Source organism: Schistocerca gregaria, chromosome 4, assembly GCF_023897955.1.
Source record: "Schistocerca gregaria isolate iqSchGreg1 chromosome 4, iqSchGreg1.2, whole genome shotgun sequence".
Lineage (NCBI taxonomy): Eukaryota > Metazoa > Arthropoda > Insecta > Orthoptera > Acrididae > Schistocerca > Schistocerca gregaria.
Window position 1 is genome coordinate 362332516 of NC_064923.1, and position 66106 is coordinate 362398621.

The 66106-nt window shown below is 41.0% G+C and overlaps 1 protein-coding gene across 1 annotated transcript; it reads right to left on the reverse strand.

Annotated features, from left to right (window-relative positions):
• Nucleotides 1-27956: 27956 nt before the first annotated feature.
• On the reverse strand, nucleotides 27957-52747 carry LOC126266853 (uncharacterized). The gene is made up of 3 exons (XM_049971459.1): nucleotides 52660-52747; nucleotides 41826-42044; nucleotides 27957-28551 (listed from the first exon to the last, which is right to left on the reverse strand). Exons 1-3 carry the CDS (start codon nucleotides 52688-52690, stop codon nucleotides 28457-28459), a joined length of 345 nt encoding a protein of 114 aa, XP_049827416.1. The 5' UTR covers nucleotides 52691-52747; the 3' UTR covers nucleotides 27957-28456.
• Between the last annotated feature and the right edge of the window lie 13359 nt (nucleotides 52748-66106).

Sequence of the window (66106 nt, forward strand, 5' to 3'; positions counted from 1 at the left end):
ATTTCATCTTCATCTATATCGTCTTCCATTTCCATAATATTGTCCTCAAGTACATTGCCCTTGTATAGTCCTTCTATATACTCCCTCCACCTTTCTGCTTTCCCTTCTTTGCTTAGAACTGGGTTTCCATCTGAACTCTTGATATTCATGCAAGTGGTTCTCTGTTCTCCAAAGATCTCTTTAATTTTCCTGTAGGCAGTATCTATCTTACCACTAGTGAGATAACCCTCTACATCCTTACATTTGTCCTCTAGCCATCCCTGCTTAGCCATTTTGCACTTCCTGTCGATCTCGTTTTTGAGACGTTTGTATTCCTTTTTGCCTGCTTCATTTACTGCATTTTTATATTTTCTCCTTTCATCAATTAAATTCAATATTTCTTCTGTTACCCAAGGGTTTCTACCAACCCTCGTCTTTTTACATACTAGGTCCTCTGCTGCCTTCACCACTTCATCTCTCAAAGCTACCCATTCTTCTTCTACTGTGTTAATTTCCCCTATTCCTGTCAATCGTTCCCTTATGCTCTCAGTGAAACTCTGTACAACCTCTGGTTCTTTCAGTTTATCCAGGTCCCATCTCCTTAAATTCCCACTTTTTTCAGTTTGTTCAGTTTTAATGTACAGTTCATAACCAATAGATTGTGATCAGAGTCCACATCTGCCCCTGGAAATGTCTTACAATTTAAAACCTGGTTCCTAAATCTCTGTCTTACCATTATGTAATCTATCTGAAACCTGTCAGTATCTCCAGGCTTCTTCCGTGTATACAACCTTCTTTTATGATTCTTGAACGCAGTGTTAGCTATGATTAAGTTGTGCTCTGTGCAAAATTCTATCAGGCGACTTCCTCTTTCATTTCTTATCCCCAATCCATATTCACCTACTACGTTTCCTTCTCTCCCTTTTCCTACTACTGAATTCCAGTCACCCATGACTATTAAATTTTCGTCTCCCTTCATTGTCTGAACCATTTCTTTAATTTCATCATACATTTCTTGAATTTCTTCGTCATTTGCAGAGCTAGTATGCACATAAACTTGTACTACTGTAGTAGGCATGGGCTTCGTGTCTATCTTGGCCACAATAATGCGTTCGCTATGCTGTTTGTAGTAGCTTACCCACTCTCCTATTTTTTTTTTCATTATTAAACCGACACCTGCATTACCCCTATTTGATTTTGTATTTATAACCCTGTATTCACCTGACCAGAAGTCTTGTTCCTCCTGCCACCGAACTTCAATAATTCCCACTATATCTAACTTTAACCTATCCATGTCCCTTTTTAAATTTTCTAACCTACCTGCCCGATTAAGCGATCTGACATTCCATGCTCCAATCCGTAGAACGCCAGTTTTCTTTCTCCTGATAATGATGTCCTCCTGAGTAGTCCCCGCCCGGAGATCCGAATGGGGGACTAATTACCTCCGGAATATTTTACCCAAGAGGACGCCATCATCATTTAATCATACAGTAAAGCTGCATGCCCTCGGGAACAATTACGGCTGTAGTTTCCCCTTGCTTTCAGCCGTTCGCAGTACCAGCACAGCAAGGCTGCCTTGGTTAGTGTTACAAGGCCAGATCAGTCACACATCCAGACAGTTGCCCCTGCAAGTACTGAAAAGGCTAATGCCCGTCTTCAGGAACCACACGTCTGTCTGGTACCTACGGTACGGCTATCTGTATCGCTGAGGCACACAAGCCTCCCCACCAACGGCATGGTCCTTGGTTCTTGGCCGGGGAGGGGGGGGGGGGGGGGGAGCGTAGCTACAGCTAACGATTTGTGTGCACGTCCGTAGGAACACTGCATGGTCCTTGGTTCTTGGCCGGGGGGGGGGGGGGGGGGGGGGAGCGTAGCTAAAGCTAACGATTTGTGTGCACGTCCGTAGGAACACTGCATGGTCCTTGGTTCTTGGCCGGGGGGGGGGGGGGGGGGGGGGGGAGCGTAGCTAAAGCTAACGATTTGTGTGCACGTCCGTAGGAACACTGCATTGTACTTCTTCGCAGCAGAAACAATTCAATTTCATATTTAATGGCCGATACCGGGTCCGCGACTTACAAATAAAACGTCTCCCCTGTACGGGAATAGCGTTAGTGGGATGTATGAATACACGAGTGACACATGGACAACGACTTATGGAAGCTTTGGCCTGGCCATGCGTCTTGCTCGGACAGCCGATTGTAGTGTCCCGTAGGCGATTTTTACGGACAGTGTGAGCGCAATGAATACAAAAATAGTGAATAACATAAAATGGACAAGACTTAAAAGGCATTTGTGAAGAATTATATCAGTAACATTTATGAAAACCTGTAACGTAATTCGAAAAGAATTTTATCGCTGATGATTAATATCGTAGTGAAAAATATATCGAAATCAAATATTTGTATCTTTGTGTAATTATATATATACGATGGACAGAACAAATCTTTTTCTTCTGCTTCTTTTGTCCGTTAGAGATTGTGGGTAGCGCGTAACGCTTTCAGATGTTCGTGTTGTTTTCTCTCCTAGATGATGTTAAAGTGCGTATGTAAAGCATTACTTAAATAATATGCATAAAAACTAGCTTTTGTTATTATTATTTTAAGGTAATATAAGCACCTCATCTCAATGTTTCACTGGCAGAGAAAGATTAATTAGTGTTTTTCAGCTGCTACGACGTCCAAAAGCTTTTATCGCTGATGGGCAACAATTGGCCGACATTAAGCGCAAATTCAAATATTGCGTTATTTTGCAGATTTCATTCACAGCAGTGGCTACTGAATCATTTTTAAGCATTATTTACTTTGAGTTTGAAGATTTCAGTAATTCGCATTTATAAGAGTTCTGATATTTTCAGCGATATCAGTTAAGGCAGATCAGTGAACTCCTGCCTGGACTTCATTTCGTTAAATCATTAACTTGTAGGGAGCCTGGCGCTGATCTCAAATAAAATCGAGCATTTATTTGGCCTCAGCTTGTATTGGTCCCGCCTACGTAATGAAAACAATGTTAAAGTCTCATCTTACGTAGTTTAAAGTAAGGGACCAAAATACGATGCGGTCGGAAAGTGAGAGAGGGAGAGAAAGAGAACCAATAAGCGCTTAGTTTCGTAATTCCGAAACCTCTGGATTGGATCTCGCTGCTGTGGAAATAATCAATATCTACCGATTTACTTGTTAATTTCATAATCTTTACCCTGAAAGAAGAAAAAATCCGTAAGGAGATTGGAAATAAAAAAGGATACATGAGTACTTTCACTCAAATCGGTATAGCTATTTTATTTATATAATTCTGTCTACATTTGTTCAAATGGTTCAGATGGCTCTGAGCACTATGGGACTTAACTGCTGAGGTCATCAATCCCCTAGAACTTAGAACTAATTAAACCTAACTAACCTAAGGACATCACACACATCCATGCCCGGGGCAGGATTCGAACCTGCGACCGTAGCGGTCACGCGGCCCCAGACTGTAGCGCATAGAACCGCTCGGCCACTCCGGCCTACTCTACATTTGTGACGAGTATAATTCGTAACCGATGGGACACTGAGAACAACGGCGGTTAAGGCAACATGAAAGATCCATGCATGTCCAAAGAAACAGTGTATCCTACGTCTTCAGAACACAGACAATGCAAGCAACATCGTATGCTCGCCCTTTCCAACACTAGTGGCAGTGCTCAAGACACCTAATCTCCCCACTGAAGTCTCGCTATAGCTATCGATTTTCAGCATGCTTCCAAGGACAGATTAGGAGCCCTTGGTCTGGAGCCTAGAGCAGAGTCCAAACAAGAGACTTTGTCGATTGTGTGACGAGCTTGGCTGTAGATTGCTCGACATGCAAAACAGGGACTATCCTTTTAATATCTTCTGGATAGGTCAGGTATGCACTGTGCACAGGTTCATGAAACGGCCACTAGGATGGTCTAGTACGTGAGGAATGCACGTGATTTTTTTATAATTCAGGTTAAACCACGTACGTTTTCTATGGGGAGGGGGAGGCGCTTGGTCATTAGCCTTCCGACTGGTTTGATGCTGGGCAGCAGGGGTCTCCCTCCTGTGCCAACCTCTTCACCGCACAGTAGCAGTTGCATCCAGCTGCATCAGATATTTGTTGGATATATTCCAATCTCTATCTTCCCAACAGTATTTACCCTCTATAGCTCCTTCAAGTAGTATGGACATTATTCCTTGATACCTTAAAATACTTCCTGTCATTCTTGTTGTTAATGATTTCCACATACTCTTCTCCTCCTTTGTTCCGCAGAGAGCCTTCCGATTTCATGTCTTATCGGTCCACTCAACTTTAACATCCTTCTATAGCCCTTGTTTTCGGTTTCCCCACAGTCCACAAGTCACCTGCATACAGTGCTGTACTACAAGCGTATATTCTTAGAACTTTCTTCCTCAGACTAAGCCCGATGTTTGTGTACTAATCTACTTTTTATGTCCATCTTGCTCCGTCCAACATGTGTTATTTTGCTAGCGAGGCAGCAGAATTCCTTCGCTTCGTCTACTTCGCGGACTCAAATTTTGTTGTTAAGTTCATCGCTAATGTAATTTCTGCTGCTCATCGATCCACAGTGCGTGCTCATTAGACTTTTCATTCCATTCATTAGATTGTACGAGATACTCAGACAAAAATCCTCTATCCGAGGAAGGAAAAAGAGGCATTGGCGACAAAGCCCCATCGACGTCAAAGGTCATTAGAGGCAGAGCACAAACTGGCGTTGGGAATGTGTGGGGAAGGAAATGAGCCGTGTCCTTCTCAAAGGAACAGCGGAAAACCTAAATCTTTTTGGCTGTGCGAGGGTGTGAACTGTCGTCCTCCCAAATTCGAGTCCATTGCCCAGCACAGAGCACCACCATTCTCGGTTCTCGGTATCTGAAGACTGATTTATTAAAAGCGATTGAATACCGAATGTGAAAAGTGAAAACATTAAAATATTAGTTAATTGCCACTGTGTTTGTAGTAAAATCTCAGAACTCACCGGTGTCTGAGGAAGCACCTGCCCTCTTATATCACGATGATCTGAGTGTCGGGTGAAACGCTGGGAAGTCACCGAACAGGTTTCTGAAATACTGATTTGATTGCTTGTGAGTTGGAGGGTTTATAAGAAGAAGCTGAAGGAGCATTAACGCTAATGACTTTGCAATTACAAAGGTAAAGGGGCGTGGCAGTATTGGTTTGATGTTTCTAACGGCAGGGAGATACAGATATGTTTATCGTAGTCTTCCGAAGATAGTCTACACTCAGTATTACGGAAAGAGATCAACCATACGGTATTAGTAGGGAAGGAGGGTTGCGTTTGTGAATGTGGGTGGGTGGGAGGAGGGGGGGGGGGGGTAGGGAGAACTCTAATTTGCGTAGCATCGACCGGGAAAATTACGCATACATTACTGGACAAACAGTCTTGTGACGCACTACTGAACGCATTATCAGATAACTAGTCTATCAAATCACACGCACGTAAAATATTATTAATGCTGCTGACCTTATTCCCTGAATTTCTTATACTGAGGACATTAGTCATCCTATTACGCTTTTCTGGGTCACAACCAATATTACCTTTGTCATCCAGTATCCGACTACCATTTGAAAAATAAAATTTACTTCAGTTAATCACAATTTTGTAGTAAAGCCCCTAACGCCATGGTTACCAACCAGCGCAACTGAACGAACATATCAACTCATCAATAGAAAATATAAACGGAAGAAAAATTTGTTGGGTAGTTTCGGGGAAAGGGTGGTTTATTTATAGAGGAAACCCCATGCAAGGCGCCAGTGTAAAAAGTCGGCATGACACAAGACATCAGACGAATTGAGATACGGTTTGCAAGGGTCGAAAGAAATCAGCACAGCACGAAATAAAGTGTAACAAGGATGCACAGTAAGCTTTAATGAGAACCTGACGCGAAGAAGATGTTTTTCCCGTGAAATTCTGTTGGATATATTTAGGGAATCAATATTCGAGGAATATTGTGCGACAGTTCTGCTGTATCGCTCACGAGGACCATGGGATCAAGATGGATGATATTGGGATATGCCAGTGAATATGAAAAATAGTCGCTAATAAAGTAAAGGCTCTCCATTACATTCACAACACAGTAGATTGCAGAGTACATACAGTACGTAGATATAGATAAGAAACCACTGGTCTACAGCTATCGGTCGGATGCTACGAGACAGATGACGTGCCATGGGCACCTCTGTTTAAGAACTTTCCAGCCTTCTACTCCAGCCAAGTGTCAACTTATGGTGGAGTGAACACCTGACGAATATGATGTGCTCTAAATGTAAATATACTGCTAGGTACGGTGGTTTATAATGCGCTCATTTTGAAGAAGTCACTGTCCTAAGCTCGTCTGGATCTAAATTTTTTAGCTTCATTCTGTAAGTGGTGTAGCGTGTATTGTTCGCTAGTCAATTCGCGTTCTTAGCGTATTGACTTCCCATGGTAAATAGCACTGCGTTACTCATACAAAAATTTAAGTGACATTTACGTCGTTAAATTAGTTTTGCTGCCCCGTCAGCATCCCACCATGTTTGGAATGTATCCGGTGAGGTTGAAGATACTAAGCCGTTGTAATGAAGCATCTGATTGGTAGAACAATGGTCATCTTGAGCTATTCCATCGTGTGAGTAGACAGAGGCAATAATCAGAAGCGATATGAAATGGGAGACCATGTACAATCAGCGAATGCAAATGGGAGACCTAAATATCTTGGAAGGTTCTGCGAAAATGCATGAGTAAAGGGAATCGCATGCAAGACACTAGTGCGTAAAATTTCAGAGTACACAGTATCCAGAGTCCTTATCAAGTAGATATGACAACAGACATTGAACGAATTCGGCTTTTGGGATAGGATCTCACAACCTCTCACTGATAATGCTAATGCGAGTTACGGAGAGCGTGCCTCTTTCCTCAAAATGTTTTGGAAATGGAGCTCCCCGAAACCGGCCCACGGTGGTGCTAGGACCTTAATTGACCGATGTAGACCATACGAAAGTGTAGCAGAAAGACAAGCAAGACGGAGAAGAAAAATTTATTTTAGGTAATGTTTTCGAATCATGGGACTAACACATAATTTCGATGTGACCCCTGTTCTTTATTCCACATTGTCAATATCGTAGTGGGCAGCGTTGACTCCTATGCTACATGTTTACCCATTTTTTGTTGTACGAGATTTGCTTCTGCTAGTGCATAATCAGACTCTTTTTTGTTTAGGTTTGTCCTTTGATGCCGCGCGGAGTGGCCACGCGGTTAGAGGCACCATGTCACGGACTGCGCGGCCCCTCCCGCCGGAGGTCCGAGTCCTCCCTCGAGCATGGGTGTGTGTGTTGTCCTTAGCATAGTTTCCTTTACGTTAGTTTCTGTAGTGTGCAAGTGTAAGGACCAATGACCTCTGCAGTTTGGTCCTTTAGGAATTCACATACATTTGAACATTTTTTTGCTCTTTGTTTATGCGATAATTGCCTTTTCTTTACTCTAATGGGAAACTGTTGACCTTGGAATTCTATATTTGTCGGAATACTGGTTGTAGTGACATAGCCTGTTAACACGATCGTTTGTGGACTTGCTAACTGCATCTGTGCATAGGCTCTAGCTGTTGGACTGCACCTCCCCCACCACGCAGTGGCCATTTGGCTCGGATTCCCCACCACTACGTGTCCCCACCTATACCACACCATCTTCACAGACATGGGCCAATTTAAGTAGCGCGCACTCTACCATTGGGCCACACAAGCAGTACAGAAGACGACAGTATTCGTTGTATGAAGACAATGAAGAACACAGTTCAGCCACATCCGTTCGGAATTTCGCTGACTTCCTCTGGATATTACCTAAACAAGGCATTCAAGAAAATGAGTCATGAAGGATGTAATACACAACAACCTCTTGCTTAGCTTCGATTCCAATGCAGTTAATAAAATAAAACATCTCAAAGTGAGAGCATTTACGACTTCGCCATCAGATGTGCCACATTCCATACAGTATGGACTACACGGTATGTGCAATAAATACGAGCAGTGTCGTAGCTGGAGGTGGCCAGGGACGCAACGTTTTTGAAAAAATGGTTCAAATGGTTCTGAGCACTATGGGACTAAGGTCATCAGTCCCCTAGAACATAGAACTACTTAAACCTAACTAAGGACATCACACACATCCATGCCCGAGGCAGGATTCGAACCTGGTACAGTAGCGCTCGCGCGGTTCCAGATTGTAGCGCCTAGAACCGCTCCGTCACTAAGGCCTGCAACGTTTCTGAAGGTGCACATTCGAAGTTATTGCACATTCGAAGTTATTGTGTTGTTTCTCTTCCTAGAAAATATATCTTGCGAGACGCAAAATTCATATCTTCCAGGCTGCTCATGACCCTAGTTAATACTCTGAGTACCGGTGCAAGCAGTTTTTTCTTGCTCCATGTGTCGACAGCTCTGACTCGACAATGACAAGCTTTAATGACACTGTTGTTCTAGTGCATTACCAGTCTTGGAGCAATAGTTCTGTTCACAGTTTTCTTGGAGTATTTTATTATGAGTTCTGCATCATATGTATCAAGCAAGGAAGCGGAATAATTGGTTTTCCGTACTCGCCACAAATTCCTCTTCTGTGCCAGCCTCTTCATCTCAGAGTAGCAGTGAGCTCCAAATCTGTTTTTCTCTACAGTTTCTACCCGCTGCAGTTCCCTCCAGTACCATCGAAGTTATTCTCATACCAACCTGTCCCTTCTTCTTGTCAGTATTTTTCACATCCTCCATGGAGCGAGGTCGCGCAGTGGTTAGCACACGTGAATCGCATTTGAGAGGACGACGTTTCAAACACGACTCCGCAATGCTGGGATGGTTCCTTTGAAAGGGCACGGCTAACTTCCTTCTCCATCCTCACCTAATTCAATCGGACCGATGATCTCTCTCTCTGTGGTCCCCTCCCCCAAATCAACAAACTAACTAACCATATCCTCTTTTCCTCGCAGATTCTCTGGTGAACCTCCTCATTCGTTACCCTATAAGTCGGCCTAATTTTCTACTTTCTTCTGTAGTACTACATCTCAAACGCTTCGATTCTCACTCTCCACGATGCTGTGCTTCATACGTACATTCTCAGAAATTTCTTCCTCAAATTAGGGCCTATGTTGGATACCAGCAGACTTCTGTTGGCCAGGAATGGCCTTTTTGCCAGTTCTAGCCTCCTTCTGATGTCCTCGTTGTTCCGTCCGTCACTGGTTATTTTACTGCCTAGTTAGCATAATTCCTTCACTTCATCTACTTCGTGTTCACCAGTCCCGATGTTAAATTTCTCGCCGTTCTCGTTTCCGCTGTTTCTCATTACTTTCGTTTTTCTTCTATTTACCCTTATTCCACATATTTTACTCGTTAGATTGTTCATTCCATTCAGCAGATCCTGTGATCCTACTTAACTTTCAGTGAGGATAACAGTGTCACCAGCGAATCTTATCATTGATATCCCTTCATCTTGAATTTTGATTCCACTCTTGAACCTTTCTTTTATTTCCTTCTTCTTATATCGATTGAACAGTATGGACGAAAAACTATATCCCTCTCTTACACCATTTTTAATCCAAGCTCTTCCTTCGTAGCATTCAACTCTTATTGTTCCGTTCTGTCTCTTGTACGTATTGCATATTACCCATCTTTTCTTATAGTTTACCCCTATTTTTCTCAGAATTTCGAAAATCTTGCCTCATTTTACACTGTCGAACGCTTTTTTCAGGTCGACAAATCCTATGAACTTATCATGATTTCTCTTTAGCCTTGCTCTCATTATCAACCGCAATGTCATAATTTCCCCTCAGGTGCCTTTACCTTACCTGAAGCCAAAGTGATCGTCACACAACACATCCTCAATTTTCTTTTCCATTCTTAAGTATGTTATTCTTGTTATCAACTTGGATGCATGATCTGTTGAGCTGATTGTGCGATAACTCTCGCACTTGTAGGCTCTTGCAGTCTTTGGAATTGTGTGGATGATGTTTTTTTCCGAAAGTCCAGTGGCATATCGCCAGATTCATACATTCTACACACCAAAGTGAATTGTCGTTTTGTTGCCACTTCCCCCAATGATTTTCGGCTTCTGGTGGAATTTTACGTACGGTATCTCTTCAGCCTTATTTGATCTCACGTCTTTCAAAGCTCTTTCAAATTCTGATTATAATACTGGATCCAATATCTTTTCTATATCGACTCCTGTTTCTTTGTCTGTCAGTCACCAGATAAGTCTTCACTCTCTTAGAGGCCTTGATTATACTCTTTCCACATGTCCGCTCTCTTCTCTCCATTCCACAGTGGAATTCTCTTTGCGTTCTAAATGTAACCACCCTTGCTTTTAAATTCAAAGATTGTTTTGACTTTTCTGAATGCTGAGTCAGTCATTCCGACAGTCATTTCTTTTTCACTTTCTTACATTTTTCATGCAGCCTTTTCTCCTTAGTTTCCCCTGCACTTGCTATTTATTTCGTTCGACTTGTATTTCTGTGTTCCTACGTTTCGCGGAACATTTTTGCAAATCTCCCTTTCATCGATCAGCTGAAATATTTTCTGTTATCCATGGTTTCTTCACATTTCCCCTCTTTGAACCTATGTGTTTCTTTCCAGCTTCTGTGACTGCTCTTTTTAGGAATGTCCATTCCTCTTCAACTAAATTGTCCACTAACCTATTCCTTATCACAATATCTACAGCTTCAGCGATCTTCAAGTGTATCTTCTCATCCCTTAGCACCGGGTGGTTATAGTTACTCTTTCACTATTTAAGACGTGAGAACACGAAAACTAATTACCGTACGAGTACCAAACTTGGTAGCATTAATGACCAGAGTATCGGGCGCATGATTTCCATGCTTCACAGTGCCACCGTCCAGTTCCAACTATGGCCACTAGGTGCCGTGATCAGTCATCGTGATTTGTAGCGTCACATACATGACGCTTCCCACGCTCGGGTGCCCGGGTTCGATTCCCGGCGGGGTCAGGGATTTTCTCTGCCTCGTGATGGTTGGGTGATGTGTGACGTTCTTAGGTTAGGTAGGTTTAAGTAGTTTTAAGTTCTAGGGGACTGGTGACCATAGATGTTAAGTCCCATAGTGCTCAGAGCCATACAAGACCAGTCACAGTGCACTTGTTGACGTGTCAATATGAGCTTGGACAAAAGGAGCAGGGCATTACTGGTGAAGCTCTAGTATCAAAACGACAGAAATGTTGCAGCTACATTTCGAGAATATCTCTGGCTGGAAGGATAACGGAAGGATCCTCTTCCCCCACCTGCTGTGCGGAGCATGATGAAGAAGTTCGAGTCAATTGGAGAACTGGGCGTCGCTCCGGATAGAGACCGACGACTGGTTGCACCACAGGTGGTTTATTGAAATCGCTGTTGCTATGGCAGACAACGCTGAGCGCAATTCCCTATCGTCAGGCAGTACGCGTGCTGTGTCACGACAGTTGAACATCCCGCGGTGCACCGCACGGAACGTGCTTCTAACAATTCTCAAATGATATCCGTACAAGAGCCATGTCGTAAAGCAGCTAGCACCAAAGAACCCACAGCTACGTGTTGACTTCGCTCTCCACTTTCTCGCGTGGAGTGAAGTTGACGAGGGCTGGCCCTGGACCATCCTAAGGAAAGACGAAGCCCATTTTTCTCTGACGGGTGAGGTGAACTCGTAGAACTGCCGAGTATGGGGATCTTCACCTCCACTGTGGATGAAGTTCCTCTTTATGGTGAACGTGTCAAAGTCTGGCGCGACTTCACGGCTACGTTCATTATTGGCTCATTCTTTGTTGAACAGATTGGCGCTCAAGGACCAAAGATGTGATCTGCATTACTGCTATATGCTTCGCCAGGATGTCATACCCGCTCCACAGGAGAGAGACGCATTGAAGTCAATAGTTTTCATGCAAGTTGGGCCTGCACCGCACATCGCTCGTGAAGTTCACCTACTTCTCCGAAACACATTTGAAAACGACCAAATTATCAGCTGATCGTTTCCAAATGCTTGGCCAACACGATCACCTGATCTCACTCCCTGTGATTTCTGGTTGTGGGGATACCTGAAGGACAGGGTTTAGCGGGGGAATGTTAACGCATGTGCTGATCTGATGCGCAGCATGTTAAGAGAGGTAGGCAGCATACCAACGTTCTACTGTGAAGAATGCAATCCTGCGCTTTCAGACTCTTCTGGACACTGAAGGGCGCCATATTGAGCCTCTCCTGTAGCTGTAATGATACTGGCAGGTAATGGTATTATGTACAGAAGCAGCACAGTAAAAGTGTTTCAACTGAATTAATGCTGCATCATTTCTGTGCCCCAAGTCTTTGACATTAATACTTCCAAGTGTAGTACTCGTACAATAATTAGTTTCCGTGTTAAATAGGGAAAGTTTAACTACAACGTCACGGTACTTCCGTATCCCACTTATTTGAGCACTGCTCTCTATCTGACTAGTCTCTTTAAGTTTCAACCTACTCTTCGTCACTACTAATCTGAGTCAATATCTGTTCCGTGGTATGCCTTACAATCCAGAATATGATTTTGGAATGTCTGCCTGACCATGACGCAGTCCAACTGAAATCTTCCTCTATTTCCCGGACTTTCCCAAGTAACTTACTCCTCATGTGATGCTTGAATAGAATATTCGTTACTGCTAGTTGAAATTGTGGCAGAACTCAGTCAGTCTTTCTCCACTTTCATTTCCAGTTCCAAACCATAGTTTCCCTTAACGGTTTCTTCAACTCCTTCCCCCAAACTGCATTTCAATCCCCCATAGCTATTAGATTTTCATCTCCCTCTACGTTTTGAATTACCTGTTCAATAGCTTCATGTGCTTTATCTCCTCATCTTCAGCTTCCGTCGTCAGCATGTACCGGTATAGCAGAACTATCATTTTCGGTGTTGGTTTGTTGTCGATTCTGATGAGAATAATCATTTTACTGAACTGTTCACAGTAACTCTCATTCTCTACCATACCTTCCTATTCATTATGTATCCTACTCCTGTTATCACATCTTCTGCTGCTGATGATGTTACCCTACACTCATCTGATCAGAAACCCTTGTCGTCTTTCCACTTCGCTTCACTGACCGCCATTATACCTAGACTGCGACTTAGCATTTCCCTTTCCAGATATTATAATTTCTCTACCATGTGTCAGCTTTTGACAGTTCATAGAACGCCACCCTTTCCTGTCTTAGTGAATGAAACGTTTATGAGTGGATAGATTTCACTTGAAATGAACATGTTCTGTCCGGATGAAAGGCGTTTGGCAAGGGCATCCACTTTAAAAGCGGAGAGGAACTTATATATAAACTTACCGGGACATTAAAACTGTGTGCCAGACCGAGATTCGAACTGGAGACCTTTGCCTTTGGCGGGCATTGCTCTACTAGCTTTTTTCATCGTTATTGTTCGTTGTATTTTGGTCGTAGCAGACGTCATATGACATCTGTTGAAGCTCGTTTCTGATCCCTTCACTCAACTTTCTTTTTATTACAGAGACCAGCCAGCTCTGGCCGAACACGCTGAGCTACTCACGCCTCGTCCTCACAGCTCTACTTCCGCCAGTACCTCGTCTCCTACCTTCCAAACTTCACAGAAGCTATCCTGCGAATCTTACAGAACTAGCAGTACTGGAAGAAAGGATATTGCGGAGCCATGGCTTTGCCACAGCCTGGAGGATGTTTCCAGTTTCATTACATCACACCTCCGCTGCAGAATTGAAATTTCATTCTGGAAATAACCCCCAAGCTGTGGCAAAGCCATGGCTCCGCAATATCCTTTCTTCCAGGACTGCTAGTTCTGTAAGATTCGCAGGATAGCTTCTGTGAAGTTTGGAAGGTAGGAGACGAGGTACTTGCGGAATTAAAGCTGTGAGGACGGGTCGCGAGCTATGCTTGGGCAGCTCAGGTGGTAGAACACTTGCCCGCGAAAGGCAAAGATCCCGAGTTCGACTCTCGATCTAACACACAGTTTTAATCTGCCGGGAAGATTCGTGAGCAAGTCGAATAAGGAGAGGCATGAACACCTATCCCTCCCAAAAACTCGCGAATGAAAAGTGAGGTGTGGCATGGCGCATTGTCGTGATGCACAAGGAAGCAATTGGTTCATTTTTCTAGTATTTCTTCGTACATCGTTTGGCAAACATTGCAGTACCTCCTTGTAAAATTCACTGATAACAGTTGTTTCCCTTGGAGGGAACTCTGGTCGTTCTTTGTCCTCAGTATCGACAAAAAACTGCAAACATGACTTTGATATTCGATTTTGAATTACGTGCCTTTTAGGGCGAGGAGATTCACTGTTTTCCTGTGGAAGCTCTGAATTTTCATCTCATATCCAGTTGACTGTCATGAAAACAACTGGTCTTTTAAGACCATTCCTAGCAAAATTTTCTCAAATAATCTTTGACAATACTCAAAGACATCCTGGCCATATGTAAAGACTGGTAGTGGCGCCAAAGCTAGCATCCAGTCACTAACAGATGAGAAAGGAACTAAAACTGAGACTAGCAAAGCCAAATCAGAAATGCTTAACTATACCTTAAGATGTTTCTTTACAGAGGAAAATTCAGGAGAATCGGCCCAATTTAATATTTGTACCACTGAAAAGATGAGGGACATAAGTGCATGTGTCAGCAACATTGAGAAACAGCTAAAGATCATTGAAACTAACAAATCACCATGTCCCAGTGCAATTCGTATCACATTGTACACCAAATTTGCAGGCCTTCTTTTATTCATAATGTATCATACATTCCTTCAATAAAAAACATGGGCCCAGTAGTTGGAAGAAAGAGCAATTCCCACACACTTACAAGACAGGGTATACATGTGATTAGCTTCCTCCATGCCAGTCAACATTTATTCTGAGAACATCTGTCGTGTGAAACCAAACCTTCACTTTTCTCACATAACATATTAAAAGCCTTTGATCAGGGCAGTCACATAATGCGAAACTAAACTAAACTCCATCTGAACAGGCCTTGGAAGGCCCAATGGTACCGACTGGCTGCCATGTCATCCTTAGTCCACAGGCGTCACGGGATGTGGATATGGAGGACTATGTGGTCAGTACACCACTCTCCCAGCCATATGTCAGTTTACAAGTCCAAGTCAGGTAATGCAGTATTTTTTATTTCCAAAAAGCATTTGGCTCTGTATCACATCCATGCTCATTATCAAAAGTACAATCATTTGGGTCTAAAGTGAAATTTGTGAATGGCTTGAGGAATATTTGGTAGGGAGGACACAGCAAGTTATCTTGTATGTAGAGTCATCAACAGCTGTAGAAGTAACATTAGGTGTTCCCCAGGGAAGATTTGATACCCTTGCTGTTCTTATTGTATATTAATGAACTTGCAGGCAGTGTTAATTTCAGACTTTTTGTAGGTCATGCAGTTATCTACAGTGAAGTACTGTTTCAGAGAAGCTGCTTAAATATTTAGTCAGATCTAAATAAGATTTCAAAGTGGTGCAAAGATCAACAGATTGCTTTAAATATTAATAAATGTAAAACTGTGCACATCAGAAAATGAAAAAATACAGTAACCTAAGTCTATGATATCAGTGAGTCACCTGTGTAATTGGTTAACCCATACAAATATGTGGGTGTAATACTTTGTAGGGATATGAAATGGAATGAGCACATAGCCTCTACCATGCATACAGCAATTGGTAGATTTCAGTTTATTGGTAGAATACGAGGTGGAAATGCAATCAACCTACAAAGGAGATTGCTTACAAATCATCTGTATGATCCATTCTAAAATACTGCTCAAGTATGTGGGACATATACAAGTTAGGGGTAACAGGAGATATTGAACACTTACAAAGAAGGGTAACATGAATGGTAAGAGGTTTGTTTGGGCTTTAAATGATGAGTGTAGGAATATACCATGAACTCCTACATACTGCTCTCAAACAGATCAACAGGACAACATTAGATTAATTATAACACATGTGGATGCATTTGTATAATCATTCTTTCTGTGTTCCATGCATGAAAGGAATGGGAAGAAGCTCTAATTACTGGTTCAATGAGATATGCCCTCTACCATGCACTTCACAGTGGTTTGCAGAGTATAGATGTAGATGTAAATGTAGATGTAGATGCAGATGAAGAAATGTGTAAATATTTGATCTTGGAAGTCTAACTCTATTTGAACTTTTCAGGTGGATGTCCACAGCAGACAAATGTGCAGTATCAGACTTTGAGTAAGATTAAGTGTTATCACGAGGGACATAGGAAAATCACATTAACAGATCACACAGATAGTTGGCTGTGATGCAGTGACTGCAGATTGAGTACTGATTAGATGGGTTCAGAACCAACCTACTCACACCATTTCAAGAACCAGTGTTAAGTCAGGAATTTAGGAATGTAATACAGCCTCTACAAATTGCATCCACAGGGACCACAGATACAAGATAGACTAATTACAGCAGTCATTCTTCCTGTACTCCATATGCAAATGGAAAGGGTAGAAACCCTAGCACATGGTATAATGGGAAGCACTTCAACCATGCACTTCAGAATTTGTTTACAGATTATGGCCATAGATGTGTATGTAGATGCCATTAGTTTCTGATATCATTCTTAGTTTTCTGTTCTTGAGATATTACATCGTCCTCGCTAGGAATGCCTTTAATGCTACAATGTTCTACCTTCTCTAATAGAAGTTTATGGTCTACACAATTAAAGGCACGTACAAAATCAAAGAAATGTTAAGATGATAATCTGTCTAGTTGCATTTACTATAACTGACTTTGTGAGACTACATATTGGATTCTGTGTATAGAATTAAACAATGAAAAGCCAAAGATGGAATAATAAGTGTTATGAAATGAACAGTTTGCTACTCACCATATAGCGGAGATGCTGAGTTGCAGAAAGGCACAATGATAGGCCTGCTATACATTTTAAATTCCATCCAAAAGGCTTTTTCCTCAATTAGAAAACACATGCACATCTGCACAAGTACAACCTACACAGGCACATGACCACTGTCTCTAGATACTGTCACTTCAGTGGCGAGAGACAGTGGACATGTTTACATGTTTGTGTGTGTGAGAGAGAGAGAGAGAGAGAGAGAGAGTGTGTGTGTGTGTGTGTGTGTTGTAAGTTGTGCTTGTGTGAATGTATGTGTGTTTTCTGCTTCAAAAGAAGGCCTTTTGACCGAAACCTGAAATGTATAGCAGCCTTTTCATTGTTCTTGTCTGTAACTCAACATCTCCTCCATATGGTGAGTCACCTTTTCGTAATATTGTTCTTTGCAAAGAATCCTTGGCACAAGCTAAATAAATCAATTGTTTAAAGGTCATTGTCAGAAAAATAGTTTATTGTTCTGTTATGACAATTTAGTGGGCTATGTTTTCTACTGTTAGGTAGAAGTCAACACATTTAAGCAGCTAATGATTTGAATCTAATTTTATTTGTCTTGTAAATAGAGTCATCAAGGTGACAAATATCATTTACCTTGCTGAAGCTTTGCTTAGTAATATTTTACATGGTGTAATAGATTATTATACAAAATGTTACAAAGGTCACCTACTTCCAGTTGGCAGTATGTCAATTCTACGAGGTGATTCAAAAAGAAATAACAGATTTCAGTTATTAATTGCAAAAGAACTACAAAAGATAGAAACACATTGTGCATGTCACTGAATAGAGGATGGTTCAAAGTTTTGACACAGCTGTGCCATTGCTTGTTTGTAGAAACATGTAACTATACCATCAGAAATCATTTTTTATGTTTGAATTGGTGTGAAGTCAGACCATTGTTCAAGTACAATGAGCATTCCACCCTTCATTTAGCAAGAAGTCACCTCTGCACAAGCAGATTTATTGCTGGGACACATAATTCTGGGAAGCTGGTTGCTTATGCAAAAGGAAAAGCCACAAAAATCTTTGGTCATTTGCCAAATAGTATTAAAGTCGGACAGATTGCCAATCAACATTTAAAAGAAAATTAAAAGAATTTCTGAATGACAACTCCTTCTACTCAATATATGAATACTTAGATATGAAGTAGTACCATAACTGTAAAAATAAATAAATAAATGAATGAATAATAAATTTGTGTAAAGAAAACTTATGTCATATTAAAAACAAAGATTCCAAGACTTACCAAGTGGGAAAGCGACCGTGGATAGGCACAATGAATAAAACGCACAAACACACACACAGAATTTGAGCTTTCGCAACCAGTGGCTGCTTTGTCAGGAAAGAGGGAAGGAAAAGGAAAGATGAAAGGATGTGGGTTTTAAGGGAGAGGGTAAGGAGTCATTCCAATCCCGGGAGCGGAAAGGCTTACCTTAGGGGGAAAAAAGGATAGGTATATACTCACGCACACACACACATATCCATCCATACATACACAGACACAAGCAGACATATTTAAAAGCAAAGAGTATGGGCAGAGATATAAGTCAAGGTGGAAGTGTGGAGGCAAAGATGATGTTGAATGACAGGTGAGGTATGAGTGGCAGCAACTTGAAATTAGCGGAGATTGAGGCCTGGTGGATAACGAGAAGAGAGGATATATTGAAGGGCAAGTTCCCATTTCCGGAGTTTGGATAGGTTGGTGTTGGTGAGAAGTATCCAGATAACTCGGACAGTGTAAGACTGTGCCAGGATGTGCTGGCTGTGCAGCAAGGCATGTTTAGTCACAGGGTGATCCTCATTACCAACAAACACTGTCTGTCTGTGTCCATTCATGCGAATGGACAGTTTGTTGCTGGTCATTCCCACATAGAAAGCATCACAGTATAGGCAGGTCAGTTGGTAAATCACAGGGGTGCTTTCACACGTGGCTCTGCCTTTGATCGTGTACACCTTCCGGGTTACAGGACTGGAGTAGGTGGTGGTGGGAGGGTGCATAGGACAGGTTTTACACCGGGAGCGGTTGCCAGGGTAGGAGCCAAAGGGTAGGGAAGGTGCTATGGGGATTTCATGGGGATGAACCAAGAGGTTACGAAGGTTAGATGGACGGCGGAAAGACACTCTTGGTGGAGTGGGGAGGATTTCATGAAGGATGGATCTCATTTCGGGGCAGGATTTTAGGAAGTTGTATCCCTACTGGAGAGCCACATTCAGAGTCTGATCCAGTCCTGGGAAGTATCCTGTCACAAGTGGGGCACTTTTGGGGTACTTCTGTGAGAGGTTCTGGGTTTGAGGGGATGAGGAAGTGGCTCTGGCTATCTGCTTCTGTACCAGGTCGGGAGGGTAGTTGTGGGATGCGAAAGCTGTTAAAGTGACACATTCCACATCATTACATAATGTCATATTAATGATCTATGAAACAAGGATTAATATATGTTCATGTCTTGCGAAAATGGCATGTGTATCTGAGATGCATTTACACAGAACCCTCAAAGCCCACAAGATTGGCAGGCCAGGAAATTCAGCATCCACAAACAATAGTGAGGTGTGTTCTGAAATGATGCTTGCATATGCGGCCTCACTTTCAGCCTGAATTGTGGCATTATCTTAACAGTGCTATCCCACATTGCTGGACTGGAAGAGGTGGCCAACAAGATCATATTTATTGCTTTTGGCCTTCCAGGTAACCAAACCTCACAAATTTCCAATTTTTCTGTGAGTGTACATAAAAGGCAGAGTTTCTGGTTTATCTACAGAAGCTACTCTTCAAGAGAAACTGAATTGCTGAAGCTGTCAACAACAAGGACCTGTTTTTTCATATGTAGAAAGTGTTGGCATAACACCAACTGCAGTTTTGAAACTAAACATTTATTCAAAAAATCACAAAAGTGTCAGTATCACAATACCATCAGTGAAGAACAAAAACACTATTTACATCACAAACAGCCATTAGATAGAACTGAAAAACCAAAGAACAAAACAATGATACCCTGTGAGAGACAACTTCCAAAGATTAGTAATATATATAAGACTTACCAAGCGGGAAAGCGCCGGCAGACAGGCACCTGCTTGTGTCTGTGTATGTGCAGATGGATATGTGCGTGTGTGTGTGTGCGAGTGTACACCTGTCCTTTTTTTCCCCTAAGGGAAGTCTTTCTGCTCCCGGGATTGGAATGACTCCTTACCCTCTCCCTTAAAACCCACATCCTTTCATTTTTCCCTCTCCTTCCCTCTTTCCTGACGAAGCAACTGCCAGTTGCGAAAGCTCGCAATTCTGTGTGTGTGTTTGTGTGTTTTGTTCATGTGCCTGTCTGCCGGCGCTTTCCCGCTTGGTAAGTCTTGGAATCTTTGATCTTTGTTTTTAATATATTTTTCCCATGTGGAAGTTTCTTTCCATTATATATATATATATATATATATATATATATATATATATATATATATATATATATATATATATATATATATATATGACAACAACATTGGAAACACTAATATTTTCACACTCTCTTGCAGTGCTTTTATATTTATATGATGAAGTAGACACTATATCAACAGGTTCCTTCATCATCTGTAACTTTGTAAATAGCAATCTCTTTGTCTTTTGTCAGAATGTCTACTGCCTGTCTGTTTGTTGGCGTGTAATCCACTCTAAACTTCTTTTCTTTAACTAGTAGATGAATGTAATAATACTTTGTCTCTATGTGTTTGATCATTCATAAAATCCTGATCCACTAATAAATCTTATAGCACTTTAGTTATTTGTTTCCAAAACAGAAACTGAGGAATCAACAGGTGCAGCTTGTTTCAGTGAGCTGCAAGCTTCGCTTGCAGCCACATATTCTGCCTCCATAAAAAAAAGAGCAACACACTACTGTAACTTACTTTTCACAAAATTGGCTCTCCATCATCTTGTTCTTCTGCCCCTACCATGATCAGCATTACTATAAGCTTCAATATTACAGTTTTCATTCTTTTTAAACTAAATGTCATCTGTAATTGTTGATTTAACATAACTGTGAATTTGCTTGAGCAATGCAAAATGCACCTTTGTTGCTGAGTCTTGACTCTTAGTGCAACATTATCAGCATATGACAAATTTGGTCTTGTACCTTATGTTAAATACATCAAACTTCCGACCATTTCTCCATAGAGTCTAGTATTATTAAAAGGAGTGATGCAGACATTATCAATCCTCGTTCAATGGGTATAGATAATGGTTTTGCATCCATATTCCCATGTTTCTCTTCACACAAGCAGACTGATTTATTTGAACACTGTTGTCAAATTTCTTGATTTGTAATCCCAAGAAGGAGTCAACCTTTTCTACAGTGATCTCAAAATGTTTACCCAACTGTTTAATAAACTTAGTTGTTGAGTCACTAGAGCTTTTGGCAAATCCATTATCAACATAAAACAGCAGTGCCAGGGTTTCACTACAGGACATACAAGGATCTGAAGAGCTCTCCCTTAAATTATGTTCATTAGGAAATTTAACAAAACATTCATACCAGTATTTTGAGGTCTACTTGAAACGATGCATACTCTTCTGCAATTTACATGCACATCATGTACCATTGTCAAAGCCCTCAGGTTGATACATGTAAATTCTCCCCTTAAGAATACCACTGGGGAATGCTGTCCTTACATCAAATTTCCTTATACATCAGACATGCTGAATTGCAACACTCAACAAAGCTCTCATCATCTCATATCTTAAAGCAGAGCTCAACCTGCTAACATAATCTATTCCAAAATGTTGATTATGTCCTTTTGCCACCAGTCTAGCCTTATATCAATTATTTGTATTTAATTTTGTAGCAAGGATCATTGATTTTCTATCATCTTGTTTGTTTTAGTTATGTGAACTAATTCCCATGTTTTATTTCCTTTTACAGCACTCGTTTCTTCCTCCATTGCTTTCTTCCATTCTTCAGAATTTTCTAACTGTGCTGCTTCTTTACAGTTCACCATGGTTTTTATTCAAATTTTGCCATTCACTTAAATTGTAGCTTCCTCTGTCTTCATTTCTTGCTTTCAAATTGCTCACAACTTGTCTTTCAGTATTATACAGATGATTAGTAACCCTCTCACCACATATTGCTGTATCTTGGTTCATACAACTCCATTGACTATCCTCTTCAAAATAAGCAAGTTCATGTTCATTTTCTCTAACATTTTCATTTTCATCTCCATCTAATATATCAACAATCCTTTTAGTCTCTTGAATAAATGATTTATGTAATTTTTTGCAATTGAATTTTACATCTCAGCATACATACACACACATAGTTTCAAAGAAATAAACATGGTATCCACAATCATCATAACAACAACATATCCTTTTAAAAATCTGGCATCAAACTTCTTCTCTTTTTGTGTAGGAATTTCATAGCATACTATTCCAAAAATCACTAAATTATCCTTGCAGTCTTCTTTCTTCAAAAATATTTCCATTGGAGTTTTACCTTTAATCTTCAAGGGACCATACTGATTCAAAGTGTATGTTGCAGCCAGAACAGCCTTGCCTCACAATGATTTTGGTGGGCATTCAGCAGAGCAGAGCCAAAACAAGTGTGTGTCATCTCACAAACTATTCTATTTTCCTGCTCAGTAACTCCATTCTGCTGAGGAATATATGGTGCAATAATCAAATGATTCAGTTCAGTTGAGTCTCCTTGCCACTTTCTGTATATAATTCTTTCAAAGTAACATCAACTTGAACCTTTATCATTTTAATGAAGAGTGGTAATTTTTCTTTAACATCATCTCTGGGTCACGGAAGGTATGTTACTTTAAAACTGGAAAAATCATCCTTAAAAACAGCAAAGTATCAGTGACCCTGCAAACCATTTTCTTCTATTGGTTCACAAACATCTACATAAACTAATTCTCCAGGTTTAGTGGGTTTCTGCACTCTGTCTCCAAATGATAGCTGATGATGTTTACCATAGACACATCTCTCACAAAAGCTACTGTCAGTCTTTGTTTATATACGATGATCCTTCAAAATCTGGTGCACATAGCATTTATTTTGATGAAACTGTCATTAGTTTCAGAAACAACTCAAGATTTCTCTTAACAAACAATCATCACAGATAAATGGGAAAGTTCATTTTTGTCACTGCATATAGCAGTAAGAATTGGAATATTGTTTTAGAAACATATTCATGATTTGTCATCATTTTCAAATATTTGGTGCTGCTTATGGATCACAAGGTCCTGGGTTCAATTCCTGGCTAGTTCAGGGATTTCCTCTGCCTGGGGAATGGGTGTTTGAGTTGTCTTCATCATCATGCCATCATCTCATCATCATTTAGGACATGGTGGGACTGGCAATGAAAAGATTGGGAACTTGTACGGGTGCTGATGACCACAATGTTGAACACTCCACAAACCAACATCATCATCATTATCATCAATTATTTGATTTATTCCTTTTTGTGCACCTTTTTTAACAGACAATGTGCGACAGGATCCATCAGGATGAAACCAAACATCATCAAAATACTTTTCTATCCATCTTTGTCCACTGAATACCTGTGATCAATTCAACCTGTACCAAATTGTTCAATTTGCACACCATTCTTGGTACTCCTTATCTTCCTTGGAGTTTTGTGTGGTTAATTCATAGTGTGCAAATCATGTTGATTTGTTATATGATGTCACACAAATGTCAATGTACCGCTCACCACAGTCTTGTGAATTTACATCTACAAAAAAATTGTTGCATCCCACCAATAAAACTCTTTTCTCAGTTTTTGAAGTAGGCCTATCTGTGGAACTGCAACTTCCTATGTGTTCCATTGATGTTACACCTTTTGACAAAATAGCACAGTCTTCTCTTTCATATTTGTAGTACATGCGTTTGACCGATGGACCATTTCCTTACATTTGAAATAGATTAACCCCGTTTTAAACTGTTTTGATAAGTGACCTGCTTTACCACATTAAAAGCACTTTCTGTCTTCATTACTTTTATAGTGAGATTCTTAATGTGTCAGCTTTTTTAGATGGAGATTGTTTGTGTGATGGTTGCTGTTTGTTAATCATCATTTTCATCATCACTGGTTTAGCAACAGTTTCATCATTATGATATGTTATTCCCAGTTCATAATATAATCACTGTTTGTGTAACTTATTCCATGTCTTCTCTTCAGCAGGTAAATAGTAACATGTAATAGAAATGTAACTGAACTCTTCGGGAAAAGTTTGCTAAACTGTGCACAATGGTCACCAATGTCAACTGGCTTGTTTAATAAAAGTTGAGTTTCCACTTCATCAAATTTGGCTAAATGGCCTTGTATGCCACCAGATGCTTCCCACATGATGTTATGAAATTTGTGTCAAGGCAGATAAATGCTTTTGGTTGAGTGAACATCATAAGTTTTATGTATCTTATCCCAAATCTCTTTAGCAGTCTTTTGTTCTCCAACACAAAGTAAAGGCTTGGTGCAAGCAATAGAATTAGCCATTCCCTTGCCTTTGCTTTAGCCATTAAAATGGAAATCTGTCCACAGCATAGGTGCAATCAGTATAACGAAGCTGACAAAATGTGCAGGAACAGCAACACACTGTTAACACAGTTCATCATCAGTGTAGCCTGTAGTCAGCACTGTGAGACTTCCTGCATGGGGTGATGTTCTACAAAGACATGCGTGACTTATATTACATTCTGAAAGCTGCTACCCATTTCATTTGCAGTACGGGCAACATTTCTTTATTATAATAGTCATGTGGAAAATGAGCGCTTTTTTTCCCACTCATGGTGTTCTTCCAGCAGAACTATTCATGGACAGTGCCACCTTCTTGAAGGAATGTTTCAGTTATTTGTATAATAATCACTGATTATTCTTAAATGATGACATGCCGCATGTGCAAGAAGAACTGCTAGTTCCCAACACTGAGACTGTTGTCATCATAAAAGAACAAATAAGTGTACTAACACAAGCAACACAAGATATTATATGTAATAAAACTGATTTGAACTTTTCTGAGTGTATTGCAAACTGCCTTTGAGTGACAATGTTTCTATGTCAAGTGCTTGGAGATATGATATGACAAGTTTGTCATGTTATAGGTGAGAGAGCAATATTTTTAATATCAACATAAACACAAAAAATTAATTTATTATTTGGCAACATTTTGCTGTCGGTTAGTTGTGTGGAGGCCAAAGATTTTGTGTTTGTGAAAGAGTAAATACTGGATTGGTAACATGAACTGTAACACGAAACTGAATCTACTAACTTGACAACAGTTTCCTACTGTCTATATGCATGCAACAGTGATGTATGCATAGGAGAACTTGAGAGTATATTGAAGGGTGTTGTTGGTGTTGTCAGAGAATGAACTGTTGTTGTTTGTTCCTTTTCAACAAATGTGTTGAAATTTCTGCAGTTATCAGTGAAGACTTAAGAACTAACAAGACAACTTTCTCAAAGACTTCAACTACATCTTATGCTGCATAATATACAAAGTGAATCATCTGTAAGACATGCATTGATTTCAAAGGAACTTAGTATGTATACATACCACTGGCAGGTATGTAAATGATGACAGTTGCAGTACTCTGTGACAGGTAGTAAGTGTACCAGAGTACATTAGTAATGATCCTTATTAGTGTATTTCCTAAGTCTGGTAGGATATATAAGGGGCCTGAACAGCATCAGATGCTGAGTGATCACTGTGAAGGACACAGAGACTCTGCATACTTGTGTGATATAGTGATATCAGTACCTCACAGAGTCAGGGCTTTATCATATATCTCCATTTGGGCAGCTGTTTGAGGCGTGTGGTATCTAAATTTGTGGAACATTTGGATGTGACTCTGACCTGATATTGGTCCATTTGGGAATTTGAGGACAAGTGTACACATCAAGATGGTGGACCTCCATACTGTGCATCAGACACATAATAACCCTGTGCCCCCTGTGCCTGTCATTCAAGAACAGGTAACAGACACCCAGAGACCCTCTGTGTCAATTCATACCATTCATTAAGAAGTAAAAGCAGATGGACTAGGAAATTAGCATCCTTTGACAGACTGCCAGTAACACGACAACACAAGTGGCAGTGTTTGGAGTGGTGAGGTGATAAATGGCATTGCAGTGAGGCAAGCAATGAACTGCAGTTCTGTACTACGCTGGATGACCATTTTTAGTGAGTATGAAAGTGCCTTGTGGAGAGGCCTCACTCTTTCAGTACTCTGGAAAGCACACTGGTGTTACTCTTTGCATCATGGTATCTGCCTCCATCAGGTATGACTTCAGGTCATGTCTGGTAGTGATTGAGAGAATTCTAATGGCAGAATGGTATGTCCCAGTTATCCTGCATCCACTTGTATGAACTCTCAAGCAACAGCTTCCACAGTGAGATTTAATTATGTATGCATGATGTTGAGATAATTCCATAGCCAGTAAGATCTCTAGATCTGCCCCCAACATAATCTGTACAGCCAGCTTAGAATTTAATTCTGTCAAGGTGCTAGTATCCAGGATATCATAGGCAGTTACAGCAGTCATGGGCCAACTTGTTTCAGAATGGGATACAATGACTCTATGACAACCTTCTCAACTGAGTCAGTGCATGCATACAAGAAAGAATCGGTGCAACATCATACAGGTAAGTGTGCTCATGAGAACAGTTTCTTTGTGAATTTGACTCAGTTTTTTAACCACTGAAATAACATCACACACCCTCTTGTTCAATTGAGTTTAATTTCGTTTATGAATCCCCTTCTTGGAGTTTCATTTTTCCATCAGGCAGTATCAACCACACACAAAACATAATGAAGTTCTTTTAAAAGTCCATTAGAGTTCTTAATATATCTTATAGACCATACATTACATGTAACTGAATGGCAAGTATAAGTCTGCACACTTCTGTCAATTTCCTGATTTAATAATCAGTCTCTTCTATTAGATTCACCTTCAAAACATTTTAAATGCCTGATAGAAAATAAGCTCTTGCTACTGTACCAAAGTAAGTTGTATTCAATTGCATAAAACAAAAGAAAGGAACCACTGAGGAGAGTATATATGAAAGTTAACAGTTAATTCACAATATTTGAGAAGTTATGCTGTTTCCCATTCCCAAGAATTTACACTGGAAAAGCACGTTACTAGTTTCCTGAGACAAAAGTTTTATTTCTTTACTTTTTACTTCATGAAAAGTTTTGGGAATAATTGCATATGCACATGAACTTTGGTATATTAAATAGTCATAATTTTTAGGACTGCTGATGTTACAGACAGGGGAAGATAGATAGATAGATAGATACATAGATAGATAGATAGATAGATAGAGAGAGAGAGAGAGAGAGAGAGAGAGAGAGAGAGAGAGAGAGAGAGAGAATTATCTTTTAGGCACCTCTGAGAGCAGCTAAGGATTAAAAACAATTATGTAAAACATACCAGTAACTTTCTGACATACAGTAGAGACAGTAAACGGATTTTTGATGTATTTTGCTACCTTCATGTCAAAAGGAAGTAATTTAGCTGTCATAAAACCCTTATATCTGCCTACTGATAGAAAGAATATAACAAATAGCAAAGCAAAAATAGCAATAAAAATAATTCGTTCATGGAAACTTCTCATAATCCACAGATGATTTTCTTTTTGGAATTAAGTAATATACTTAGTGAAAGATTAAGTGCAAATACATCAGTTTTAAATTAAGCAGCCTGCAGTGTTCTGTGCAAAACATCTTAACTGTATTTCGGAGATGTTACGTTCCATTTCACTGGCATATGACATAAAAAAAAGAGGTCTGCTAAATAACATTCTACTTCGCTTGGCACCCAAATGACATATTAAAATATTTTCTATTTTTGTGTAAAACAGTAGCAATCTAGTTTTCTCTTCACTTAAAACTTCCAGGTTGAGTTCTCTTTGCAGTTCACCACTGTATCTCCGATGATGTCTCCTACAGTCGGAGATAAAACATTAGGGGAGAGTTTTATATTTCAACCACGGCCAATCAGCCCAAAAATTTTAAGTGAAGACAATACCGGCCATGAAAGCCTACATTGTATGAACTAGTTTTCTCTGTTTCTTATCAGAATTATTAAAAGGAAGAAAGTAAAAAGACAGCAATTTAATGCACTGTGGAATTTATTTCATGTCCATTATTTTGGATCTGAAGGACAAAATACAGAACTGCAAAATTAATTTATTACAAATTTTTAATCATTATCATCTGAATACTGGGGTCTACAGATGGAATGAGTTTCATGTATAAGAACATTATTCTTGCTTAGGCTGCTATCAACTAGCCTACCAAACCAACAGTGATTGCAGTGCTTCAGAGTAGTATGCATATACAAATTCCTCCTTAAGTCACAGGACAGCATTTTGTGGCTAAAAGTAGCTTTTTCAGTACATGTACACTGCTTCATGCCATCATATACCTTGCTATCAATTTATAGGAACACTACCGAAGTGCATGTTCATGTAATATTCATTTTATGTAAACAGTATGCAGTATACATAAGTAAGTTACACATTTACAACAGAATCATTCTTTGACAGATGCACATTCTTTTATACAAAGAGACAAGACAGCAACTGTGGTGCAGCCTCCTGTGTGCTATTTCCTATTCTTTTTCATGTGATTCTGGTCCCTTAACTGGTAGTGGTACTGGTGTTTGTGGGCATTGGTCACATGTTCCATTCCAGATAAAGTTGTAATCTGAAACACAACATGAATACCGCAGTAGTAACACAACCTCATTGCAGTACAGCACTTTCAATGTTTGCCATTAAAAGAGCATGAATATTCATTTAAACAATTAGTGAACAACAGCATGAGCAAACTCCATAACACTAATTTAAATTTATATCAGATGATTCTCTTCTATATTTACCAGTATTTCTCAAAATTGTCAATAACAATAATTTCATTCTGCAAACAATTAATAAGGAACAGAAATGGAATATAATGTTAGAACAGATAAGGATGACAGTACAAATCAGTTGTAATCTTTGTAAAGATCCCAATCCAGCATCTACCCATCGATATTAAGGTAACCTCTGGAAAGCCTAAACCTTGATGGCCGTAGAGAGATTTGAACTGTCTTCCTCACAAAGTGTGTCCAATGCCTTGCCATTGTGCACCTCAGTAGATAATAATATAAAGCGCATATGTTATTGCTAGAAATCATAGCTATTTCCTATAACCCAGATACTCGTATGTTCAATGTTCTTAGTTTTCAATATAATTTTACTGTTATAGTTTTTAATATATTGGAGTTACGGTCTTCTGGTCCTCCACAATAATATTTCTTGTGGGAGCTTCTTCGTCTCTGCGTAATGACTTCACCCGACATCCATTTGAACTGCCTTACAATATTCAAGCTATGGTGTCTTTCTACAATGTTCACACCCCACACTTCTTTACATTACTAAAGAAATGTATCCTTAATGTCTTGTGACATGACCTACTAACATATCCCTTCTGTGCTTGGTCACACTCAGTATGACTTCTTTAGTTATCTGATCTACCACCACTCTTCTGCAGCTCCACATTTCAAAATTGCCTTTTTCCTCCTTGTTTGTGTTGTCCATCACACAGTTAACAACCATGTAAGCCCACAGTCCAGACACATTCATTCAGACAAGGCTTCCACTCATACCACGGACAGTGGCTTAGTGTGAAGACACTGGACTAGCATGATCTAGGACAGTAGTTCAAATCCCTGCCCAGCCATCTGGATTAAGGTTTTCCTTAGTTTCCCATACATAATGTAAGGCAAATTCTAGGATCATACCTTTGAAAATGACAGGGCTAATTTCCTTCTCCAATCTGAACTGGTGCCCCATCTCTAATAACTTTTATATCCTTGGAAAATTTAACTATAATCTTCCCTCTTCAACATATGTCTCTTTTCTAGCTATGGTAATACACCAATCTACATTTTATATCTTGCCCTCATCAGTTATTTAGGGCCTATGTACCAGGACTTATCGACTAATATCAGCATCTCACTTCCTATCTTACTCACTAACAGGGTGACAATTATTGAAAAATATGAAAAAAAATCCCCCTTTCGGATCTCCGAGCAGGGACTACTCAAGAGGACATCGTTTTCAGGAGAAAGAAAACTGGCGTTCTATGGATCGGAGCGTGGAATGTCAGATCCCTTAAACAGGCAGGTAGATTAGAAAATTTAAAAATGGAAATGGATATGTTAAAGTTAGATATAGTGGGAATTAGTGAAGTTCGGTGGCAGGAGGAACAAGACTTTTGGTCAGGTGAATACAGGGTTATAAATACAAAGTCAAATAGGGGTAATGCACGAGTAGGTTTAATAATGAATAAAAAATTATGAATGCGGGTAAGCTACTACAAACAGCATAGTGAACACATTATTGTGGCCAATATAGACACGAAGCCCATGCCTACTACAGTAGTACAATATGCCAACTAGCTCTGCAGATGATGAAGAAATTGATGAAATGTATGATGAGATAAAAGAAATTATTCAGATACTGAAGGGATACGAAAACTTAATAGTCATGGGTGACTTGAATTCGGTAGTAGGAAAAGGAAGAGAAGGAAACGTAGTAGGTGAATATGGATTGGGGCTAAGAAATGAAAGAGGAAGCTGCCTGGTAGAATTTTGCACAGAGCACAACTTAATCATAGCTAACACTGGGTTCAAGAATCATAAAAGAAGGTTGTATACATGGAAGAAGCCTGGAGATACTGACAGATTTCAGATAGATTATATAATGGTAAGACAGAGATTTAGAAACTAGGTTTTAAATTGTAAGACATTTCCAGGGGCAGATGAGGACTCTGACCACAATCTATTGGTTATGAATTGACATTAAAACTGAAGAAACTGCAAAAAGGTGGGAACTTAAGAAGATGCGATCTGGAGAAACTGAGTAAACCAGAGGTTCTACAGAGTTTCAGAGAGAGCATAAGGGAATAAATGACAGGAATGGGGGAAAGAAATACAGTAGAAGAAGAATGGGTAGCTTTGAGGGATGAGGTAGTGAAGGCAGCAGAGCATCAAGTAGGTAAAGAGACGAGGGCTAGTAGAAATCCTTGGGTAACAGAAGAAATATTGAATTTAATTGATGAAAGGAGAAAATATAAAAATGCAGTAAATGAAGCAGGCAAAAAGGAATACAAACGTCTCAAAAACGAGAGCAACTGGAAGTGCAAAATGGCTAAGAACGGATTGCTAGAGGATAAAGGTAAGGATTTAGAGGCTTATCTCACTAGGGGTAAGATTGATACTGCCTACAGGAAAATTAAAGAGACCTTTGGAGAAAAGAGAACCACTTGTATGAATATTAAGAGCTCAGATGGAAACCCAGTTCTAAGCAAAGAAGGGAAAGCAGAAAGGTGGAAGGAGTATATAGAGGGTCTATACAAGGGCAATGTACTTGAGGACAATATTATGCAAATGGAAGAAGATGTAGATGAAGATGAAATGGGAGATATGGTACGCGTGTAGAGTTTGACAGAGCACTGAAAGATCTGAGTCGAAACAAGGCCCCAGGAGTAGACAACATCCCATTAGAACTACTGACGGCCTTGGGAGAGCCAGTCCTGACAAAACTCTACCATCTGGTGAGCAAGATGTATGAGACAGGCGAAATACCCTCAGACTTCAAGAAGAATTTAGTATTTCCAATGCAAAAGAAAGCAGGTGTTGACAGATGTGAAAATTACCAAACTATCAGTTTAATAAGTCATGGCTGCAAAATACTAATGCGAATTCCTTACAGACAAGTGGAAAAACTGGTAGAAGCTGACCTTCCGGAAGATCAGTTTGGATACCGTAGAAATATTGGAACACATGAGGCAATACTGAAGCTAGATTAAGGAAAGGCAAACCTACAGTTCTAGCATTTGTATACTTAGAGAAAGCTTTCGACAATGTTGACTGGAATACTCTCTTTCAAATTCTGAAGTTGGCAGGGGTAAAACATAGGGAGCGAAAGGCTATTTACAATTTGTATAGAAACCAAACGGCAGTTATAAGAGTTAGGGGCATGAAAGGGAAGCATTGATTGGGAATGGAGTGAGACAGGGTTGTAGCCTCTCCCCAATGTTATTCAATCTGTATATTGAGCAGGCAGTGAAGGAAAGAAAAGAAATATTTGGAGTAGGTATTACAATCCATGGGGAAGAAATAAAAACTATGAGGTTCGCTGATGCCATTGGATTCTGTCAGAGACAGCAAAGGACTTGGAAAAGGAGTTGAATGGAATGGATAGTGTCTTGAAAGGAGGATATAAGATGAACATAAACAACAGCAAAACGGCAATAATGGAATGTAATTGAATTAAGTCGGGTGATGCTGAGGGAATTAAATTAGGAAATGAGACACTTAAAGTAGTAAAGGAATTTTGCTATTTTGGGAGCAAAATAACTGATGATGGTCGAAGTAGAGTGGATATAAAATGTAAGCTGGCTATGGCAAGGAAAGCGTTTCTGAAGAAGAGAAATTTGTTAACATTGAGTATAGATTTAAGTGTCAGGAAGTCATTTCTGAAAGTATTTGTATGGAGTGTAGCCATGTATGGAAGTGAAACATGGACGATAAATAATTCAGACAAGAAGAGAATAGAAGCTTTCAAAATGTGGTGCTACAGAAGAATGCTGAAGATTAGATGAGTAGATCATATAACTAATGAGGAGGTGTTGAACAGGATTGAGGGAAAAAGAGAAGTTTGTGGCACAACTTGGCAAGAAGACGGGACCGGTTGGTAGGACATGTTCTGAGGCATCAAGGGATCACCAATTTACTATTGGAGGGCAGCGTGGAGGGTAAAAATTGTAGAGGGAGACCAAGAGATGAATACACCAAGCAGCTTTCGAAGGATGTAGGTTGCAGTAGGTACTGGGAGATGAAGAAGCTTGCACAGGATAGCACAGCATGGAGAGCTGCATCAAACCAGTCTCAGGACTGCAGACCGCAACAACAACAACAATGAAAAAAAAAGAAAAAAAATGTAAATTAATTACAGACTACAGTATGAACATACTTTATTCAATATGTAAATATCACTACTGATATTCAAAATTATGTTATTAAATGTTCGATTTGCCTGCCATCATTGGCAATTATATGGCACAGACGAATAGTGAAATTTTGTATGACCCACTGAAGTGTCAGAACATTGATGCTGTTGATGACCTCCTGAATGGCTGTTTTAAGCTCAGCAGTGGTTTTGGGGTTATTGCTGTAAGCCTTGTCTTTAATATAGCCCACAAAAAGGAGTAGCATATGTTCAGATCCAGAGAATATGGCAACCAATCGAAGCCCATGCCATGGGAACCCCAGAAGCAGAATATGGTACCTAGAGTGCTCCTTCAAGACATCAAACACATAATAGGGTCGAGCTCTGTCTTGCATGAACCACATCTTGTTAAAATCAGGATCACTTTGGACTGTGGGGATGAAACCATGTTCCAAAACCTTCACATACCATTTAGTAGTCACCGTGCAACCAAGTAATATAGCATCAATTATTCCCTGACTGGATATTACACACCACACAGTCACCCACTGAGAGTGAAGAGACTTCTCAATCATGATATGTGGATTATCAGTCCCCCTAACATGCTTATTGATGATCCCATTCACATGAAAATGGCCAACAACAAGAAGGTGCCTGCAAATGCACATACAAATTCTCATCATGTCCCACAGAAAACTGTACAGTTTGATAGCCCTAAAGCAAACTGTTCAGAAGTTATGACAATTGTTCTTCATACAGTTCAATAATCATCACCCTGTATCACCAGAGGACTTAATTTAATTATACCCCAAAGTATTGTTTTTTATCCTTGTACTGACAAACTGGGATCAAACAACAACTTTACTTTGTATTCTTTCTTTGTTATTTCCTATTCTTCCAGTACTCCACATCCTCCCCATGTTTCTGTTCTTTTCTTCTGTTCTTTTTTAATTATTTATTTGTAAATGTAGTATTTTCTCCTTAAAAGTGCTTATTTTTGTTAGTTCCATTTGTCTGATGTTTTTTTCTTTCTAGTTCTTTTCTCATTTCTGTCACCCATACTACTATTGATTTCTGTTTTTTCCATGAATACTGAAATACTGTTTCATTTGCTGTTCTTTTTTATTTGGTAGATGTGTCCAAAGAAACTGATTGTTGCTTTGCCATTACTTTTGATTTTTCTCTATATATTTGTATATCTCCTCATTCTTCCTCATTTTACAACCATACGTGAATCACTGTCATGCATATAAACATTCTGGTCTTACCGATGTGATATAGTGTTTTGAAGTCAAATCAAACAATGAAAAATACACGAAGGAATGATATAAGATTATGAAAAGATAAAATGCTATTCACCATACAGCAGAGATGCTGAATCACAGATAAACACAACAAAAAGACTGTCACAACATAAGCTTTCAGCCAACAAGGCCTTTGTTGAAAATAGTCCACACACACACATAAGTGCAGCCTCTGGCAGCTGAAGTCACACTGCAAACAACAGCAGAGGTGCATGATGGGAGTGGCAACTGTGTGGGAGTAAGGAAGAGACTGAGGCAGGGAGAAGGGGTGATAGCACATAGAGAAGGGGGACAGTGAAATGCTGCTGTGGAGCACAGAAGGAGAAGGCATAGAAAGGGTAGGGCAGCTGTGTGTAGTCTGGAGGTTAGAGAGAGGGCAGGGGGAGGGGGTGGGGGGGGGGGGAGGGGACAGAGGGTTGCAGAAAAGGAGAGAAGTGAAAGACAGGATGTGGTGGTGGAATGAGGGCTGTGCAGTGCAGGAATGGGAAGGGGCTGGATGGGTAAGAAAAATGCCCATGGCCTTACCACTGTTGAACACTACCTTTCCCATGTTCAACGGATTCCAAACCAACAATCTCCTTCCCTATAACCATGACCAACTATATCCTCACCCATAAATAGTTCTCCTACAGACAAATCTGGCATACGGTTATGGGCAACTGCATGGTACCATCCTAAGCCTATCTATTCTCAGGCAATCTAGAGGAATCCTTCTTTAATACCTAGAATCCTAAACTCCTGACCTGGCTCAGATTCTTGATGACATCTTTGTGATCTAGATCATGGGCGAGGACACCCTGTCCACATTCCTCCAGAATCTCAACTTCTCCCTCATTTTGCTTCACCTGGTCCTACTCAACCCATCAAACCAGTTTCCCATATGTTGACCTCCACCTCAAAGATGGCTACATTAGTACCTGTATTCATATCAAACCTACAACACACTATGACAGGTGCCACCTGTTCCATACCAAGAAGTCCCTTCCATATAGCCTGGCCACCCAAGACCACTGCATCTACGGTGTTGAGTGGTCCTTCTCGAAATATACTGAGGGCCTCACAGAGGCCTTCACAGACCATCATTATCCTCCCAACCTTCTACAAAAACAAATATCCTGTGCTTTATCCTTCCAGTCTCCCACCAACCTCTTGAAGTCTCACTGTCCAGCCACAGAGGAGAATTCCCATCGTATCTCAATACCACCCAGGACTGGAGAAACAACTGAATTCTCTGTCAGCATTTCGACAACCTCTCATTGTGTCCTGAAATGAGAAATGTTCTGTCCATTGTCCTTCTCATGCTTCCCAAGAAATAAGTGGACCACCCTGCTGCTGAGCATGCTGCCCAACATGACATCCTTCATTTCACTGACTGCTTCACAGTTTGTGCCATATGGATCATTCCCATCAACACCAGCCTTTCTGAATTGTGCAATTGCAACACATCCTATGTTCCTGTAACCCTCCTGGCCTCAACTTTCATTAGTCATTTTTTTCACCCATCCAGCCCCTTCCCTGTTCCCATTAAAGCTCTATACTGCCTTCATTCCACCAATGCATCCAGTCTTACTTCTCTTCTTTTCTGCAACCTGACCCCCATTTCCCCAGTCCGTCTAACCTTCTGAGGGTACCTAGCTGCCCTACCCTCTTTCCACCTCATCCCTGTGTGCTCCCCAGCAGCACTTCACTGTCCCCTCACCCCTACCCTGCTATCCCTCCGCCTCTCCACCTCAGCCTCCTCCTTACCTCCACCCAGTTGTCTCACCCATGATTCATTGCTGCTGTTGCACCTATTTTCAACAAAGGCCTTGTTGGCCAAAAGCTTATATTGTGATAGTCTTTTAGTTGCACCTATCTACAACTCAGCATCTCCACGCTATGGTGAGTAGCAGCTTTTTTTTTCATAGTATTTTAATATTGTCCTTGTAGGTATGCAATTCTTGTTACACATATTTTTGTCAAACGGTAATGTGACAGAATGGGGCCACACTTCCCAATAATACTAGAATACCTGAAACTGGGCTACTTGATACATATGTCACATTTTATTTTAGTTGACCACAATATTATTGTGCCTGGGAGTGAGAGTGCTTCAGTTAGCTTACTGTGAGTCTTTGTTAATTGGGGCTGACAGTATATGCACAACTGACCTGAAAGCATTGACAGTGCAACGAGTTTTCCTTCTCACCTCTGTACTTGTTTACTGTAACACTACCATGTGTTCTGGATAAAGGCCCAGTGCAATAATATCGTGGTTGAGTAATACTAACTCACTGTGAACACCACATAAAGGTCAATTATTAGCATGCTTTTCTGGCGTTTGACCAAGCAACTGAATTGTATAATGTTCTCTTTTCTGAAAACATAGAAAATTTTTGTTAAAATGCAGCACCCTGCAAATTATTTTAAAGTTCAAACATCATAAATGTTTTGAAATGCATAAAACTCCAGGCACATTGATTTTAAAATATAGACATAGCTTAATGCTCAGCTACACCTGCCATCAGATGAACAGTGTTTTAAAAGTTTAGACTATATGCTCTTTCCATTTTATTAACTCTTACATATACTGCTAATATTTCTAAATCTATCAATTTCTAAATATATCTAAATTTTCTAAATCACTCTATTTTACATATTTGTGTTTCTATATATTTTGGTGTAATTTTTTTTTTATATTGTCATAAATTTTGTATATTCAGCCATAATTTTGGGAGCAGTTCTGTTCACAATTTTTTTTTCAGAACATTTATTTTTGCAGCTACCTCTATTAGATTTTCTGGAAGTACTGAAAAATCATCTGCAAGAGCAACATAGTTTTCCTTAATTCCAGTTATTTTCTTCCCTGAATTATGGACTCATTTTGGTGCTTTTTTAGCTCCAAATTCTAGATTCTTACAATTTTTTCTAAAATGTAGCAAAAATGATAATCTGTCACCTTGTCTAACATGTGTTTTATTTCAAATGGTTGAGACTTCTCCCCTAAGTTTAACTTAAGATACTGTATTTGTCAGGCTTTCATGAGTTATGTTTGCTGAATTCTCTAGCTACGATATTTTATTTATTGTGTCTCTGACTAATAAATCTGATGCTTTCTTGAAATCAATAAATGATGCTGGTGTAGGATAGCTGGTTGACATTCTGTGGTGAATTGTTAATTTTGAACTAAAAGTCTATTTGTGCAGGATCTTAACTTTCCATAAACCACATCACTACTCTCCGAGTTGTTTGTCTAAAGTTTCCTCACTTCTATTCATGATAATTTTTGATAAAGCTTTGTGATCTACTGGAAAAAGTGACACTACTCTGCAACTTTTAACATTTTGTTTGTCTCCCTTTTTATATAGTGGTGAGTTAATACTATTTTCCACTCTTCTGGACTCTTTTCTGCTTTTCAAGCATTCTCAAAAGCAAGTGTAGGAAGCTTTTAACTTTATTTTCTCGCCATTTAAGTAATTCTGCTGTAATACTTCATTGTTTTGGGGGGTTTTGATGGCTTTATAAATTTCTATCTCTGTTTTGTGGGATTTTATGTTGTTGTTGGAAGCTCTAACTTAACTGGTGAGACTGGATAGTTTAATAGCTGGCCAAAAATTTTTCTAATGTATCACATTTTTTTAAAAATTATTTAACCTTACTTTGTGATTTTCATTTATGAAACAAATACATCATGCTTGCTACCCTTTAACAATGTGTTTCAAAGTTCGTAAACATTTCTAGTATTATTCGTGGTGAAATTTCCAAAATTTTTTCTCTAATTTTTTTCTGCTGGATTTGTGTGTGTGTGTGTGTGTGTGTGTGTGTGTGTGTGTGTGTGTGTGTGTGTGTGTGGTGATGCCCAAGGTTTAGCCTTTCTTGGAAGTTTAGAAAAATGTGTGGACATCGGTTTTAATTGGAAAATTTCCCATATACTGATCAATTTCTCTCCATTTCTGTTTGCTTCTAAGTTAACTGGATATTTGTCTACAATATTTTTAAGTTTCTTTCTCTCCTCAATTTTTGCATTGGAGTAGCTGACAAGCATTTCAACACTGCTTTTTAGTATTTTGGAGATTTCAGATCCCAAAATTCATTAATTATCTTTAAATTCCTTATCTTGTCTTAATTTGTAGGTGACTGGCAATTAGTAAAGATATCACTTTTATTCTTGCACTTTATTGTTAACAGGGACATTCTACTATCTGATTTTTTGTTTAGATAAAACATTATTCCAAACATTGATATGTTTTCCATTATCTTATTGTTGGTTTCATAAATTCTGTAATGCTTTTAAGAATCTTGTTCCTGCACTGCTTAAATTTTCATGTGTTACTCCTGTAGAAACTGTTCAGTTCCTCCTGAAACATGTTTAAGTGCCAAAGTGGGCCAGTACCCCCACTTCATTGTAAATGTTTGGGCTCTCCACAGTCCTAGGTCCCAATGCAACAGAAAATGTAATGATGAATTTCTCCTCAGAGTTACCATCTGGGGTAGCGCATCCACTATATGAACTTGCCACTTTGCAATTTAAAGTTGTAAACTGTAGAAAGCAAGAAATACAGACTCATTGTTTTATTTTTATTCATGTTTATCTGATAACTTCTTTCCAAAACACTCCCTATTCTGTTCAATCAATCATTCATGTTGGTTTTGCTTCTCTGACAGAATAAGAACATCATTAGCAGTTCTTAAAGTTTTGGTTTCTATTCCATTAACTTTAAATCCTTTTCAAATATCTCTCTGGTTTCATTTACCTTAATACAGTTGAGTACAGTAAAATACTTTTTGCCTTCAAATGCAACCCATCTTTCAATATGTGGGCTAAAAGTATATGAAATTCAGGACTTCATTATTTTTTACTAGTAAACTATAAGTACCTACAAGTGATACTCATGAAGTTTTAATTGTAACCTCAGAAGTTGTGTAGTTAATTTTTTGTTTGTGTGTAGCTGCATGCATGCAATCCTGTTACTGATATTTCCATGCTACAGTGCCATAGTACACGTTTAGACGAGCTAAACAAAAATTACTTTTCACTTCATCACTAGGCTGTGCCATTTTGTTTGAGTTCCTTTAGCAGCATGCTCCGGTACAATGAAGGGATTTTAATGATACCTGGACTGTAGGCACGTATCTTGCAGACAAAAAAATTAATTACACAACTCTGGAATTGGTAATTAAAACTTTATTACAGTCCCCCATCTAAGCATTAATTTTCATTTATCATGACCAAATACCTTGAAAAACAGGAGGTGCTACCATAGGCTCTGCCTTATAAAATGATTCCCATGTACTTATTAAAGTAATCCTCATTCTGTAATGATCAACAGGGAAATACAATCTGTCAAGATAGAGTCAAATATCTGTCAAGTGCTTGTGTTGAGTGAATACTGCCTGTGTTATAGGGAAAACTCATTAATGCAGTCAATGGGTCAAAGCAGGTGGAATTTGGTACCAGCACCTAGCTTACAGCTCTGGTAATGCAGAGGGTGGTGAAATCAGTACATCAGGTAGTTAAAAACTTGAAATGTCACTAACAAAATCTGAAACATTGTGAGTGTCCTCTATGCCTTTAACATGTAATGAATTTAGGCAGATAAACTTAATCAGAGCTCAGTTTTTTTAATACCATATGAAAAGATGCCACTGCTTGAAACAAACATAAAGATTTCTGTCTTTTATTTTGCAGGCCTTAAAATTTTCAAAAACCTAAACACATGCTGGTGGACCAATTTATCAAATTGTTCCATAACAGAATTTTCAACCAGCAAAGAGTTATTGGACAAATTTGCTTTTAGTTGTAGGTGGGCAAAAGTGAGGGTCAGGAAACTTTTCGTCAAAGGAATTCATAGCATCCTTGAGCTGTAGACAAGATGTTATGACAGGTGACACAACATAACCAACATTAAAGTCTTTTAGAATACATTTAAAGGCTGTTAGTAGCACCAAAGTTAGTACACAGTCCCTAGTGAATGAAACAGGAAGTGAAATTAAAGGCAGCAAAGCAAAAGCTGAAATGCTTAACTCCATTATCAAATGTTCCTTTATGAAGGAAAACCCAGGAGAATAGCCCCAGTTTAATCCTTTGACCACTGAAAAGATGATCAAAATACATACTAGTATCATTGATGTTGAGAAATAACTGAAATTGTTAAAATAGAGTAAAGCTCCAGGACCTGATGGAATCCCTATCAGATTCCATACCAAATTTGAGGCTATCATAAATCCTATTGAGGAAAAAATATAATAATTTTATACAAATACAAGGAATACACTGCTATATATTTATGTCGGACAAAGGCTTCACGTCAGGTCTCCGTGGATTTTAGTCTATGCATTAACCTAGTGGTTCTTTTTTGTAATACTAATATTCTATTCAGATTCAGGTCTGCTGCACAACCCCACAGTTCAGTACCATAACTGAGAAATGGATAAACTATTCCACAGTAAATAATTTCTAGTGTTGGGAGTATTTTTGCCAGTTGACTTATCAGATACAATCTGCTGCTGATTTTCTCATATGCAGAAGTAATGTGGTTTATGCAACGGAGATTTTTGTCTGGGTAGATACCAAAAGGTTTAATGTTATCTGTTTCTGCTGATGTAATGCTACAAATATTATTAATTTCAGCTTCAAGAGAACTAGTTGTTTTTAATGTTGGTCGCTGGATTTACTGATGTCGACATATAGATTGGGATGTAGTAAATATTTGGTTACTTCTGTCACACCCTTAGTTGCAGTTGAGAGTAATGTCTCCAAGTGTTTTTGATAAAGTAAGAAGGAGATGTCACCAGCAAAGGTTACTACAAGTGAGCTGAAGGGTTGTACCATGTCATTGACATGAACCAAGAATAGAAAGGGACCAAGCCTTCGATCCTTCAGGGCACGAGTGGCCTACCGGGACCATCCGACCACCGAGTCATCCTCAGAGGAGGATGCGGATAGGAGGGGTGTGGGGTCAGCACACTGCTCTCCCGTCCATTATGATGGTATTCTTGACCGAAGCCGCTACTATTCGGTCGAGTAGCTCCTCAGTTGGCATCACGAAGCTGGGTGCACCCCAAAAAATTGCAACAGTGCATGGCGGCTGGATGGTCACCCATCCAAGTGCCGGCTACATTGAACAGCGCTTAACTTCAGTGAGCTCACAGGAACCAATGTAGCCACTGCAGCAAGATCGTTGCACTGTACCTCTAGAAGACTGGAAATCTATTACCTTATTATCTATTTTACGTGAAAGTTTAGTACACTGTTTACGATCTGTCAAGTATGTGCATAGATTAGTCCTTCATGCTGTAAGCCTTCAGTTCTTAATGAGCAACACATGGTTGACTGAATCGAATGCTTTGGAAAGACCTAAAAATATGACTGCTGTCTTCATACCTTTGTCTAGGAGGTTGTACACTTTAATAGAGAAATTCAGCAACTGTAGAAGTTGTGGGTCTATCTTTTCTAAAGCCATACTATGTATGTGTTAACAATTTGTTCTTTGTATAATGAGTTTCCTTAAGTCTTGCTTCTGGTATCAAATACTATGTCAGAACTGCTTCTCTAGTGCCTTTACCCTTCTGAATGAAAAACTGATCTTCATCTAATGACTTCTCGCTTTTCTTTTCCATACAAATATGTTCATACAAAATTTAACCCAATTAAACGAATCTTACAGACAGAGTGAGGACAGGGGGTAGGTGAACTTACCAGGAGTGTTGCGGCAGTTGTAGCTGCGCAGTTCGCACATATTGCCGAAGGTGCGGCAGTAGAGGCCGTCGCAGGTGCAGCCGCAGACGGGTTTCCAGATCTTGGGGCAGGCCAGGTCGCTGCACGGCGGCCCTGGCGGGGGCGGCGCCGGCAGCCAGGGGAACCCCGGTTTGTGGAGCTCAATCACTGGGTCGCCGGCGGCTGCCAGTGCCGACACCACTGCAGCACCAAAAACCCCAAGCTTTGGGCTTTTATCTTGTTAGTTCCGTCCAATCTCACGTGCTTTTAACATCTCATCGGCAGCATGGTACCAGGGATGGTGCATCAACTCATTTACAATATGGTGAACGACAGAATTGGCTCGCGGACCCTGGACAGACTCATCCAGACAGCCATCTTGTGTGATTTGAGCAACGAAGCAGTATGTAAATCCAGATGACTAGACGAGGATTTCACCTTCATTAATGTCAAAGCTCTAAGATGAACAGGTAACCACATGAAGTTTGACGGACGATCTAGTCATTCTTGTTTAAGTGCTCGAAGATTTCAAATAACTGCTAAAGTACTATTATTTGAAACTGCTCCCACATCGAGTGCCGTGAAAAAAACTTCATAGCCCTCAGGAGACAATGAAGTTAAACCGTGTAATACTACATCTAGTCCCAATAATGAGTACGATTTGGCGAGGGTAGGCCCTACCCAGGTGAAGCCATTCATTCATTGACGATTAGATCCTATAGAACGACAGAAGTAAGAGGAAGCTGACATTTCATGCTTTGTTCCAAACATTCCAAAGCATTTTCTATGAGACTAAGTTCAGATAATTTAGTCAGCCCATCGAAATGCGATTGAGTGAGTGTTCGTCAAACCAGGAATGTATACATGCAGTCCAGTAAACATTGCTGATGTCGTCTTGGATGCAGGAAATGTCCATAACAAACTCACAGTGCGTACATGCATGATATAAGTAGGTGTATCATCAACTCCTAGATCACTGGATCGATTGCAACCAAACTTGATATGCATATCACTTTCTGTCTGGAAACAACCACTGTGGAGTAAGAACCATCTACTTCTCAAAACAGTATAGCTCATGACGCGCAAATAAGGAGACCATATTCATCCAATATTTGAGAATGAGATCAATTAGTGACTTGCAACAGACTTTAACATAATTTCAAACCTTAACGAGACTTATTCTAGCTGACACGCCCTACAAAGTTTATTGCTTGCTGCACTTTCGCTGTTCATGCAGTAAAACCGCCGTATTAGGCGTGACGTCTTAATTTATTACTTCCTCACTAATGACTCCATTCGTATTACATTCTGCAGACAGTATTTGCATTTACTGCTGAATGTACCTGCAAAAATATATCATCGTACGAGACACAGTTGAGAACATATGACGTCATAAACACTGGGATAAGACAAAAACTGCCGCATCATGCATGACGTTTTAATTTATTACTTCTTTACTACTAATTCTTTTCCCAACACGTTCTGCAGACAGTATCTGCCTAGATCACTGAATATACTTGCAAAATTGTACACTGTACGACACATCATTTAGGAGATGTCACACCATAGCCATTGAGCTGCGTGAAAACGAAACTGCAGGGTGAAATTCGCTAGGGATACAGGTGAAATATGTGTTAAACATGTAAAATAATTGCTAAATATGTGATATGTTCGTACCCTGGCAAAGCTGATGCTAAAAATTTCCTCTTAAGCTGCTGGATCGATTACAACCAAGCTTGGTATACTTACTACTAACTATCTGGAACGAAATACTTTGGGGGTAGCTAACTGGAAAGAAATAATGTGGGCTTAGGAACCACCAACTTCCTATTGAGGTGGGGATGATAAAATTATGATGGAGAGGAAGAGGAGAGGATAGATTTGCGGAAGGAAGAGATGGACGGAGAGGGGTGGAGGAGCAGATGAATAGAAAGTGGGAGAGGACCAGATGGACAGAGAGGGGGAGGAGGAGATTGACAAAGAGAGGTGAATGGAGGAGATGGAAGTAGGGAAGGTGTGCATGTGATTGGCAGAGAAAGAGGGAAGAGGATATTAACTAACAGATTGGAATAAAAACATGCCCGGAGAGTGCCGGGTACTCAGCTAGTGAAGATACAGAAGAAAGTCCAATACTCGGTTCCCTAGAATGTTGATATAAACATGTTGACTGTAACATTAGTGCATTTGCCCAAGTCATAGTAGGAAAAGCATGCCCAATACATCACAGACTCACCTACAGCCTGAACTAGGCTTTTCACCAACAGGGAATTGAACACCCTGTCAGGCCATCAGTGCACTGGACTTATTGCACCATTTGAAAAGAGAGAAATTCTCTAGACGTTAGTCAGCTAATGCCCAGTTTCTATTTGCTAGTCCCACTGAAGACGTGCAGCTCTGTGTGCTGCTGTGACAATATCGTTTTACGAAGTGCCCAACTCCAAGTAAAAATAGCACGTAATTCTTGTCCCATTGTGGGCTCGTATACTGGGTAAGGTGGAACTGAATTCACTGATAGCAATAATTCTTGTAGGGTTTGAAATCCATTGTCATCGATAAGAATTGACCTTCGTCGACGGTTCCTGTCGGTTAGGATGTTTTTTTACAACCACTGTTCTTATGCTGTGTTTCTTGGCTGTGAGTAGTATACCATGCGTTGCAGACATGCTTGACAGTTTGCGTTGACACACCATCATGTCAGGCAACCTCAGTGTCTGATGTTCAGGAGAGTTAGCTAAGATTTTGGTTTAAAAAAATTACATCTCATGCTGAACAGTAGAAAAGGGAAAACAGAGCCTTGCCAACATCAAGAATAGAATACATACAAAAGAACAATTGCAAGAATTTTAGTATCTAATAAGTTATACCACATAACATGGCTAAAGAGAGGAAGACATAAAAAGCAGTCACGAAAGTTTTTTTCGGTAAAAGAACAGCTGGCATCCTTTATTGAAATGAATGCAGATGTAACAGGGAACAAGGGAATCAGTTGCAGCAGGTAACGTCTTTCATACATCGTCCGGTATCTTACAGAGTACTGAGGAGCATTTTTCTGAAACTATACGTCTGGAAGAAAGCTTTGTACGAAAGTTAAATGAGAACACTGGCAGAACCGGAGAAGAATACATAGGAGTAATTTGGGAGTTTAAAACCATTATTCCGCCAAGGCTGTAAGCCTTCAGCCTAAAGTTAAAATTTTAGTGATAAAACCTTGTATGAGCAGTTTACCCGCCAGGGTAGCCGAGAGCGCTACCGCGCTGCTTCCTGGACTCGGGTAGGCGCGCCGGCCCCGGATCGAATCCGCCTGGCGGGTTAACGACGAGGGCCGGTGTGCTGCCAAGCCTGGATGTGGTTTTTTGGCGGTTTTCCACATCCCACTAGGTGAATACCGAGCTGGTCCCCCTGTTCCGCCTCAGTTATACGGCTCGCAGACATCTGAACACTTTCGCACTATTCCATGAATTACATTCCATGCAGACAGTTGGGGTACACTAATTCCGTCCCAGGGGGTACGGGGTGGCGGCAGGAAGGGCATCCGGTCACCCCTTAAACATTAACATGCCAAATCCGATTAACGATGGCCGACCCTGCGTGACTGCGGGACAAGGCTCAAGCGATAGATAGAATCATGTCTGAGCAGTTTCGGTCGTGCTGATACACATTGATGCTGCACTTAGCAGCTTCTACATATCACATGCAAATTGCACCTGTCAGAAACGCCGCAGTTCGTAGTAACTGACGGAAAGCCATCGAGTACAACAGAAGTAATATCTGGCTTTCCCCAAGGGAGTATTGTAGGCGCTCTTCTGTTCCTGAGCTACATAAACGACATAGGAGACAATCTGAGAAGCCCTCTTAGATTATTTCCAGGTGACACTATAATTCACCGTCTTGTAAAGTCATTGGATAACCAAACTCATTTCAAAATGATTTAGACAACATATATGCATGGTGCCAAAACTGTTAATTGATGCTAAGTAATTAAAAACGGGAAGTCATCCATACGAGTACTAAAAGAAATTCGCTAAGTTTCGGTTACACGATAAAGCACGCAAATCTAAGGGCTGTAAATTCAAAGAACGGCTTAGGAATTACAGTTATGGATGACTTAAACTGTAACGGTCACATCGGTGAAGTTGTGAGGAAAGCGAACCAAAGACTGCGATTTATTGGCAGAACGCAACAGGTTTAATATAGAAACTGTTTACATCACGCTTTTCCGCCTTCTTCTGTAATATTGCTATGCATTGTAGGATCCGCATCAGATGGGACTGACGGAGGACATCGAAAAGTTCAAAGAAGAACAGCTCGTTTTGTATTACGGTGAAATAGAGGAGAGAATGCTACGGACAGGTTCGTGAACGGGGGTGGCAGTCAATAAAACAAAGGCTTCTCGTGAAATTCGAATCAAGTTTTTCTCCTCCGATTGCGAAAGTATTTTATTAGCGCCCACACACGTATGGAGAAATTATCATGATAATAAAATAAGAAAAATCAGAGCTCGCACTGAAGTGCTCGTTTTTCCCACGGGCCATTGAAGCGTATAAAGGTAGAGAAAAAGCTTGAAGGTAGTTCGACGAACTCTCCGCCAAGCACTTAGTTGTTAATTGCAAGCATTCATTTAGACGTAGTTAGAAGGCCGAATCTGGCTTGTGGAGATGTACTTATATTATTAGATTTTGATGCTTGGCAAAAGTCTTACAGCTCCGATGGAACCTTAGTTTTAACTTTTAATAAGTTCATAGCGGCTACTGGAGGAAGTCAGAAATTTAGTGGACGGATAAAGTAAGGGACTTAGTCGTGAAAGAAAAAAATTGGACGACAAACAGTGTAAAAACAAGAAGACAATAGAAAGAAAAATTCAAACGTGTGTGAAATCTTATGGGGCTTAACTGCTAAGGTCATCAGTCCCTAAACTTACACAATACTTAACCTAAATTATCCTAAGGACAAACACACACACCTACGCCCGAGGGAGGACTCGAACCTCCGCCGGGACCAGCCGCACAGTCCATGACTACAGCGCCCCAGACAGTTTGGCTAATCCCGCGCGGCAAGACAATAGAACATTTGCCTAGTGGCGCTACAGAAGAATGCTCAAGATTCGAATAACCTATGAAGACGTATTGAAGAGTGAGGGGGAGAAGTGGTTTACAGTACAACTTCACTAAAAGAAGGAAAAGTCTGACAGGATACTTGCACAGCATCAAAGAACAGCTAATTTGGCAGCGGAGGTACGCCTCCAGGTAAACATTGTAGAGCAGGACCAAAGGTTGAATAGTGTAACAAGGTTCAAATGGCTATAGGCAGCAGAGATAATGAAACTTGTGCAGGTATCTAGCATGGAGAGCTGTGTCAAACAAGTCTCTGGGCTGAAGAATATTACAACTACAGTAACAGCAAAAACAAACAGCAGTAGGAACAACAGACCGCAGAAATCCCCTACGAAGATTCCTCATGGTAAGAGTGGGCAGCTTACAAGGACTGTGCTTAATAATCTAGGAATAATTAATAGCCTATCTACATCCACACGACTACACTGCAATTCACATTTAAATGATTGGCAGAGGGTTCATCGAACCACAATCATACTATCTCTCTACCATTCCACTCCCGAACAGCGCCTGGGGGGAAAACGAACACCTAAACCTTTCTGTTCGAGCTCTGATATATCTTATTTTATTTCGATGATCATTCCTACCTATGTAGGTTGGGCTCTACAAAATATTTTCGCATTCGGAAGAGAAAGTTGATGACTGAAATTTCGTAAATACACTCCTGGAAATGGAAAAAAGAACACATTGACACCGGTGTGTCAGACCCACCATACTTGCTCCGGACACTGCGAGAGGGCTGTATAAGCAATGATCACACGCACGGCACAGCGGACACACCAGCAACCGCGGTGTTGGCCGTCGAATGGCGCTAGCTGCGCAGCATTTGTGCTCCGCCGCCGTCAGTGTCAGCCAGTTTGCCGTGGCATACGGAGCTCCATCGCAGTCTTTAACACTGGTAGCATGCCGCGACAGCGTGCACGTGAACCGTATGTGCAGTTGACGGACTTTGAGAGAGGACGTATAGTGGACATGCGGGAGGCCGGGTGGACGTACCGCCGAATTGCTCAACACGTGGGGCGTGAGGTCTCCACAGTACATAGATGTTGTCGTCAGTGGTCGGCGGAAGGTGCACGTGCCCGTTGACCTGGAACCGGACCACAGCGATGCACGGATGCACGCTAAGACCGTAGGATCCTACGCAGTGCCGTAGGGGACCGCACCGCCACTTCCCAGCAAATTAGGGACACTGTTGCTCCTAGGGTATCGGCGAGGACCATTCGCAACCGTCTCCATGAAGCTGGGCTACGGTCCCGCACACCGTTAGGCCGTCTTCCGCTCACGCCCCAACATCGTGCAGCCCGCCTCCAGTGGTGTCGCGACAGGCGTGAATGGAGGGACGAATGGAGACGTGTCGTCTTCAGCGATGAGAGTCGCTTCTGCCTTGGTGCCAATGATGGTCGTATGCGTGTTTGGCGCCGTGCAGGTGAGCGCCACAATCAGGACTGCATACGACCGAGGCACACAGGGCCAACACCCGGCATAATGGTGTGGGGAGCGATCTCCTACACTGGCCGTACACCTCTGGTTATCGTCGAGGGGACACTGAATAGTGCACGGTACATCCAAACCGTCATCAAACCCATCGTTCTACCATTCCTAGACCGGCAAGGGAACTTGCTGTTCCAACAGGACAATGCACGGCCGCATGTATCCCGTGCCACCCAACGTGCTCTAGAAGGTGTATGTCAACTACCCTGGCCAGCAAGATCTCCGGATCTGTCCCCCATTGAGCATGTTTGGGACTGGTTGAAGCGTCGTCTCACGTGGTCTGCACGTCCAGCACGAACGCTGGTCCAACTGAGGCGCCAGGTGAAAATGGCATGGCAATCCGTTCCACAGGACTACATCCAGCATCTCTACGATCGTCTCCATGGGAGAATAGAAGCCTGCATTGCTGCAAAAGGTGGATATACACTGTACTAGTGCCGACATTGTGCATGCTCTGTTGCCTGTGTCTATGTGCCTGCGGTTCTGTCAGTGTGATCATGTGATGTATCTGACCCCAGGAATGTGTCAATAAAGTTTCCCCTTCGTGGGACAATGAATTCACGGTGTTCTTATTTCAATTTCCAGGAGTGTAAATCTCGGCGGGACGAAAAACGTCTTTGCTGTAATGACTTCCATCCCAATTCGCGTATCATATCTGTCACAATCTCTCCTCTATTACGTGATAATACAAAACGAGCTGCTCTTTTTTGCACCCTTTCGATGTCCTCCGCCATCCCACCTGGTAAGGATCCCACACCGCGCAGCAATATTCTAACAAAGGACGAACGAGTGTAGTGTAAGCTGTCTCTTTAGTGGACTTGCATCTTCTAAGTGTCCTACCAATGAAACGCAACCTTTGGATCGCCTTCCCCACAGTATTATCTATGTGGTCTTTCCCACTGAAGTTGTTCGTAATTTTAACACCCAGGTAGTTAGTTGAATTGACAGCCTTGAGAATTGTACTATTTATCGAGTAATCGAATTCCAACGGATTTCTTTTGGCACTCATGTGGATCACCTCACACTTTTCGTTATTTAGCGTCAACTGCCACCTGCCACACTATACAGCAGTTTTTTCTAAATCGCTTTGCAACTGATACTGGTCTTCGGATGACCTTACTAGACGGTAAATTACAGCATCATCTGCGAACAACCTAAGAGAACTGCTCAGATTGTCACCCAGGTCATTTATATAGATCAGGAACAGCAGAGGTCCCAGTACACTTCCCTGGGGAACACCTGATATCACTTCAGTTTTACTCGATGATTTGCCGTCTATTACACGGGAAGCAGCAGTGAAACCGTAACTGAAAGCAAATACAAGAAAATGTAAAAAATATATGAAGGATGTAGACATGAAAAGCCGGCCGGGGTGCCCGAGCGGTTCTAGACGATACAGTCTGGAACCGCGCGACTGATACGGTCGCAGGTTCGAAGCCTGCCACGGGCATGGATGTGTGTGATGTCCTAAGGTTAGTTAGGTTTAAGTTGTTCTGAGTTCTAGGGGACTGATGACCTCAGTAGTTCAGTCCCATAGTGCTCAGAGCCATTTATGACATGAAAACATTAGCTCAAGGTGAGGTGGGGCACCATGCCAGTCGAAGTAGTGATTACAAAAACAACTGTAATATATAATAGTAGCACTCCCGGGTATTAGACTGCTAATACAACCACTGTTCCTTCTTCACGTGTTGTCCATCTACAGTTGAACACCATTGAACAAGTGCAATACTGTACAAAAATTATCGGAAGAGAATATACAGGGTGTTAAAAAAAAGGTGGTAGCACTCGTCAAAAAAAGAAAAATAAGTCGAATAAACATGTGTCCGGAAACGAATACTTTCCGGGATAAACACGTGTTCATAGGATGGGCTGCGCGACGCTTGTTTGTGGATATTAGCACAGTCGTTGCGTTGGCGCACCATCAGATGCGTGATGATGTGTTACAGTTCTCTACCTACCATTAGATGGTCTACAGTCAGTTGTGTGTTTCGAGTCGTGTTGTAGGCTACGTTTGTTTTTGTCGTGTTTGTGTGCCTTATTGTACGATACTGTCAACCCTGGATGCGTATCATGCTGTTTTACCTTCTTCCAAACACTAACCTCTTTATGTGTTTACTGTTACTGCGCTATTTGTACGTACAAATGGTGTGGTACATTTACATTTTCCCTCTTCCACCACTTGTTAACAGTGAAACCCTACTACTCGACAACTCAAGTGAAATGGCGAATATGACATTTAGCTGTAGCTTAGCAAATGGACGTAGCCTGCGAGCCCGTGCCCTCTACGCTGAAAAATATCCACAGCACAGAGTGCCCTCTGATAAGCTGTTCGGCAGACTTTCCCAGCGTCTGAGGGACGCAGGTAACCTTGCATCTCGGAAGACTGACTAGTGGAATGCCCTGCACATTCCGCACACCTGCCACGGAGAAACGTGTGCTACGTGCAGTGGGAGAAACCCCTCGGACCAGGCTGCGACGATTACCAGCAGCAGAAGGCGTGTCTCAGTCTCTTATATGGGGGGGGGGGGCACTTCATGAACAATTGCTGCACCCAAATCATTGACAACTCGTCCAGGCCCTAAGGCCGCAGAATCATCGAGGCAGAGGGTGTTTCTGTCAATGGCCGCTACAAAATTGTGCCACAGACCCACTGTTCACATACAAGATTTTAATTACCGATGAGGCAAGGTATTGTGAATTTCCTTAACCAGCATGTATGGGCAAATGAAAATCCTCAAGGAGTTCAGGAAGGAGGGCATCAACACCGATTCTCAATCAACTTATGGGCAGGTGTACCTGCTGATAGGGCCACACGTGTTACCACAGAGGTTAACTGGGGCCCACTATCTGGACTTCCTCATTAATGTATTGGCTACCTTGCTAGAGGCTGTGCCATTGTCACGCCTGATGGCGCACTAGCACACTTTCGTCACAACGTGCGCGAATATCTGACGCAGACATTTCAGGGCCTCTGGACTGGTCAGTGGGGGACCCGCACCTTCGCCTGTTCTTTCCCCAGACCTCAGTCCGTTAGACTTTCGGTTATGGAGATGCTTGAAAGAATTGGTCTGCGCCACGCCAATCAACAACGTGCGGACACTACAGGGTCGCCGGCCGGAGTGGCCGAGCGGTTCTAATCGCTACAGTCTGGAACCGCGCGACCGCTACCGTCGAAGGTTCGAATCTTGCCTCGGACATCATGTGTGTGATATCCTTAGGCTAGTTAGGTTTAAGTAGTTCTAAGTTCTAGGGGACTGATGACCTCAGAAGTTAAGTCCCATAGTGCTCAGAGCTATTTGAACCATTTTGAACTACAGGGTCGCATCTTCAGTGGGCGTCAGCAAGTACAACAACAACTGGGATATACTTCAAAGGGTGGCTTGGTTCAAATGTCTTTGAGCACTATGGACCTTAGCATGAAGTCATCAGTCCCCTTGAACTTAGAACTACTTAAACGTAACTAACCTAAGGACATCACCCACAACCATGCCCGAGGCAGGATTCGAATCTGCGACCGTAGCGGTCGCGCGGTTGCAGACTGAAGCGCCTAGAACCGCTCGGCTACACCGGCCGGCTTTCAAAGAGTGATTCATTCCTTACGCTGGAGGGCAGAGGGGTGCACAAGCATGAATGGACGTCACGTTGAACACCTCCTGTAAAAACGTGTTTATCGCAAAAAGTATGTATTTCCGGCACCATGTTTATTGGACTCCCTTTTCTTGTTTCGATGAGTACTACCACCTCTCAAAGTATTCGACACACTTTTTGAACATATTATATATGACACCACGAATTATTAACTGTGGTGAATTTAAACAAATGTAACTGTTATCATTGCCAGGCAAATATTGAATTTAGATATTAGGAGGAATATGACATAACATCAGAGAGAAGTATTGCTACTGTATAGCAGCAACAGAGCAGAATGTTTAGCGTAACGGTCTGCTTGTTGGGGTACGTAATCTTTGACCGCCCTTCAGATTCTCAAAGTCAGCTGTCCTAGGACAGGGGTTGCAGCTACTGACGGATAAGTATGGAGTTTTCAATATAGAGGAAAACGACTATGATGAACTTGCTGCGGACAGGATGTTTGGTAGTCAACGAAAAGAAAAGTGAAGGAGTCATTGAAAATGACATTACTTTTACGTCACTGTTTGCTAAAGGCAATCTGTTACATAGGAGGGTAATGAGAATGTATTATTAGAACTTACGAAGAAACAGCAGACAGGTGAGGGTCTTCATGTCGATAAGACACTTTAGACAGGAGAGTTGGAAGCACAGTTTATATGGCTTGCGGGACTAGCACAGGTGACAGAATGGTTGAGCGATTGCATGACACAGATAATAGCATCTCAGAAAATGTTTTTGCTGAAAACACGTATCTAAGTGTTGGCTCTTCTTTTGTTTTCACTGTTGCCACGAAGTGTAGTTATCATCTGAGACTTGCGTATACGGAATGTATGTTGTTATTTTGAATGTTTAGTAGTTATGGCCATTATCTTTAGGCCGAGACGTGATGCTAAGCTCCAATTTAACTTCAGTTGCGTAAGTTGGCTCACACATTGGTTTAGTTTGTCCTCAATGGTCAGTAGAGCCAGTGACTACGACAAAGACACTGTCTCTTAGTGGAGTAGACCTCAAGTCACCATCCATCCATACTCGTTTTGATATCAGTCGTTTACATAAATCACACCAGGTGAATGAATGACTAATCTAAACATAGTGCTCAACCACAACAATGTAAGATAGCAGTGTAGTAGCCATACTTCAACGAGATGTTACGTTTTACTGTGCTCCATTCGAGCATCTATGCTAGAGTGAGTATTGAGATAGCTCCTAGACCACTGCACAGTGCGAGATGACGCACTGGTAAAACAGCGAGGACAGCGGTTCAGTCCCCAGTGCAGTCATTTAGATTAATGGATTTAGATTTTTCGTTCTTCCTGGCAGATGCATTCGAGAGGACGACGGTTCAATCCCGTCTCCGGCCATCCTGATTTATGTTCTCCGTGATTTCCCTAAATCGCTTCAGGCAAATGCCGGGATGGCTCCTTTGAAACGGCACAGCCGATTTCCTTCCCAATCCTTCCCTCACCCGAGCTTGCGCTCCGTCTCTAATGACCTCGTTGTCGACGGGACGTTAAACACTAATCTCCTCCTCCTCCTCCTCCTGGCAGATGACGGAACGGTCACCTTGAAGAGGATAGTCCGATTTCCATCCACGACCTTCTCATTTCTAGTGCCCTCAATGTCGGTGGTACTTTAAACCTTGTTCTTCCTTCGTCGCATTGAACTATCGTTGGAGCTACCGGTAACATCCCGGAAAAGAACATTTTCTGTCCACACTAAGGATTGATAGACGGTACGAGGACTAGAACAGAATACTTGATTATTGCTCGTCAGTCTTGAAGTATCACCATAAAGAAGTGATAGAGAAAGAAGAGCAGTCCATTTATTCACAGCTTTCTTTAGTAAGAACGAAAGCATCACAGACATATTCTTCTACCCCCAATGACAGATGTTATAAGGGAGGCGTTATGCATCATGAAGTGGTTTACTGCTAAATCTCTAAGAGCTTAAATCCCTAGCAGAGTCAGCCGACATTTTGTTTCATACTAAGTATTTCTCGTGAAAAGATCATCAAGGTAAAATTAGAGTGATTACAACTCACATTGAGGCTTACCGACAATTGTTCATCCTCCTCACCTTTTGCGATTGGCGCATGAAAGGGAGGAAGTGACAGTGGTGCAAAAAGTACCCTCCGCCACACACCAGAAAGTGTGTTGCATAGTATAAATGAAGATGTAGAATACTTTACATTGGCATAATTAAGTGAAGGAAATGGGGTGTCCTCCCTCCTCACGGCTCTTCTCCCAGCGACAGCTCATGTACAAGTCGGAACTAACTTTCCTCAGCTCCCCACGTGCGCTTATATTATGAGTCAGTACCCGCTTTCTTGAACGATATCGTTACACAGCGGAAACGCGGAAGCGTCTACGAGGAAAGTAACCGATTTGGCATCTGTCTGCGAGGAACCTAAAAAGATATACATACAGCACCTAACAATCAGGCTGTGACCCAGTGGCGATATTTTAGTTCCCAATAGAAACGGTATTATTACAAGGCAATTATATGTGATATTCGATGTGCTGTTTCGGCGTATATGCCTTTCTCAAACGTTTTTGAACAACCATACCGCGTGCCGTAATCGAATATCGAAATACAATATGCCAAGATTTGTTTCTTGCCTCCACAATGGCAGTTTGTACTGAGGACATGTGTTCCATTTGATGATCTGGTGTACAGCAGTGACCTTTGACTGCGCAAAAGATTTTTGTTCAGTGAGTTTCGAATTTAGATGAAGAGAATGTTGGCTAATTGTGCGCAAAGGATAATCGTCTACTTTCAGTATTTGAAGGTCGCGTTAGACAGGCCGTCTTTCGAGTATTGCTGTCCTCTTATGATTCTTCTAAGCAACAAGCAGGAACAAGAAGACAGGCGCCATCTGATCTGTGGAATGTGTATAAGGCGAAAAAATCGAGCCAGTTTCTTGTTACGTTCAGCACACAGAAAACAAAAGGTAAGCTTACAGTTTTTCCCAATTCACTTTTATCTGTGTTATTGAAACATAGAATAATAATTGGTTGTATAATTGCATGGATGTGCTTTCTAAATATAACACTTTAAGACACAGAACCAGATTGTATTAGTACGTAACCAGTAAAACAGCCCCTGATCCTTTGCAGACTCGAATTCCCATATACAAAACGGTTTCAAACTTCTGACTACTTTGAAAATGAGTTATTGTTTATTATATATCTGACGTTGCTTATATGAGCGAGAATAATTTTAGAAAATATTTGAAATTATGCTTAAAGTGTATTGGAAATTCATTACCAAACACTGGATGAGTATATTTTGGGTAGATTCGTGATCTCAATGTTTACGATGTCATACTTCCGGAGCTATGAATCGTACAATGATACACTGACAGAAAGAAATCGCAGCTCCAAGAAGGAGTTGTACGACATAAACAAAGGTTGTTAGGTTTGTTTCAAGAGCTGAAAGATGATGTCTACTCAAATTTCTCGCCAGACGTATAAGAGCTGTGCTAGTAGCGCCACTATGAGGATGCAAATCAGGCTGTAACGGTCGTGAGCATTAGTCTCCTTCGAAATTGGACGTGGTGAGTTGATGTTAGCCAAGAACGCCTTCAAGGCGACAAAGACGCCATTATCAGCATCTCACAGATAAAAGGTCGTGTAACACGGCTAACCTACATGTTCCTTCAGCGACGCTGCAGAAAGATTTGGAACGTAGACACTCTACATGATTGCCGGCAGCGTTGATCACGAGAATGTGTGGTCGCAATAAGATCGGGCAACGGACGGCCACGCGTCATTACCCAGAGGAAAGGCCATCGTGTTCGGCGTATGACTCCGCTGAATCGTACCACATATTCAACAGCAATTTGAGCAGCGCAGTGATACAACGATCTGTTACAAATCGGTTACTTCAAGGACAGCTCCTGTAGCGTACATTCCACCGACCTCAAACCAACACCATTTGCGACTTCAATTGTGTCAAGTGAGAGCTCACTGAAGGGCAGGGTAGAGGTCTGCGGCGTTTTCTGATGAAAGCTGGTTCTGTCTCAGTGCCAATGATGACCATATGTTGGTTAGGAGGGGGCCAGCAGAAGGCCCGCAACCAACCGTGTGCGTGTTAGATCTGGATTTTTGTGGGATCTGGATCGAAGCGTCACAACATCCAATTTATCGCGGCTCACATTTGTAAAGGCGTCGCTCTATAGGGCAATGAGGTTTTCAAGACGTGTAATAATTGCGAGGGATTCGGAAGGACGTCTGTTGCAAAATTCTAGACACCCAGCAAACAAGATAGGCTCCGTAAAGGAGGTATGTAATCTGGAATTCTATAATCGAAAGAAAGGAAGCATGAGGATATACTTTGAGCAATAGATTAATAAAAACGATATCGGGACGAACGTACCGGGAGATCAAAAAGTCAGTATAAATTTGAAAACTTAATAAACCACGGAATAATGTAGATAGAGAGGTAAAAATTGAAACACATGCTTGGAATGACATGGGGTTTTATTAGAACCAAAGAAAAAACCAAGTTCACAAAATGTCGACAAATGGCGCTGGACAGCAAAACGTCAGTGACTGCGCCTGACAGTAGGGTATAAAAGGAGCTGTAATGAGAGAGAGAGAGAGAGAGAGAGAGAGAGAGAGAGAGAGAGAGAGAATCAGATGCGCCAGCAGTCGCAGCATGTTGACGTTACCTGAAAAGGCGCTTTTAGTGAAGCTGTATTATCAGAATGAGGAATGTGCTACTTCAGCGTTACGATCCTATCGCCGTTGGAAGGGGATTCGAACGGGTAAAGGTCCGTTGACAAAAGCAGCTGTGGCGAGAATGATTTTGAAGTTCGAAGCTACGGGTTGTTTAGACGATAGACTCCACAGTGGCCGACCGAGCACAAGGCGTAATGCTGCTGAGACAGTTCAGGAAGAAATGGAGACTGTACCGGGTTCGTCTATGCACGGGGAAGTCAGCGCTCTTGCAGTCGCACGTCGCACCGGCATTCCATGTAGTACTATTTGGCTGGCACGTAGGCGTATCTTCCGATGCTATCCATACAAAATCTATCGGCATCATGAACTGTTACCTGGCGATTTAGTGAAGCGGAGGGCATTTGCGGTGTGGGCGTTTCAAAAAGATGGCGGAAGATGACGATTGGTTGAGAGTCGTGTTGTGGACCGACGAGGCTCATTTCACGCTCCGAGGGTCTGTCAACGCCCATAACTGCAGAATTTGGGCTACCGAAAATCCTAGAACTGTCGTGGAAACTCCATTGCACGACGAGAAAGTCACGGTATGGGTTGGATTTGCCACATCTACCGTTATCGGGCGTTTTTTCTTCGAGGAAATGCTTGATTCTGGTTTTGTAACTGCTACCCTGACGGGTGAGAGGTACGCCGATATGTTACAGAATCGCATCATCCCCAGCCTGGCTGATAAACTCCTGCTGAAACGTACGATGTTTATGCTGGATGGCGCTCCACCCCATATTGCCAGAAGCGTGAATGATCTCTTGCGCGCGTCATTTGGTGACGATTGAGTGCTCAGCCGCCACTTGGCCTCCCAGATGCCCAGACCTCAGTCCGTACGATTGTTGGCTTTGGGGTTATCTGAAGTCGCAAGTGTATCGTGATCGACCGACACCTCTAGGGATGCTGAAAGACAACATCCGACGCCAATGCCTCACCATAACTCCGGACAGGCTTTATAGTGCTGTTCGCAACATTATTCCTCGACTACAGCTATTGATGAGGAATGATGGTGGACATATTAAGCATTTCCTATAAGGAACATCATCTTTGCTTTGTCTTACTTTGTTACCCTAATTATTACTATTCTGATCAGATGAAGCGCCATCTGTCGGACATTTTGTGAACTTTTGTATTTTTTTGGTTCTAATAAAACCCCATCTCATTCCAAGCATGTGTGTCAATTTGTACCTCTCTATCTACATTGTTCCGTGATTTATTCAGTTTTCAAATTTATACTGACTTTTTGATCTCCCGGTACGTTCCTCCCAATATCGTTTTTATTAATGTATTGCTCAAAGTATATCCTCATGCTTCCTTTCTTTCGATTATAGAATTCCAGATTACATACCTCCTTACGGAGCCTATCTTGTTTGCTGGGTGTCCAGAATTTTGCAACAGACGTCCTTCCGAATCCCTCGCAATTATTACACGTCTTGAAAACCTCATTGCCCTATAGAGCGACGCCTTTACAAATGTGAGCGACGACAAATTGGATGTTGTGACGCTTCGATCCAGATCCCGCAAAAATATTCAGAAAGCTTTTGATGAATGCAATAGGATGGGGCATATCCTTCTTCGAAGAATGGGTTTGTAACTACATATTTTTAATTATGCCTTCCTCTTGTTTAAGAGACCAAGAGCCGGAAATTTCATTCCGAATAGCCCCTATTTGATTAACATATGAACTACAGGAAGGTGCAAACTCATTATACTCCACACTCCTACTCTTGAATGTAGGATTATCCTTTCTTATTTGTTTAAATTTTTTCGACTCGGTATGTCTACCGCCTTTGCCTTCTACAGTCCTTTGGTTTTTAGCTATGCGCTTGCCTTTCATTTGCTGGAATTCCGCTTTGAAATTTTCGTTAAATTCATGATTCCAATTCGATTCTTCTGTGACCTGTTGCACAGCGGAAGAAATTTCCGTGCTAACTCGCTAGTTAACATCGAGGGACTGCGTTTCAATCCAGTTAAGTCATTCCCTCTTCCGACTTCTTCGACTGATTGGCTAGGTATTCGTCTATTTGCTTCGTAGTGTCTACTTCCAAATCATTAATTTTTTCAGTTAAATTGTCCACAGTTATCTCTACTGTTGTCTGAGTTGTCAGGGCAGCCGGAATTTCACCTTTCAGCTGATTCACTAACTCCAAAAGACCTTGGTGTATTCTTTTACGTCAGTTGACAAGATTTGTTCCAAGTCAGCTAGGATTTTCTTATCCTTTTCCTCTAGTTTCCTATATCGTTCGACTTCTTTAGCCACCAATCTCCATTCAATGTCATCAAGAAACTGTTTATTTTCTTCTGACAGTCTTTTATACTTCTCAGCCCAAAACGCTGCTAACTTTTCACCCACTTCACCTTGCTTTCTTTCATGATCCCTCTCTTCCAGTTTCTTCAAAAACTCGAAAAAAAGAGTCTCTGGACCTACACCATAAAGGCGCTATTCCTACGATTTCTGTTTTTTCTTTGGAATTATCCGGTAAACCTGATAAGGCGCAGCTAGACGTCTCCTCATTTTGTCCTGTTAGTGACGCAGATGCCTCCACATCACCCTTGCCAACCTCAGCCATCCTAACCTGATTTGTCATTGTTAGTGTCTCGATATCTGAACCGTAAAATTCGGTTAAGTTTTCGCGAGACCCAAGATCTAATAAATCCGAGGACTCCATTTGCCCTCTATGGGTTTTTCTGACCATTTCAGCCGGAAGATTCAATTAAGTCTCGATCCTGATTTTATATAATTAATTAAAATACTGAGATCAAAAGTCACTTTTTATCCTAATCAGGAAATCTTGTTCACTGAAATCCCACACAGCAAAAGATCACTCTAACTAACTATTAAAATAATGTGGCGATCTTGCCGAGTTTTTATTTTTTATTTTTACTCTTAACTGGTTAATTAGTTACAAATTGATAAATCACTAGCACACACAATGAAATGTCTAATGGGAAATTGTGCACTTCAAACAAAGCAAGAGACGACAGTTTACCAACGTCCTAATTGTAACAGTAGCAGGACACATCAGGTTCGTCAAAATCGTTCACAGTCTCTCCACAAAATTCCAGTGACTTTTGAGAGGCCCGTACAACCACAAATAGATCACAATATAGGTGCATGAAACATGAAACACTATTTGCGTTAGTTATACACATAAAACCAGATGGCAGTTCAGTTGAAAAACAGATTGTAGCTCACAGTTACTCTAATTATTTCATAGTTAACTTTTGTATAAAATGTTCGTAATAGTTACCCAATTAAATTCTTCGAGACCCACGCCGGGCGCCAGTTGTACCGGGCGCTCCTTTTTCTTGTAGTAGCAGCAGCAGCAGCAGCAGTAGTAGCACGGTGGTGAATTTTTATGTATGAAGTTCTTGCTTTATTATTCAAGACGGCGACTTAGCTATCGTATTTGTGGGCACTCTGGTCTCCGTGTATTTGGTGCAGAACCGCAACAGAATTAGACACAGCCCACTATGTCGTCACTTTTCACTGTGGATGCTGCATAATAAAAGATGCTCTAAAATGCGCACGAAACGTACGAAAACTCAAGATGCATGGTACCACACAAGAAGCTATATCTCGGATTGTCCAAGCTGACGCTATAATGGAGCACTTCATTTACAGTATTTCCAGTTGGATTCGTAAGATTCTGAATGGAATTATCTCCCTCGCATATCTACTAATAGTTAAAAAAATCGTATGAAAAGTAGGCCTAATAGAATTTGCCCAGTCGGATTCATTGTCAGAGAAACCAGAAATTCCAACAGTTATTCTCTCCGAAAAATCAAACAGTTGACTACCAGTTCACTCCGTTAACATTTCAGAAAGCAAATATCAAATATTGTCATCAGTACTATTCACTGCCCATATTCTTTATCAGTTAATAATGACAGCCTCTTTAATTATCTCCTAAAATTAGTTTTTCTATTTTTTTAACTTATTTATCAGGCTTGGAAAAAATGTTGATCTTTGGAATCAATGCTCACCATACTGTCAATTCACTTTTTGTAATAAACTGAGTAACACACAGTTTTAATAATACTGATATAATGTTTCGACTTCCAATACACAATTACACATAACATCAAAGGGACTAGTGGTAACGGACAAGGTTATTACAGAACTGATATGAACACATAAAGAGCATATAATGAATATTTCAGGCTTATATAACATAAAACAAGCTACGATGTTTAGCTTTAATTTTTATAGCACATATTCTCTTGGTTAACATCCTTCTCGTTTTAAATGCTTTTTACTGAAACATTATTCAGACATCTCTCCGAAATGTTTTGTTAGAAGAAGGAATATATTATTTACACACACACACACACACACACACACACACACTCACTCACTCACTCAACGAATAATAACCATTGCGAGAGATGAATGCTTTAATATTCTTCTTCTGACTGGAGGTGGTAGATCACCAGTGATGCTTCATCATGATGATGATCAACCTTTCACTGTGGAACGCAAGAGCACAAGTGGTGAGTTCGCTTGATAGTTAGTTAGCTTGTGCTGAGGATGAGTAATGACAGTAGACAATCGCAGCATCAAGAGAATTGAAACAACTATTTTAGATGCGTTCATGTCCCCATGTCAGCCAGTCTCAGATTCCGACGTCATCTAAGACGTCATGCATTTCAAACTTATAACTTGCAGGTTATTAACCGCAGGGTGGCAGCATAGAAATACCATTACCCTGCTCAGTGATCTACTGTCTTTGAATGTCAGGTGTGAATAATATGCTGGAAATTCATACCAGAGAAGTCATGCTTGGGGGTAGGAAGCCTAAATGCTATAGATGAGTAGTGGATAGAAATCTGTGAAGAAATCACTTAAAAATGCTGCACCAGCATTGACATTAGATCACACTCTATTTATAATAAGAATGTTTGGATTTTAACATTATGTCTTCATAGATTTCAAATTTCCATCACACCAAGGAGTGTCTACAGCGAAAATCAGTATTAGTTAAAAAACTGTACAGCCACCCATCAAAAGGGTGTGTGCATTGCTCTGACACAGGGGTTTGAGGATCTTACAGTTACTTGGGAACCTGTCTGAATTCACATGGGAACTACAGGTACTCTTTGAATTGAATAAAATAGCTATTACTACTACCACTACAACTATTCTATTGACAAAGAAACCCACACATCTGCATGAACTATTATAGAAAATTTCCCTGTACAATGATATGATGTGTGGATTCTAGCGTGTCTATCGTCAAAGGCTCTCATGCTCCATCAACTAAGCATCAAATTTTAGAAAAATGACTATGTATACTCTGCAAGACTGCATACAACACATTGTGGAGTATATTTTATACCACACCCAGTCAATGCCTTTTGCTGTTCTACATGCTTATGGAGCAGTGTGAGAAGGGAATAAGTGCACCTGCCAAGTAAGTTTAAATTTATTTGCGGTAAACCCATGTCACTTGCACTCTGCAATGAGAGTCACTGTGGAGAGATACAATCTGTGGTGCACATAGTTAACTGCTCTTCGATTATATTGGCAAATATGTGATATCAAGTTCTTGACCCTGTCCAGTGTTAAATAAATGCTGCACTGTTGTCTGGTCTTTGAACTGGCGGCTGCTTTGCGTGTTGAAATGTTATGAATCTGAAGACAACGCACTATTATGGTTCAAATGGCTCTGAGCACTATGGGACTTAACATGTGTGGTCATCAGCCCCCTAGAACTTAGAACTACTTAAACCTAACGAACCTAAGGACATCACACACACCCATCCCCAAGGCAGGATTCGAACCTGCGACCGTAGCAGTCTCGCGGTTCCGGACTGAGCGCCTAGAACCGCTAGACCACCGCGGCCGGCCAACGCACTATTACTTTCATAAGATGTCACCATTTCGTCACCTATATTTGCCATCATTTTACAGACGTAACGCGAACATACCATAATTTCCAAACTGTAACAGAACGTGAGTTTCGTAAAAAGTTGATGATTCACACCTCTAAAAACTTGCAAATGGATTGTGTCAGAGAGAATCAATGTTTCATTTGGTGTCCCAGATGGTGATTTCACTCTCTTAATGTTTGCGATCATAGCTTGTGTAATATGCCAGCTGAACGTATGTTTAAGGACTGTTGGATGCCTATTCCTTGCCCCCAACAACTTACGACAGTGACGAGTATTTGACAACAGTACAGCAGACCGTATCGCCGGGCTATTCAGTTTTACTATGAGGATGAATTCTCTTTACCTTTAGCAGACTTCCCTTCATTTTAACTAATGTGGAGGGATAAATTGTTTAAACTGTTGTATCAGAGGAGATGTGGACAGTTGTTGGAGCATGGCCTAAAAGAAATTGTGAAGGGAGTGGGGAGGGGGGTGGAGACGATCTGGTAGAGCTGGAGAGTCCTTTCCGTCTCCAGTGACTGTTTAAGATATAAGATGGAGAGATCCAAACTTAAGAGTTAGGAGAAGCAGTATACAGTGACCAAACACCTCTGAGGGGCTACTACGCTAGAATTCTACAGTCTTAGCCGGACTGTGACGTCAAAGAGCCAATGCCAGTATTCAAAACTTGGATTCCGACACCATAGACGTGCGCCAGTAGGCCCCCGGTCTCCAAATTCGGTCGTCATGTTATATTCTGATGTCTTACTGCCTGTGCCAGTTTACCAAGTCTTGGACTCAAACCTCATAGAGCTAATATTCCAGATCAGCCATCTTGCATCGCCATCTTCGATTCTGACGTCATAGATCCTATGGAAACGCCTGATACCATTATAATCGTGTAAAACGTACCAAACTATGGTGTAACGATACTTTAGCGAGGTCGTAATGTGAGATGTAAATCGTTCTGCTCCCAGTCTCAGCTACAATTTCTGTGTATTTTAGCATTAATGTTTTGCGAAATAACATCCACACACCCATGAAGTGCTTTGTAATCGATAAATTCAGAGTACTATTATCTTGCATAGTCCATGTCCAAACAGAAGAGAGAAGAAATTATAATCTTGCTTGCTCATCAAACGATCCTGAAGACTTTACATATGCGTTCGCCATATCATCTCTGCAAAAAACATTCCCTGCCATCAGACAGAAATTCCATCTCCTGTCAATCGGTAGTGATCATGGAAATCCTTAGAAGTTATAGTGGCATGGTTCTTTGACTTAGTACAATTAATTCTCATTGAGAAATAATGCAATAAAGGATGGATTCTACATTTTGCGTGAAAAATCCGAAATGTGTCAATGCCCTCAGCAATATTCTCTTCTTGTATGTAGTGAGTAGACCACACTTCATTTCCATTAGCCTCTTGTTGCACTCTTAAGGTATAGCGTTCATATTCCTTCAACCAGATAGACGTTGTGATTTCTGCTGGGTCGCTGGGCGATGCTACAATCATCTGCAATTGGCGATACACTGTGTTGTGACCGCAGTTCTGATTTCCGTCTTGATATGTCGTGTACAAGTAAAGTATTGACCAACATTCTTGTAGAATGGTGCATAATGGCGGACTTCTCAACTGTGGAAAGGAAGCTCTCCCTGAAAAGGTATGCGTTTAAATAAAGACACAAGCGTTCCTATTAAATGGTGTACAGTTTAGACTTTAACCTAGGTCAATAAGTCGAGGGGAGACGTTTCCAGAAGTTCTGCCGCTCCTAGTGTTGTAGGTAGCCACTCAGTTGGTAACATTTTTTGTCTGAATGGCTTATCATTTTTTGGGTTCTCTTTCACAGATAAGGTTCTGGGCACCTCAGACACACTTTCCTTCCAGGAGCTCAATGTACCTGTGTATTGTCTTTGCACCTCAGTTTGAATCTGATCTGGAGTGCATACTTTGAAAAAGAAGTGGGCCATCCATGAAGCATACATTGAATAACGTGCCATAAGTCAGGATCACAGCACATGTCTGCAGCAATTTGAGTAGCTACAATTGGAAACAAATCCAAGGGTTTCAGTTGTTCCATGTCAATGTGGAAACAAGAGATTACCTGTTGATTGGATGCCAGGTAGGGCCGGGAGGGGAAATGAAAGCGTTTTCCTGAGTAACTTGATATCCAACATCTATCTTTCTAGATCCTTCATATACAGCATCTTCCAGTGACAGCGAAGAGAAATTAGCTTCTGTAAGCCTCTGCACTAAATTATTGCACATATTAACACTGCAGACAGTGCACACCTAAGAATGCATGTCTTCAAACTCACAACTGTATATCGAATCATTTTGGATGACCAACTGTAAAAGCTGACCACAGTATTGGTAACTTGACTGTAACAAACAGAGAAAACTCCTTCTATTGTTACTGACTAGACTCTTGTTATTACAGTTACAGAGGTATAACTGTTTGCAGGGATCAGTGAAACAAAAGACATTATAAAGTTATAGAATAGCATAGGTATGAAATATGAATTAGATCCCAAATCTTGGATTTATGTGGCACCTAATCTAGGAATGTATAAACTGACTGGGGGGGAGGGGGGGGAAGTGGAACTACACACTGGTAAGGATCAACAACAGGAGGGAAAGTGGTGGAAGCTCCAGAAGATAAATGTTGGAGCATCGCTGCAGTGCACAGGATAGGAGGAGCCCCGTGCCCTTACCCCCTTCTATACACCTTACCTATGAACCCAGCAGTTAGAATATGGTATTTGGGGGTTGTGGAATCAGATTTTGCCCACAGCTCAAACTAATCATGTAAGAGCTGACTGCCAGTTTCAAACATGACTGTAGAAATCTGCAGTGAGGGTCATACATATTACCAAATTATATGTCACAGAAGCAGTACAATGGATCATTTGAAGTTCAAAATAGTTGTGCATGATAAAATTGTCTCAGATATGAATAGTTCTATGAGGGTTCATTGCTTGATTGCCTTTTATGATGAACCATCACTGACTTTTACCTGTACTATGAAGAAAATCAAATGCCATGATTTCAGTGACGGCATCACAAGAGTCATAATTTTATTTGGATAATATTTCAAGTAGAAATAAGAAAACAAAAACAATAGTTCACTGTTTACTTTATGCACTGGCATATCACATGCATGTATAGTCTCATTCATTTCTTCATAAATGAAATTTTGACAGTTCCACCCATAGCACTATAGCACTCTATCATCGATTGGGTACAAAATGGTGGCCACCATCAAGTTTGTAATACTTTCTTTATTCAGGGTTTTAATGGTACCCTGAAAGACAACAAATATGCATCTGGTACAAAAGAAACAGAAAAGCTAGAATGAAGAAGAAACTAAGTAATAAAAAGAAACAACAGAAGGGGTTTAAGAACAAATATGAGAAAGCTGTTCATTTATG

Excerpts from the sequence above, each read along its gene's own strand:
- LOC126266853 (XM_049971459.1), bottom strand. The coding sequence starts at position 52,690 with ATGAAGACCCTCACCTGTCTGCTGTTTCTTC. Across the intron at positions 42,045-52,659 it reads CACCTGTCTGCTGTTTCTTC|TGGTGTCGGCACTGGCAGCC; the intron begins GTAAGTTCTAAT and ends TTGGTGCTGCAG. Across the intron at positions 28,552-41,825 it reads CAACTGCCGCAACACTCCTG|ATTACAACTTTATCTGGAAT; the intron begins GTAAGTTCACCT and ends GTTGTGTTTCAG.